We start from the raw sequence: 72089 nt of genomic DNA on the forward strand, positions 1-72089 counted from the left end.
AACTCAAAGCTCAGAGGTGAGGATACTTAATTCTAGCTACTTCACCAGATTATAAATTTCTCCTGGGAAGACAGCTCCTTCTGTTTGTTTAATCTACATCTCTACTCCGTAAGATTCTTGCGTTACAACCATACAAATAACCCTGACTCTAGGGCTCTGAGTAAGAAATGCATTAGAACCCATCAATTTTCTAATCCTAATTCTAGTTATTAAGTTTTTCTCAGCCAAGGAAAATAGACTTGTACTATTATCTAAGGGAGTACTGTAGCAAGAGAATGAGTATATTTAGATCAGAGGTGAGAAATTCAGTTTTACTTCCCATATTATAAAAGTATTAAAGTCTGTGTCATCTAGATCCATGTCTCCCTGTCTTGAGTAATGCAGGTACAATTCAGATGTTCTGAGAAAAATTATCCTCCCCAACCTGAATGGTTTCCTATGGTTAATATGCTACTGAAGGACAAAGCAGAAGTTTTCTACAAGGTCTTTTTTAGAGTTTAAACCAAATTTAAAGCTTTTTTTTCCTTCTTCTTTGGCCTCAAAGTTACATTTTAATTACAGTGCAATAATTTGAAGAACATTGGTAATAGGGAAAACTTTTAGACCTTTTGTTCTTTAGCGCAGTCAAGGGAAACCTCATTAGAGAGGATTTTCTTAGTTAGCAGGGCTTCGAGGTTAATGAGGTGTGAGTGATAATATATAGTAGTAATACCCCCTGGCAATAACAGGTCGTATTTTATACATTCCTTAATCTCAACAGGAAAGGAGGTGATGGGAGAGGGTGAGAAGGAAACCTATTTAAGGGGCTCAGGGATGCTCCAAAAATCCCATTGTTGGTATGAATCACAATTGAAAACTTCACATGTTCAAACCAGAGAAGCTGAAAGTTGAGTGGGTAAAAATCTTTCTTCATGCACTGATTTTGGTGATAAAATGGTAACCTAAGTGTTTTCCAATCTGGACTGAATGAGGCATCCCAGTATGTGGCTACACTAGGGGCTAATCTTTTACTGTCATAAGAAGGAGCCATCGGAATTTGGAGTCATGAATCCTGGATCAATCTGACAGAGGTGAGGGACAGTAGGAGAGACAGAAGTAAGTGAGAGTGGGTTTAATAAGGGAACAGCCTGAGGTGAATGCAATTTTAGGAAAACAATTTACACGAATTAATTCCGAATTGGATTATCTCTGAAATGGACTGAGACTGTTTATCAGATGGCTCTATTTTCAGTGGCATTAGAGTGGTCCGTAGAAACTTTTCTTACTCAGCTCATTTGGCATTTTCTTTGTTGTTGGGGACACTTTAGAAATCCACATAGTACATGCCAGAAGTTTAAAGACACAGGGCTTTCTTTGTAACCAAGTTTCAGAGCTCAATTGGCTAAGCCATGATGCCATCTTATTTTTGTGGCATTGGCCACATTTCTGCAAAGAAAGGAGAAGAAGAAAGTAAAAATAAAGTTCCATTTTAACTTTGCCAATTTTGGTTTTATGGATTTGCATTCTTGAATCACCATCAATCTTTTCTAGTCTTTAAAAATAAAGTTCAGGCTGGGCGCAGTGACTCACTCCTGTAATCCCAGCACTTTGGGAGGCTGAGGAGGGTAGATCTCCTGAAGTCAGGAGTTCGAAACCAGCCTGGCCAATGTGGTGAAACCCCAACTCTACTAAAAATACAGGCGTGTGCCTATAATCCCAGCTACTCGGGATGCCGAGGCAGGAGAACCCAGGAGGCAGAGGTTTCAGTGAGCCAAGATTGCGCCATTGCACTCCATCCTGGGCGACGAGAGCAAAACTCTGTCTCAAAAAATAAAATAAAATAAAATAAAATAAAACAACAATAAAAAAATAAAGTTCAGAATCTTTGTCTTGACATTTAAGGTCATCCAAAATTTGGCCTTATCTAGTCTTTCCATTTTATCTCTCATTTATTTCTTCCATAAACCTTCTGTTAGAGCCAGACTAAAATATTCATTTTCTTCTAAACATGCAAAGCCCTTTCTTTACCTTTGTTCATTAGGTTAATACTTCCTGGAATGTTCTTCTTCTTCACTTCTAGTCATCTACCTCTTTCTATTCTTTAGGGTATGGCTTAGGAAAAAAAAAAAGAAAAAGAAAAAGTAAAGATGAGCATCTTAACTACTCCATGAAAGCTTCTTTATTACTTCATTTAATAAAAAGAAAAACCAAAATGTCCTTTATTTAAGCAATATTTTTGTGAATATGTGTAAAATATTTTGAAAATAATTTGAAAGTGCTTTATAATTCAAAGGTGTTTCTAAAATTATTGATATTGTAGCTATTTTTAAAATAAAATAAGTTGTATTTTAATACTGAAAAAATAAAAAAAATAGCACCTTAGGACGAAGACAATCCTATAAATCACATCCATTTTACATGAAGAAAAAGCAAACTCATTTTTCTTGTTATTATTATTTTATCATAAATGTACAAAGATTTAATTACCACCTGTCCCTTGGACCATTCTTGGATAATGTTGAAAAATCAATTTTAAAGAAGATTGATAAACTGAGAAATATTTCATCCAGGTCAAACACACACACATACACACACACACACACCACACACACCCCACAGGAAATATTCCTCCCCTAACAGAGGTCTCCTTTTTGGGTTCTGAATCATTGAGAATACTCAGTGTTTCTCTTCCTTAACATGTCCTGGAGGAACTCTGCCAAAGGCTTCTTTTTTTGTAGAGCTCTCACTAACAAATAACTTCCTTTTTGTTTATATCTACAAATGGGATAAAACAAGGATCCCTCTCATTTTATGTTTTCATCCCATGACCAGGAACCAGAAACACCAAGGGCACTCTAGATTGAAATGTATGTCTACTTTGCTCTACCCAGGGACACTAGTGTCAGGGCACATCAGGGCCATTTAGCCCTGAGCTCCAGCTACTCTTATTCAAGTTCCTGTGTGGCAGGCCGGGTCTCACTAATGCAGACCTCCATAACAACTGTTTCAGTACTGATTGAATGGTTAAGTAGTAAAAGCTAAAAAAAAAAGCCAGTGCCTTTATAAGAACGCTGGAATATAACAAAAGCCCACCAAGAGTTTTCCCTAGGCCTTTCCTAAGCCTTAAAGCATGACAAAATAATGAAAAAAATTTTAACAACACCCATTTAGGATTAAACAAGTTTATTGGGGGTCTGAAGAAATGCCCCAGGTCTCCACAAACAAGTTTATTGGGGGGTCAGAAGGAACTCCCCAGACCTCCATGACTTAGTAGGAGACAAGCTAAGGGTAATCACCACAACACCTGGACCCATTTAGATTAAGTAAATTTACTGAGGCTACAGAGGAAGATCTTCATGACTCAGACCTTAGTTATAGATTAAAAGAAGTTAATCACTTATGTCTTTAGATGAATGCACAGTTACACATAGACATATAGCTTAGAAGGTATACAAGCTCTGGAAAACTTTGTAATTTTGAGTTTGTCTGGCGATAATTTCCAGGCCTTCTCCCTGTAACCCGCTGTAGAAATAAAAACTCTCTTCCTCCCCAGTTCACCTGCATCTTGTTATTGGGCCACAAGAAATAGCACCCCAACCTTCAGTTTGGTCCAGGAATGCCTGGGATGCAGGGTCAGGGTCTTAATATGTTGTACTTCTTTGTCTTTGTGAAAACTGAAGTTCAAAAGCAATTCCTTCTGTTCTACTATCTACTTGAAGTACTTCTTGTTTTTAAACCTGCAAACACCCTCCTTTATAACACTCAATGGTTTGTATTAACTCTCATTTCTTGTCTTTGTTTTGTCTTGTTGTTTTGGGACTTTGACACATCTGTAGTTACTACTTCAGCAGAAGAGTTAGATTGATTCCTGAGTTTTTACATCTTACAAACTCTTATGTTAGTTCTTAATAATTCCTGAGTCAAGATTTAATTGAGAGAATAATCATTGACTGGTCATTTGAAAGGAAAATCATAGGTAAATAGAAATATATATATATATATATATATATATATATATATATATATAAGCCATTTCCATATAGTTTTTAATGAGATAGAATTTTAGAGAAAAAAATCTGTATGATTGGGGCAACTACTTTCTTTTTCATCTTGATCATAATATTGAGCCTTTTGGCACTTAAGAATAAAATTTCAGGTCGAGTAAACTTGCACTAAATAACATTATTCACATAAATTGTATATCCCTAATTTAGAATTTTAAGTCATTTGAGAGAAGAACATATCAATGGAGTGGAATTTGGTTACCATTGCAGAGGTGTCCTTTAAAAATATGTTGTTTGCCCTCTCTTTGATAATTAGTTACCTAACATGTTTTTAAGGGAAGCTTAAAAAACTGAAAAGTTCCAGAACTTTTCCATGTAGTTAATATGATCTGGTTCCTTAACTAGATCAATATACTGGCACATTTTACTGATAAAGCTAAATCTCTGAGCACAGTAAGGGCCATGTCACCAGAGCCAATGAGGCTGGCAAGTTTACAATGGAAGAGAGGGAATACAGATGTATAAAGCTGACACATGACCCTAAAACGATTATGACACGTTACCTGTAGTCCTCTTCTTAGGATCCCCATACCCACAGACATACTTCTTGTGAAAAATAAGAAAAAAAAATCCATGTATTTTACTTTTATTAATTGGCTAAGTTCTGGTACTGATCTCGATGTTCACTTTAACGTGAAGTATAAGAACAAATATGGTTGAACAACGTAGAGACAAAAAGGCTGAGGCCATTGTGCTATTTGCTCGGGGCCAAAGGCTTTGAGTTGTTCTAAGCACCTTTGTCTCCCATGCATAGGAGTGAAGCTGTTACCCGAAGTGGTTTACTTGGAGGTAAATAAAATGAATTTTTAGTGTTGTCTGGATTAATCTACTTTCAAACTCCACCTTATGTAGTTGACCCAAATTACCAATTGATATGGTTTGGCTGTGTCCTCACCCAAATCACATCTTGAATTGTAGTTCTTATAATCTCCACGTGCTATGGGAGGCACCTGGTGGGAGGTAATTGAATCATGGCGGCAGTTACCCCCATGCTGCTGTTCTTGTGATAGTGAGTGAGTTCTCATGAGATCTGATGATTTTATAAGATGCTTTTCCCACTTTTGCTTGGCACTTCCTCTTCTTGCCACCATAAGAAGAAGGAAGTGCTTGCTTCCTCTTCTGCCATGATTGTAAGTTTCCTAAGGCCTCCCCAGCCCTGCAGAACTATGAGTCCATTAAACTTCTTTCCTTCATAAATTACCCAGTCTCAGGCAGTCTTTTATAGTAGCACGAGAATGGACTAGTACAATCATCTTTAAAGTTTCAAATTAGATGATGGCCCTCCAGTGCCTCAAAACTTTCTCAGTGAATTAAAATAAAATCCAAACTACTTTCTCTGACTTTTTGCTTATTCCTCTGACCTGACATCGTATAGCACTGCCACTCAGCAGGAGTAGTATCCTCTGGGATCAGCATCACTCCAGGTCTATTGAGTCAAAATTTCTGAGAGGAAAACCGGGAACTGACATTTTAACAAGCCCCCCGGGTAATTTTATATATGCATGATGGGGGAGACCATTGTCCCACAGCCCTTGTTCCATTATAGGATTTGCTCCAGACCTACAGGATTTATTTCCACTCTTTAAACTATTCAATCTATTCTATTGTCAGGTGATATGGTTTGGCTCTGTGTCACCACCCAAATCTCATTTTGAATTTTAATCCCTATAATCCCCAGGTGTCGTGGGTGGGGGGACCAGATGGGAGGTGATTGGATCATGGGGGCATTTTCTGACACGCTGCTCTTGTGATAGTGAGTAAATTCTCATGAGATCTGATGGTTTTATAAATGGTAGTATTTCCTGTTCTCCCTCTCTCATAAATGGTAGTATTTCCTGTTATTTCCTGTTCTCTCTCTCTCTCTCTCTCTCCTGCTGCCATGTAAGGCATGCCTGCTTCCCCTTCCACCATGATTGTAAGTTTTCTGAGGCCTCGCCAGCCATGCAAAACTGTGAGTCAATTAAACCACTTATCTTTAGAAATTACCCAGTCTTGAGCAGTTCTTTATACCAATGTGAAAACGGACTAATGCATCAGAGCTTTCAACTCTCTGCATAGAATGTGTCTGTCCCTGATCTTTGCATGAGTTTCTACTTGTCTCTCAGGTTCCTGCTAAACATTATCTCTTATAAGATGTTCTCCAGACCACAATTTCAAACACTGCCCTCCTCATCCCTTTATTTCACACTGATGTCTCTTGTTTTCTTAATAGCACTCATCACTATTTAACCTTATTTTTTCTGTTTAGCCGTGTAGCATGGCATTACACTAGAATTGAGGTTCTAAGACAGTAAATGCCACATTCTAAAAGTGTGGCATGAACCTATCTACAGGACTTGCAAAGGAGGTTATAGAAAACAGTTTGCACCCTTATGGAGCCATCCTATTTCAGTCTGTAAGATAGGATTCAGTGGCCTAGAAAAGGACTATGCTACAGAAAGTCTGGGTGTGGAAGATACTACCTCCTTCAGAATAAGGTAGGGATAAACATACTTTTCCTGAATATCTCAAATTAAAAACCAAAAACTCCACAGAAACCTGTTTGAGAGTTAAGATGTGTTCCTTACACACGCTGCCGGCCCACTGGATTTGTGTGTGAGAGAATCTCGGCATGAGAAAAGGGGCTGGATACCTGTTCTGAGAGTAAAGTGAAGGAAGAAATGTATCTGGATGCCTTGGGTAATCTGTAATTCTGGACTTTGAAAACAAAAAGGATGAATAAAAAGCACACCCCCTTGGGACATATGATGTCCCCTTAAATCAACTCAGATGTTCTAGCAGCTGCTAAAAGAACTAAGTAGAAAAGAGAAGAAGGTTTCTGTGTGAGGTCAAGAGCTAAGGAAGGTGCTTTGAGCAATCAGCTTCAGGAGAGTGAACCAGCCACGTCAAGGGGACCACAGGTCTCCTTAGGGCCCACTTGAGCTACAGTCAGTTTCCCCAACCTGCCTGGCCCAGAGAGATTGCAGCCATCTCACATTTTAGTCTGGTGAGGTCTGCAATCACCTTTAGGCTCCTCCCTTCCAAACTCTGACCCTGGAAGGATCAGCATAAGTCAAAGTCAACAAGAGGGAAGAGGAGGAAGCCATCCACAAGCCAGGGTCCTGCAGACACCAGACAGGCATCTCTCCTCCTAATGTGAAACACTGGCCTGCAGCCTGCTAAGTTAGAAAAGAGGAGAGACCATAACTTTAGAAAAAATATAAGGTTTTGATTCTTACTGTATCTCTACTTATTAATTATCTACAAGGGAATATTTATTACATGAAATCACCCCCAAATTATGGGAATTTACCTACATTCCATTCAGGGAGAGGAGAATAAATTTGAAGACACATGGGGAGACTTCAAAAAGGACTTGGTTGTTAAAATTTGTGAGTAGGAGTTGCTCAACATACAGAATGCAATTTTTTTTTCTGCTCAGCTGTAAGACCAAGCAACAGGGACTCCAGCTGTAATTGTTTATAAGGTATTCCTAGCAAATAATTAAGTCTCGTATCAAGTATAAACTTAATGAATGTCAGTGAATGAATGAATACATGAACAAATGCATGAGCAAAGAAATGAATACAATTGGTAGACTGGAGTTTAAATTTTCACTCTGTCATCTATGTTATGTAAATGGAAACCTGGGTTACTTTATTATTAAAAATGAAATAAAAACACCTACCTCTGAGGTGATTATATTAATAGAAATGAAATAAAATAAAATAATGTGTATAAAATTCTTAATGTAATACCTGAAACATAATTATTATAATGATTATAATAATTTACTTTAGGAAACAAGACATATGCATTTGTATTATTACATTCAAATGCATTTGTTTTATTACATTCAAACAGAAAAAAATAAAAATTTTTTGTGAATAAAAGTTGATGCGACATTCCATTTCTGAACCCATAAAAGTGGATAGGATTTTCAGAGTTGGAGCAGAGAGGAGAGGTGATTAAAGGTCTTGGGGTGAATCGTAAGGAAGGAGAAAGGTGGACTAAGCCAGGTAACTAGAAACTGCTGGAAAATATTGTCAGTCTTCACAATTTTATCATCACACACTTGAGTTAAATTTATCAGCCTCCTGAATGATTTTGACATCAGTCTCTACCATTTTATTCTCATCAAAATACTGCTTTTATAATGACACTCAACAAAAACAACAAAATTTAACAAGCAAAACAAGACTTCACCACTACGCAACGTGTCTATGTAATAAAAATGCACCTGTAGCTTTCTCTAAGTGAATACATCTATAATAAAAATAAAGATTCATCATTAAAATGTCCATCAAAAACACCCTGCAGAGGCCTTAAATCCTTATACTGGCGTTCTAGAATTATCACATGACTGGATCTCTCCTCCAGCTTTAAGTCTTACTATTCTTCACCAAGAATCTTCTTCAAGCCATACTCATCTCTTTTCTGTCCCTTGAATATATAACAAACATTGATCACTTGAAGCACCTATTCATTTTGCAGTCTCTGCAGGGAAAGTTCTTCTCTCTGCTCTCATCTTATTCTGATGCCTCCTTCTTTGGAAGCTCAGCTCAAGTTGTTCCTCCTGGATTCACTCTCTCCTTTGTCTGAAAAGCCATTCCTCTAATTGGTTATAAAGCTTTTTGTCCATTTATCACAAGCCTTGGGAAACCTTTCTCATTGTGCTGTCATATAATTATTTCATTCCTGTAGTTCAATTATATATGGATTATTATTAATTTTTACATATTTCTTTCATCACTATTACATAAAAGAATATAAATGCTTTGATGATAGACATTCTTTCATTTTGCTATATTCTGCCCAGTAATACAGTATTTTACACATGATGTGTTTCATAGAATTCTGCTGTGATGTGGATGTTGCACATCCTGATGGCTTACAGCAGTGCCACTGTTAAAGTTGTCGCAATGCCTTATCAAAAAGACAGATACAACCCTCCCCTTGAAACTGTGGATCACTGTAAGGAAAACTAAGGGAAATGAATGCTCCATAATAACCCCAGCCACAGGCAGCTGAATCACGTTAACATATTAAGACTTATTATGCCCAACCAATATTGAGAATATCTATTTCTGGCTAATTGAAAAGAATTCCAGTACCATTTGCAATTTTCTTTATAATTCATCCAGCTCACTGGTATGGGAAAAAAAGGTAGGTGGAGGGGAAAAAAAAAGTTTTGTATTAGTTACATAACCCAAAATAGGCTCTTAAATAGACAAGAGTGGGTAAGGAGTGGCTCAGGTCATTTGTGTTATTCAAAATGAATTATTTAAATATCTCTGATGGAACCAGTTGAAATAAATTTGGAAATAAAGTATAATATTACCACAGAGTCATATTGTTGGTGACAAGAAAGCTAAAAAAACTGGGAAAAAAATAACTGGCTGGTAATATTTTAAAGGGTAACCAATGCTCACTAGCAGCTTCAGTAAGACATTAAGTAATAGAGCAAAGTAATGTTAACTGCTCTCCTGGTAAGATCAGTAAATGAAATAAACCCCAGCATCCGGGTATCATTAATCTATAGTGAATAATGGCGGTGGTAGTGTAAGGAGATTAAAAAGGGCATTGTAAACATTTGTGGCTGTATAATATACAAATTAAAAATGTGAGAACGCTTGCAGCTGCATAATCTACAAATTAAAAAGTGTAATAGCATGGCATTAATTACTGGCTGATCAATTCCCCCATAATTGCTAGCATGTAGATGAACAATTATAGGTCCGAAATGTTATTTGAGAAAGAGACATTGACCTTGGAACTGCAAGAAATGATACTCTGTTGTAAGGTAATACAGGATCCTATCAAATGTGGTTCTAGTATTTGTAGCAGCCACCAGCTCAGTGCAGGGCTGTAATCACCACACTATTTCTTTCGATTATGGTGCCAGAGGGGTTACACATTGTTTTCTCTTTTTGAACAGAAACACCCAGTGACCTTCAGCCTTCTGAAAATGGTACCATCAGGCCTCATTTCCAAGTTCAAACAGTTTTAATAAAAATGAAATAGCAGGAGATAATGTACTTTACTCTTCCAGTCCAACAGAGCAGTTTGGAAAGTTGGAAAGACAAACTTGGTTCAAATGTGAACATTCCAACTGGGACTGTGGTTGTAGATCTCAATATTTCCAGATCAACAATTTTCAGGTTGACAACTGATAGTTAAGTAACCAGAGACTCAGACATTTGATTGATACTGAAGTCAGGACATTTACCTTTATTTTCTAGCCCTCCTTAATAGCAGAGGATAGGGCAGAGCTATGTTCTGGTGGACAATTTCCTATTATGGTCACCATAAGATAAGTAAGCTGAGATCTATCATAGCCCTTGCTACATCTGTGTGGCCTAGGCCCAGGTTAGCTATGTTAGTGCCATTTTTGACCCTGAATTATAACTTCATACTTAGGAATTGCCAACATTCTCAGTCACCCTCATTTATTTACTGAATGTCACAATCTGGATTATGCTCGCTGCCCATCTGTTGAAACTGTCTTCATAGAGGTCACAAAAACTGCCAATCTAATGGACGTGTTTTACCCTGACCTTCGTTGTAGAATTGAAATCTGCTGACCACTTTCTTCACCTAGAGACTCTTTCCTTGCTTAATCTTTGCCAATTTTCATGGCTGCCTCAATTTTCTTTACATTGTCCACTTTCGTGATACTAACAGTATCAGCCTTATTCTTCTTTCTTTCCTTCACTTTATTCCTTCCCGGTGGAGTTTCAATGATTTCTAGTGTATCTCAGAGCTAAATCTATGGTCGTGATCTCTTCTCAAGGCCTGCGAACCTACAGCCAAAACCCTACTAAGCATCAGCCAATGCAGGGCTTAGCCTGGCAGATCCTGCATGTGCACCCTCTCGGGACTCTCAGAATCAAAATCCCCCCTCCTCCTCTTCCCCTGACTGACTGACAGTCAGCGTGCCCACTTCATTTCTTAAGCTCCCAAACCCCTGATGCAAAGTCAAACACTGTGGCTTGTTTATATTTTCCTCTAGGGTTTTTTTTTTTTCCTCAAATCTTTGCTTCTCATTCCACTGTTACTCTCTTCTTTGCCTTTTACTGGGATTCTTGTCATAGCTTTATTATTTTTCCTCCTCCACTTTAAGCACTCGTTCCAACGCTCATTTTTCAACTTCTTCTCTGTAGGACCTTCTACAGTCATCACTAGCCAGCTTGTAACTTTTCAACTGTTTTGTATTTTTACGGAGTAAAGCTAAGCCTTTCATCATGATCCACAAATCCTTTACTAATCTGGCCTCTGCTTAATTCTCCAAGCACATATGCTACTGTTTTCTGATCTTGAATGTTTGCTCCAACAATAATTAAAAACAACAATGAATTCTATAAACGAGGTCAGCTTTATCAACCCTCCAGGCTTTTCCACATACTATTCCTCCTGCTTGAATTACCATTCCCTTTTTTGTCTCTGGGAAATGTCTCATCATCATATTGTAAGGATCAATTTACTTGTCATTTCCCCTTGGATTCCTTCCTTGTCACCCCAGACAGAGTTATCTCTTCCTCATTTCCTTATCCCTGCACATGCTTTCATTACCACATTTTCCAAAATGTGTTGTTTGCCTAAATGGCAGCTCACTGTCTCCTGTGAGAGACAAGTGTCTTTGTGGTTCCTATCAGAAAGCCTGATATCTAGTGGGTACTCAGCATCTTATATTTTAGGTATTGTATCAAAGTTGGTAAAGATGAAAGTGTTTAAAAATTGGAAGTGAAAAGGTGGATAAAGCACTGCTCTGTTGACATGACTTTGCTTATGTTAAAGTAGTCACCCATGTTGATAGCAACAATCATAGTAAGAGCAAATGATGACACTAGTGATAGTATAGCTAGCTAACTGATATAACTAAGGTTACTGGTAAGAGTAACACACATTATAATCAATTCCTATGCTTCAGATGTGTGGCTTTCTGTGCATGAATTCTCTCGTCTAATCTTCACAACAGATAAGGTAACAGAAACTGAGTCAGAAAAAAACCCTGTTCAGAGTCATGTAGCTAGAATGTGGTGGAGCTGGAATTTAATCTATGGCTACCTGATTCTAGAGTCAATTTTATTAACTATTAGTTATTCCATCTCCCTCATCCTCCTTCACAGTACTGGTTAAATTATATTTTCATTGAGCAGCTCATTTTTTATTAGAAATACAGAATAACATGTTATTTTTGATTTGTTGAGACACATAACATTTATTCTTATGTAGACATATTGTTGGCCTGCAGATTTTCTTTAAAAAATTTCCTAAGTACTTCGAAAAGACTACTCAATGAAGCTTTCATTTGAAGCATTTTAAACAATCACATATCATACATACATACCAAACAAATTTTCAAATAATGCCAGCTCCTTCTTCCAAAGTAATATTCATCAATTTCCCCACTTGACTGTTCTGTCTATTCAATACAATTATGGAGATTTGAAATACACAACAGATATTGATTCAGTCTCTCACATAAAGTTCATTTGAAAATAAGAACTTGGGAGGGCATTTTGGGTAAAATCATTTACATAAAAAATAAAATCCTGGAATAAAGCTTGGATTTCATCTTAAAAGAAGATTAAAAAAAAACATAAAATTAAAGAAGCAACTATTTTATACAGGAACTTTTAATAGAATCTCCCTTTTATGCTAATCAAAATAATTAGTGTTTCTATTATTCCTTTGGAATCTCACTATAAGGCTCTTCACTAAAGAAAGGAATTCAATGCTTTAAAAATGATTAGCATTTATATTATTACAGGAGCAATACACTAGAACATTATTTCCTACAAATTTAGAATTCATGTTATGAAGGCTAGCATTTCTTTCACTTACTGGAATTTTGTGCAAACTTTCCAAGGAAAGGAATTTACTATAAAGCTTATAAAACTGGATCTACAGAAAAAGAAAAAATAAAATATAAAACAGGAAAACAAATATGAAAGAAAGTGCTTTCTATGTATCAAAATGAACTAGTCCTCAGCTGGTCCTCCCCACATAGTAGGCATGGCACTAGAGCATCTCTCTGTAAGAACAGCCTCATGTTCTCACTCCCGCTCAAGAGAATCAGAGACTGTTAGCAAATCTAAAAGAGCAGGGGAAAGAATGTCAGACTTCCAGTTATTTATTGGCTTCTCTTTGGGAAATGCTTTGAAGAGAAAAAAAAAATTCTTATATTTAGAAAAAGTAATAGGTATTTTTTAAAAAAAAAAATCACTAAGTAACCTGGTTATTAGTGCAAATGCATGATCTTGACAAAAAATGTTTTTGTGAATAAACTCACTCAGTTTGAGTGACATAGTATGGACACAGCTTCCATCGAGCACATGACTGTTGTATGTTTCCATAGCATCATTAATAATTTGTATTAAGCATTAGAAACACCAACCTTTCTATAAGGTTCCCCAGTAACTCTCTGTGTCTGTTTACACTATTTGGATGACTAGAGAAAGATTCAGCCTGTGCTCATTCTCCTAACCCCTATCCAATTCAGATACAAACATGAGTTGTATAAACAACAATGAATCATCTGTTTTAGGGTTTCACCCACTGGGTTCCTAGTCCGGTTCTCTACAACAGGGTAATATGGAATGAGCCTTGGCTCTCTTAGTCAATGGGAGATAATCTCACCTGTGAAATACCTGGAAAAGACAACTTAGAGCTGCCTGTTCTAGGCTCATAATAACTTCATCACCCCCACCCCCAACCAAATTGTTATCTTTCACTCTTCTGCATTTTTAAAGCTTTATTTTGAAATAATTTCCGAATGACAAAAGTCTGCAACAATAGTACAGAGAGCCCTCATGTACCCTTTACCTAAACAGCTGTCCCCAGTGACAACATTGTCCATAGTCATAGTATATAATTTCCGCTGTTTACAGGACACTGAATCCTTCTGTTTTTGACACCACAAGGAAAAAACCTTCTAATTATTTCTTCACAGTAAATCCTTACTCAACCATTACCTTGGCAATCATTATGTGTCCCCTAGATATCTTTGTGGGGGTGGATCAGGGGAGGCTTTATTTTCACAATTCATGACTTGTAGAATCAAGGTTAATGTTTTTCTATGTATAAATGGCTTTAGGAAATGCATCATACAAGTACCTTGTGTTGTAGATTCATGATGCGCAGCAACATACTAAGCATCCTAAGTTTATACGCAGAAAACAAACTTAGATGAAGTAATACAACCCAAGGTTTTTCAAAGACATTTGAATAGTGAACATTTTTAATATTGTATGACTATATGTTGTATGCTAAAAAGGGGTAATTCTCAAGACATCAATTTGGAAGGACCTTCCCTATGTGATCCGCTTTCAAACAAATTGTTCTACTCATTGTATTTCACACGTGCTATAAGCATCACTGTCTCTCCCTTTTCGAATTATATTCTTTACTTGCCTGAGATGGCTTCCTTGTTTTTTTGGAGAGTTTAAGCCCACCATAAGTGCCTTCATGAAACATCTGTGGATATCTATAGAAGGGTAAGATAATAGAAAGAAAATAAATTTGCTTTCAAGTTGAAATGCTATTTTCCATCTCCTGGTAATAACTGTGACCTTGGGCAAGTTACTTAACAGTTCTGAGCTTGTTTGTTCTTTACAAAATAAAGATAATAATAATAACCTCATACGATTATTGTGATTATTTAATTTGATAATCCATAGAAAGTGCATGCTAGGACTCAGTGAATGCAAATTATCCCTAATTTCCAGTCCTAGGTAGCTTTTACCATCTAGGTAAACCCTGCTGCAGCACCAGTGACTTCTGGAAAAGCTAGATAATTTTTCCTCTGAGACAGTATAGAATATTCATCATCAACATTAATTTATAGATATCAAAATGAAGATTATAAAGAAAAAAAGACAAGATGTGGAAGTAGAAGAAAATTCTGTAAAGGGGAAGGAACAACATAGACTAAGCTGGAGTGACTTGAAAAATTCCTCGCCATAATTTAAACTTCAAAGATCAATTCCATTCCTGGTATTTATAACAGTAATGACTTCTGAAAGCTTGTGGCAAAAATATCCTAAGATATAGTCTCATATTAACCCTTAATAGTCTCTTTGTTGCAACGGAAATTACATTGTGAGGATGTAGTTTTATGTCCCTCCTTTCTTCATTTCTTCTTCTTTTTTAAAATTATTCTATCGAGGCCATTATCATATTTTCTTGGATTACTAAAATCACTTTCCCATTGTCTTTCATCTTACCTTTTACCAATTCAATCCCCGCATTACAGCAAATGGAAACAATTAAAACAAAGTGAATATGCCATTCCACTACAATCCCCTATCTTAGTGATATCTTCATCATGTTTAGGATAGATTCTAGAATCCATATTTCTTTTTGTTTTGACGCTTCTCTGTGCCTACTCCATGACCCCTTATTACTTTCTCCCTTTATATACTAAACTCAGCCATACAGAATTTCTTTCACATTTCCTCAGTTGGACTATGTTCTCTCAGAATCTTCTGATTCTTGCGCATGCCAGCTACTCTTCAAGGAATATGCTTCTTTTCTCCTTTTATCTGGACTATTCCTATTCTTACTCAACCTGTCTATTTCAACGTTACTTTCTCAGGGAATCCTCCTCTCTTTGTTCAAGTTTATGTTAGACACCTCTTTAATGGGCCCTCATAAGACCTGGTACTTCTCCTACCATTGCATTAATCACACCCAGTATTCTAAAGACTCGTTACTCATGTGTTATTCTTCATTATGCTATAAACTTAAGACTAGGACTTTGTCCAGCCTGCTTATAATTGCCTCCCCAAAGTCTAGTTCAGTGACTGAAACATAGCTGGTGCTTAGTAATATTTGTTGAATATATGAATAAGGGAGGCATTTTTTTCTAGGCTGCAGATGGAACCCGGGAACATTACAGGAAAAAAAAAAAAAAACAGCAGGCAGCAGGCAATCCTGAGGGGTAAATCATTGCATGGATAAAGGCAGACAGAGTCAACATTTTTCCTACCACCACGTTTTTCTATATGCTAGTACCAGTTATGTATGTGGTGTATCTTCCTTATAATATTGATCTCTGTCATGTTACATTTTGTATTACCATCTCAAAATGAGCAAAAGTATACTGTGTGCTGTGCAAAATGATGCTTAAACTGATTAGTACTCATTTCCTATTATGGAAGACCCCTCAGTAAAGCTTAACTTCTCAAATACCGGTCAAATGGCAGCACATCAGTGCCAGATTGAAGCAAAATGAACTCCACTCATTCCTAAATTTTTGAAGCCAGTCTTTACCCTCAATAAGAGTCAACAAAGTTAGAAAGCTTTTCAGTTCAGAATACAAAACACCCATTACACATTTTATATTCTCTATTTCTAGGCTAACTTATTAGAGACGCGTATACCATTTGCTGTTGCTTTGTGACATTGGCAAATGCTTTTAAATCTTCTAAATGTTTTTTAAAATGTGTGAAATGTGTTCTTTTCAAAGACGTGAAAGTGAACTGAGGCCAAGTGGCAGTGGGCGTATTGGCTATAAGTCTACTCAATACATAAATATACGCATATTGAATTTTTCATCACTAGCAGACTATAAAATATTTACCTTGTTGAATGTGTTATTTGTAATGTGCAAAGTTCACACAGCTAAGAGAACCATAACTTTTGCATTCATATTTTGGTCTGTAACATGCAAAAGTGAGTTTATTTTTTCTGAAACATAAAACTAGAGTTTTCTGAATATAATACTGCATCAGATTAAGAGCTAGCGATGGAAAATATTTTGACTATTCAAGAATAGGTTGCACAGTATTACTTTATATTAATTGTAAGATTAATGTTTTTCTTTTCCAACATATTTAAAATATATTAAATTATCGTTTCTTCAATTTTCTGAATGTATGTAATACATACGACAGGTTTTTTTCAGAATTTCATCATAAAAATTATCTATTTACATATTATGTGGTATAAACACTCTCTCCATTATACATACATGTGTCAAATGCTAAGAATTATAATATTTAGACATTTAGTGGATGGCTTGGTCCACCATGGTTATTTGCCACTTGACATCCTGTAAAAAGGAAAAAAGACCCTTTTTTCAGTTAAGTAGGTTTCAAAGAAACTGTCTCCTCTTAAATAAGTAAAAGGGTAAAAAATCAGTGAGGACAGCATTGTCCTTTGGAGAATGGACCTTGCCTTTAGGTTTTTGTAATCTACAACTGATTTAATAAGATTTATTCTTTTTGTGATTTATGAAACACTACTTGTAGTTGAGAAATAATTCAGCATTATTCTGGACAGGATATGAAGAATGACTCTTTTCAGCCTTTAAAAGGAGCTTATTCTGCTATTCTTTTAGGCAAAGAAACGACTGCTAATCTTAGACACTATTCCCCTGCACATGGTACTGGTCAGATCTTGTTCCTGTGGATGAAAATGTGAATTTTATACCTTTATTACAGTAAATGGTTTGAGCCACAGCTTAAAACAGGTACATGCTCCTAAGTAAATGGCAAAGGGTTTTACTGCACTCTGTACTACAGTACTTGCTGGAAGCACTTTTTTCAAAGTTGGCTATGAAAAATAAGAAAGACTCAAAATGTATAAATTGTTGCTTCCTTAACTTACCCTAGTGAAATAATTTTGATGGGTGGTTATGAATTTGTAAGTAATGTTTACTTCTGAAATGCCATAATTGCTTTTGGAACTATTTGAGGCATTTTGAATTGTATCTGTTTTTATTGTAATATGGAGTTGTATTGCCATTTTGTGAAGTGGCATCTTTTTGATGCATGGAAGTTCTGCATGCATTTGTTATCTATCTTGAGGAAACCAGATAAGTAAATATTACAACTATAACTGAAATGCTTCTTTTTTATGTGAATAAATGAAAACCATTTTGAATCTGAAGGCAGAAACACTCTATCTGCAGACTGAAAAATACATATTTGTTTGGTTTCAAAAAACTGGTGTCTGGCTTCTACACTGTGATTCAGAGAAATGTCTGTCTCCTGCCTGACAAAGCCTCTGAGATGGAAGAGCTCTCTCCTTGATGGAAGTCAAAGAGGTCAGCTGAAGGGACCATAAAGAATGAGGACCCAGCCGAGTGTGGTGGCTCACGCCTGTAATCCCAGCACTTTGGGAGGCTGAGGTGGTACATCATGAGGTCAGGAGTTCGAGACCAGCCTGACCAATACGGTGAAACCCCGTCTCTACTAAAAAAAATACAAAAATTAGTCTGGCATGGTGGTGCATGCCTGTAATCCCAGCTACTCGGGAGGCTGAGGCAGGAGAATCACTTGAACCTGGGAGGCGGAGGTTGCAGTGTTGCAGTGAGCTGAGATCACACCACTTCACTCCAGCCTGGGTGACAGAGCAAGACTCTGTCTTAAAAAAAAATTAACAAATAAAAATAAAAAAGAGGATCCTTTTCTATACAATTACTATTGAGTGGTATAATACCACACAGTCTTTCCATCTGATATACAATAGCTTATCTATATTGCTACATCACAAAATTCCTTTCAGCTTTCTATTCTTTCCATAAACATTTATTGCACACATAACTTTCTGCAAATATAACTAAGAAGTAGTTTTCTATGATCCCTCTGAACACTCAGAATGTATGATTCTGTGATTTATCTGCCTTTAAGATAACCCCCAAACACTGACCATATTAAGTAATATTTTTCATATGTGGTTTACCCTAGAGATGTATAGCCTTAATTTCTTAATAGCTAAAGCATTGTAACTAGCCTTTGTTGAAAGCACTGCCTGGTGAAAAACTGATCAATCAAGTCAAAGGAACTACCAGAGTTTTAACTTCTGACATGTAGTAAAGGTTAAAGGTGATTTTCTGGAAGTCAAACATCAAATTTGTTATGAGATAAGAATGATATCTGGTAGAGCAACTTGTTTTTGTTGAGGATTGTTTGGACAATAAACAGAGCAATTTATATAATACAGATATTCTTGGTCAGATAAGGCATGGATTAGGTAGGTGATTGGCTATACAGGTATTTAAAGGGAATATGTTTGAAGACAGAGATTCCATCTATACCAGTGCTTCTCAAGCCTTAATGTGGATATGAATCTCCTGAAAATCTCCTGTGAAATTCAAACTCTGACTTAGAATTTCTCAGTTGGTACCCAAGACTGCATTTCTACCAAGCTCCCACGTGATGTCAATAGTACTGGCCCATGGACCACACTGAGAGAATCAAGGAAGACAATGTTCCAAAGAACTCAAAAACTGTGGACAGTATCTTCACCAATCCAGTGGGCAGGACAAAATAATAATTTAGTAAAGAAGTTTGGCAAAGTAGCAACGATGTTCTGTTTTCTTTGCTAAACTTCCAGTGTTTCTTCATAGAGTTCATCTCTGTATATTGATGACAATAGAAAACCCTTATTCTTCAAATGCAATGACATTATTAACTTAGTTTCTCTTAGGCATGGCTTCATTCATTCATACTAAATCAGGCTATGAGAAAACATCAATAACATTTTCAAAAGAAGGATCAAAGTTATCATGAACTATAAACCAGTAAGAAGAATCTAACTTTCAGACACAGTTCTATAACTTATTAAGGGACTAGCTTGTAAGTGCCTAAGAAAGGCATACACAAAAGTAGGACTTCCTGAGTGTCTATCAAAACAAGGCACGTTTCAATAGCTGAGTTTCTTTGTCTGTAGATATTTCTGGTCCAGATTTCCACCAAATATTTGACAGTGTTCCCTTCATTACATTTGAAAACAAAATGTAAAAATGTAGATTAAATAAAGGGAAGTTTGTTTCTACTGAGTAGTATTTGAATAACCATATCAAAATGAGGCTGATTAATTAATTAAGGTACACTTAGTAGAAGTTTCTAGAACTAAACTAATTGACTATGTATTTTTTAATCTAACGTTTTAATTTATGTTTAATCATCCCTTGGTAATTGGTTTCAGGACCTCTGGCAGACACCAAAATTCTCAAATGCTCAAGTCACAGGTATAAAATGGTACAGTATTTGCATGTAACCTATGCACATACTCTTGTATATTTTAAATTGTCTATAAATTACTTTCAATACCTAATACAATGTAAATGCTATGTAAACAGTTGTTATACCGTATTTTTTAGGGAATAATATGAAAAAAAGCCTGTACATGTTCAATATAGATACATTTTTTTCCAAATATTTTCAATCTTCCGTTGGTTGAATCCACTGATGCGGAACCCATAGATATGGAGGGCTGACTGTATTAGATAATTATAATAAAGTGAAATTGACATCTACATTTTACATAACATTGAACTGTGAAGGATAGCAAAGATATCGACAAGCTGAAGTGACAAGTTATATATTGAACATTCATAAAAGTCAATGAATGCTTTTGTCTAAGGGTCTTTACCTTAAGGTTAGTTACAAAGTTTATTAACTCGTAAAAGCAATTGCATAATTTTATAACAAAACTACCAGATTCTCAGAGGAGTCTATGACTTTTAAAACTCACTGTTTATGTAATTTAGGAGAGAGGAAAGAGAGGATAGTCAAGAAGTTTCTCATGGAGGAGGTAGACTGAGCTTGTTCATGAAGTGCAGGCATGGGTGGACAGATGAGCAAGATGGAAAAGTGATAGCGCTTGCTTAAATTGTAACAATTGAGAAAAGCAGCACAAGGAAAGCTGTGAAATCAAAAACGTACATGGAAGGGACTATTCATGAAGAAGTGAAATGGTTGTATTAAAGCAAGGCAGGACAAGTCATCTAGAAAAATCATACTATTGTTACATGTTTAATTTCACATTATAGATATCGATTTATTTTCTCTTCATTATTTTAAAAATATAGTTAATAAAGCTTTTAACCCTCAAGAAACAAGTGTTTCATAAAAGAATGAGACTGTGAGTAAACGAATGATACCTGATATGTGTTTTTTTCTTCAAACAGTACTAGTTACACAATAGAAAAGGATTCTTCGGTACTTCAGTCTCAGGGTTAAAGGCAGAGACATGAAGTCAGTGGACCTCCTGCCTCACTGTGCTACAGACCTGGAGACATTCACTCCTCTAGTTTCATTTGCCTGAGCTTTTCTTTTTATTGCAAATTTCTCTCAACATTCTCGCTAACCCCTTTTGGCTTTCCTTGGCTGAATGTTTTAATATAAATCAAACTGGATTGGGAGGACTCTGTGTGTCTGTGCTTGCTGAGTGAAGTATAGCCTCAAAGTCACAGATGGCACATTAGAAAAAAGAAATATAGTAAAATGCGTAAAATACATTCTCATTCACAATTTCCTAGAGACCCCTTGGTTGTTAATTGAAACTTTTGTCTACTTTATTGAACAATAAAAGTGGCAGCAACTACTCCCAGGTGTCCTTCAGTATTAAAAAGAGGATAAAGGGTTCCCGGCAAAGGTGACAGAAATTAATGCGGTGAGCCCAGCTATCAAACATTCTGATACGTGAATTGCCTGATATTTCTATAATGCTGTCTTATGATTGGAAATGTTATCGCTTCTACTGAATCAATAGAAGATGTTAAAGCTCCACAGAACCCCAATTACAAACTAAAGCTGGAAGGTTAACATCTGGGAGCAGCAGAGATAGAAACAATCTCTATTGTCGTACCTTCCTGACAAGTAAATGTCAGAAACATAACGCCTTCGCCTGGTCTCAGCACGGAGCCCATGTAAAAGAGTGATTGTAAGGCTGCCTCAAGTCAAATCGCCTGTCATCTCAGCTTTGACATAGAATTACTTTTGTTTTATGCATCTATTAACCTTGAACTATCAGCATTTGTTTTAATGTTACAGGCTGAAGTGACCTAAATGTTCTTCTCTCATGCAGAGGGGATCTATGATAGAATAGAGCATGTGGCCTGAGTTGGGGCTGGTCTTTAAGGGAAGGCAGAGTGTCTGTGATTGGAAGGACCACATTTCTCCCAAATGGCAATGCTCTGCTTAGAAGTCTACTATTATATGGGCACTTCTTTGTATTTTTAAATACTTGTCCTTTTCTTAAGAATCCCCTGTCGGAATGCAAACCTCACACAACACATAGTGATGATACAGTTACCAAATAATCTATCTGAAAGAGGTTCTTAGAACAGTTGATAGATAAGGGGCAGAAGGAAAAGATGGGCTTTATTTTTACTGCAGAAGATGAGGCAGAGAGAGATTCACTAACTTGACTTTGACCTGAATCCTGATGTTTTACCATTTCACATCTATTTTTACTCTTAGTAGTCCTTGCATTTTTAGAAGTCCTACATCTTCCACATTATCTTGGCTGGCATCCTTTAAGAATATCCAACTCAGGCTCCTTTCAACATCACACTAGATAAGCCCCCGCCAAGTAGAAGTTTGGCAATTTTGTGACTGGCTTTAGTATTTTCTTTCTAATGTATGTTTTTTATTTATTTATTTATTTTTTATAAATCCCAAGCCAACTTTAATTTGACTCATTATCTCAAATTAGAAAGTACTTGGCTTTTTTAAGTTATTTATCCAGTATGGTGGTAACTGAATCTATCTAGAAATTCTACTTTGCCCTTGATCCAGTTCTCTCTGTACCACAAAGCATATTTCGGGCATATTTTGCCCAAAGCTAATTGTCAAAAATGACCCTGAACCTTTCTGAGGTACTGCTTCTTCACCTGGACATCCAGGTTAGATCCAGCCCCATCTTCTTAGGTAGGGAGTAATGGTGGAAAGTTCCATTTGATGCAGGGCCTATTGTCAACAGATAAATGCTTTATGATATTCAGTAGACAATTTCTAAGTCTTCCTGTTTGCACTGTCTTTGACTTTTCATGGAATGTCAATTGCCTGCCTTTGTAAAATCTTGAATTCTCAGTTTATTTGCAAAATGTGATGACTACCATACCTTGCCTTTCCTGGTTAAGGATTTTGGCTCTACTCAGTTCCTGAGGTCTTCCATTGATATCCACAGTAGTATGTGCACATGAGAGCTCTCTTGTTACCATCAACCACAAACTCTGACACCATGTTTCAGGGCACTTAATCACTCCCTTAAATGGCAAGCATGTATATGGCATGTGCTAAGTGGCAGACAATGTTATAAGCATTTAACACTTACTACTTCATTGGCTGTCCACAAGAATCTTATAAAATAGAAAGTCTTATGATTCTCATTTGATAGGTGAAATAACTGAGGCAAAGAGATGAGAAACCCAAAAACTTAGAGGTAATAAGTGGTAGAACCTAGATTTGAGTGCAGACAGTCAGCTCTAGAAACTGTAATTTTAATACCCTGCTACACACCCACTACCAGCCATCCTAAGAACTTCAGGGGAGAAAAAGAACAATAGAGAATTTATTGAACGCCCACCATAAATGACACACTCTGCAAGGATTTCTCATGAGTATTTCATTTAATATTCACAAAAAATCCAATTTTACAAAGCCTCCGCAAAGTAAAGTGACTTGCACCAGGAAACACAGTGAACTAAAACTCTGATTTCAAAGCTTAAAGTCTTTTCAATCTAGTGGAAGAGTCAGTATATTAATATAGACAAAAAGATAACACAATGGTGTACTAATTGGTGGTACTGTTGCATAGAGATTACATGCTAAAGCAATTTAGCATTTTCACCCTGAAGCTGGAGGAGTAAGCAAAGCCATGCATCCTTTCTCAGTGAGCCTTGCCCCTGGACTCCAAGCACACATCCCTGCTGACTCTGGGAGGACATTTTCCTGTGACCCTTGCCTTTTTCAGATTCATTACCTATGCCATCACTTCATTTTAATAAGCCTCTATTGCCAGGAGTGACTAATTTTATAGCAGTGATGTGAATTGCACAGACAGACAGAAAAGGGAATTTTTAAGACAATAGCTTTGAAAAATATGATGTCTCAAAGTCAAATTATATATGTGTTTAGTAAGTTCAACTTTGTAAAAACAGATTTTATTATTCATAGTTTGGCTGTATATTTTAGAGCCTTGATTACCCTAAAATTAGAACTCACGTTTATATTTCTTCTTTTTTTCTTTGTGAGAACACCAGCTTTTGTGAACTGTTTTATATTAGCTCAATTCTAAAAGCAAGGTGGCTGACACTAACCTTTGTCGAACCACAGCAACATAAAAATCAAATTGTAGTAAGTGATTTCATTTTTCTATGAGCAACCATAAAAATACTGTCCATCAGTCTGGAAAAGTACTGTCTTGGTGAAATAATGCCTGTGGCCCAGAAGTGAATAATTACTGTACCACTCATTCGGCAAAATTCTCTTTGAAGTTCGTAAAAGTTTACATTGAAGGAAACTGGAGTACTAGATTTGATCATGAAATATTTCTCTCTTTCAAGCCAGGGGATATTTAGGGAGATGCGTACTGCAAGAGTGATTGGATGAGTGTATCACCAGATAAGGTGATTTGAGCACATGATGGCGGGGATAAATGTAAAAAGACACAGTGTTACTCACATCGCGAAGCTCTAATTCACATTTATTCCAGCAGTCCTGCACACCAAATTGCTTATTTTCTTCATTGTATTTGTGGGCCTTAGGATCAAAGAAATCTAAGTCTTGCAGGCAAGTTTATGAAAACCCAGAATTCCAAACGTCTGAGGAGAACTATTTCTCGTGGGGGTCACACTGAACAAAGAGCATTGCTCATTTGCTTGCTTTCTTTTCTTTTAATTCAAACAGCACTGTTTATTGTGAGGTAAAGTGTTCTCAGATGACAGTGAGTTGAAATTCCAACAAGTTTGTGTTCAAGTTGTACAGAATACAAACAAGTACATATATCTGTGTATGTCTATATCCATCTGTATCTATCTATATTTATATCTTGTATCTCTCTGTATAGACACTCTGCAAGATATATATATATATACATACATACATATGTATATATACAATACATAAAGAGAGAGAGAAAGAGATAGAGATTCAATCAATGAGACTTTACTGTGAAATTACCATACATCTAACATTGTGCAAGTCTCAATAGGGTATAAGATATAGGTTTTCCTATATCTCATATAGGAACATTTATCACTTAGACTCAACTTCCCCAAGACTTGCTTGGCAATTAAGACAAACCCATGCATATGAAAAAATTAGAGAATGTTGCAAAATGATACATAGCTACCTACTATATTTTATGGCACAGACAGTGTTTCAGAGATTCATAAAAAGTAGATGATTCCAAAACCTTGAATAATAAGAAGTATGTGTGGCTTAAAAGCCTAGTCAATGACATAAAAGAAATGAGTTCATTTATCTATGTAGCCAGTATTTATTAGTAACTCTCAGAAAAGGTGTGGGAGATTTTAAGGAGACAAATAAAGCACAATCCTATCCTTCAAAGAGTTTACAACTGAGTGGAAGAGACAGTCATGAAACAAGCATCCACTGTACAAAATATTTACATTATTGTAAGCACACATCATTGGATGTGGCATTCAACTTAAAATCTGTGCCAGACCTATCTGATCTCTATGTGGGCAATATATTTGCAAGAAAAAAGCAACAACAGCAATAGAAGAATAAAATAAAGATCCAAGAGAGGAGGGACTTTGCAGGGCCACATCTACTGTGAGACTTCTAGCCTTCATAGAATGCCCTTATTCAAAAGACTAAGTGAAGGCCTTGTTTTGGTGTTGTAAGCAACAATCGCCACAACAACAAAGATATTTATTTATTTATTTATTTATTTAATTTATTTATATTTTTGAGATGGTGTCTTGTTCTGTCACCTAGTCTGGAGTGCACTGGCACGATCTTGACTCACTGCAACCTCTGCCTCCCGGGTTCAAGCAATTTTCCTGCCTCAGCCTCTAGAGTAGCTGGGACTACAGGCATTCTCTACCACACCTGGCTAATTTTTGTACTTTTAGTAGAGACAGGTTTTTGCCATGATGGCCAGGCTGGTCTCAAACTCTTGACTTCAAGTGATCCTCCTGCCTCAGCCTCCTAAGGTTCTGGGATTACAGGCATGAGCCACCACACTCTGCCAAAAATAATTTTTAAATAGTTTCTGGCTCATTTTGAGATTGGAAGTCTGGCATAGCAATTTAATACCCAAGAAATGAGTCATTAGATAAACGGATAACAGTAATTCACTGATGCTACATTACTGATGCTACATTCCCTCTTTCCTTGAAGACTGAACCTCATAACAGTAAATTTTACAAAAAATCATTCGTTAATGAGTCATACATTGCTTTTGCTTTTCTTTTTTTTCAGTCCCTGGTATTATAATTTAAACTTCATAACTCTTTGTCCTTGTTTCTCCTAAGTAAATTCTGGAAAGACAAATTCTGTTTTATATCATTTGGAATCCTATTCAGGCTGTGGAAAAATGCTCTGTATGTAATAATTGCAGCCCACCTTCTAAGAAAACACAATACAAACACACACACACACACACACACACACACACACCTAATACATCAAAACTTAAGACAGATCTAGATCTGTAACTCAGTTTCACCAAGCGCAAAACTGTGACTTGGACAAAAAATGATGTAAACTTCAGTTTCTTCATCTGTTAAATGGGGGTTGTGGTATCTATCCAATAAAGATTTTGGGAAGGTTACATAAAATGACATTTTAAACAGCCCAGGAAAATGTTTTGCCCAAGAAATTCCAGAACACTTTCTTTGACATTCCACTTACTCATACAAATACACACACACATAAGAAAACGGGTGCTATAGTCAGAGTCTGTATCTACTGCCACAAATACTGTGCAGTCCTCAACCCAGTGGTGTCCTACACATAGAACACAAGGTGAGCGATGTCCTCTGAACTTGTTGATGGCCATAGCCGTGAATAGGGTCTGTTGGATTCTGAATTATTGAAGTCGAGAGTGGACATTATTCTATTTAAATGAAAAAAATTGGGGCTGGGTACAATAAAACAAATGTCAATCTAGCAAATTTTATGTATACATGGTCTACTGATGGCAATTCATACACAATGTGTAATATCAGTGCTATATACTACAGCATTTTAGAACAAAATATCCATTTTGATAAGATGTTGATAGGAGTCAATTTTTATCAAAAATTCCTTCAGGTTCTATCTCTTTAGCAATTATGCATAAGCAATTTATATGTGGTTTATATTTTACTGTCTTCTCATTATCCCTCATCATATATTGTATATTTTTTTCACCATACCTCTCTTTATGACATTGCTTTCATATTATTCTTTTATTCTGAATCCTTCCATGCTTTCAAAGACTGTCTCATTTTCCAACTCTAACCTCATTGGGGTGTCTTCTTCCTTCTGCTCCCACAAAGCTGATCTTTCCCCTGACAGATTCAGAACTCACCATCCATATCTCTCATTTAATTCTTAGACAATAATCCAATGCAGCCCATTTATTTCATTGTAATCTATCTTATTATCTAGTTTTAAAACTGCTGTGACCTGTTTTACAACTTGGAGTACAAACACGCTTAGAGCACTGTAATATTTCTAATTGATATTTTATTCCCTTCAGTCGTTCCTAAAGGAATTTATTCCCTTTTCAAGACTTAACCACCTTGACTCCCCATTACCCAAGCCCGGGGCTGGGAGGAAGAGTTTAATGAGATTACCTCCAACATGACTTCCTGCTGTCATATGAGGTGGCTATTGAGGAGTCACTCTTCAGGGCTGGGGCTTACAGCATGTCTTGCTGGCTGTTTCAGATTCCTGCACAGGCAATCAAGATTTTTTAAGGGAAAATAACCTCATTCCTGCAGGAATGAGTTCCTGAAACCATATCCTATGTTTGAACTCCTGATATATTTCATACCTTTGTTTATCCATATTCTGTTCTGTTACAAGCTGATCACACAATAATGGATCACTCTAAATTACACGGTAGGGCTTTGTTTGCCAAGAGGACTGAGTCAGAGACAACTTTCAGTTCTCTTCCCAGTACCTCCTACATGTTTGTCTTAAGCCTAAATCTAAGATCTCCTCTGTTTCTTAGGGCAATTTAATTCAGAGAGAGTTCGTCTTTTCTTTCTACTTGGTTTTAGGAGAGGCTGCTCTGTCTCCTGGCTAGGCCTCTCTACTTCAAATCTTGGACATCAGAGCTCAATGTGCTTCACTTCCTTTTTTTTTTTTTTTTATTGAGACGGAGTCTCACTCTGTCGCCCAGGCTGGAGTGCAGTGGCGCGATCTCTGCTCACTTCAACTTCAACCTCCTGCCTCCTGGGTACAAGCTATTCTCCTGCCTCAGCCTCCCAAGTAACTGGGATTACAGGTGTGAGCCAACATGCCTAGCTAATTTTTTGTATTTTTAGTAGAGATGGGGTTTCACCAAGTTGAGCAGGCTGGTCTCAGACTCCTAACCTCAAGTCATCCACTTGCCTCAGGCCCCCAAATTACTGAGATTACAGGTGTGAGCCACCACACCCAGCCAATGTGTTTCACTTTCAGGAGCCCTTTAGGCAAATGGCTCTGGGCAAAATGATTCACCTACTTTGTAGGGAACTATTTACCATGTGTCTCAGACAGTGATAACCTTGATGGAGGCACACAATTTTCTGTTATAATCTTTAAGCAGTGGAAGCCAACTCATCCTACAGCACAAAGTCTGTACAACTCTTTCTGAGGCAGGGAATATCAGTTTCTTCACATTAAAAAAAGAAGCAAAAATAGAATTGAAAACCAAAAACCACAAAACAGTGAAAAATACACATCCTGTCTACCTAACTAAATAAAATGCATCTTAAGTATCTCCTTTGTAGCTCCAGAAACTAGTGCAGGACTTTGCACATAAAGCTCTGTCATTCGGATAGAAAAGCACATAATTATCAAAATTAGGTATGGGAAGAAATTTAGAGGAAGACAATTTGCAATCACATTTAACCTGTAACTAGCCCAAGGTCATCACACTAGTTTGTGTCAAGGAAGCAAATGTATTTTATTGACTATGATATCTTGTTCATATGCTGTTTTGTTAAACCAAAAAGTCCTCAGAAATGAAGTCCTGAGCATCAACTTCTCTTACCTTTCCTATAAAAATTAATCCAAGTATGTATGCAGTGGACAAATAGTAATCATTTCACAAGTTTGTGTTGAATAAATGAAAGCAAAAATGTGATTTTCTTTTATGTTGTTCTATTCCTTCCCATACAATTTCTACATGTCATCTTGAAGATATGGACTGAGCTGAATGTGAAATATTGCAACTTGATTATAGGGATCAGATTTTGTTAAATTATGTCTTACTCTTTGAATAGTCCAGATAAAGTTAAAATGCTAGTGGCAGGAAGAAAAATTATGACATCTAAAATTCATTTTGTATCTATTGTTGTCATATTTATTGCCGTTTTCAATGAATTTAATTATTTTTAAATAGCTCACACCATTTCCATATGCATCATTGCTGAATTGCAAGAAAAACAGCTAACATCATTCAAGGAGGAGCCTAGGCACAAATGAAAAAGGGAAAATATGTCATTGTCTGACTCTCACTATCCCTTTCCCTGCTCCTTTAGTCCTTCCAGAAACATTCCTTTTTCTACACATAGTTCTCAGTTAGAGCTCATTGACTGCCTGCAAACCAATTCAGCACTGAGTAATGTCATTCACTTGAACATAAGGTCTCCACTATGGGACAACTGAGGTGAGATTCCATAAGTGGCTATGAGTCAGCCTCAAGTCAAAATAACCACCTGCGTCACCATCATGCCAAACCAAACACTGGGACACTTGGAAACTCTCTCCATTGAAAACTCTCACTATGTGTATCTGTCTCTTCATTCAGACCTGTATTTCAAGATGGATTAGAAGAAAAGAATGGAAGCAAGCTGAAGATTCCATGACTATTTGAAAAAAAATAATATTTTTTGGATTATAAGGATAACTACACCTATATCCACCTATGGTGATTTTAAACTTTAAAAATTACTAAAAATGTGCTCACTCTGAAAATATGAATAATATTCCTATGATTGAAAGCAACCATGGTTTATAGTAACTTTAAGGGCTATTAAGCAAGTTCCTATATGAATCCAGAGAGTGAATTGTATAAGCATTTAGAATGTGCTGATGATAAAGGGATTCATAAAAGTTGTTATGCTGATTTTATGTTGATGGATATTTAATATAAGGTGAGTTATTAACCAAAGGCAAGTGAAACTAATGTTTTAGTGTTATGATGTGTGTGTAATTGAAAGTGAATCTTCTTGGCAAAATGGGGAGCACAGTGAAAGAGGAAGAATGAGTGAGTTTAAATAAAGATGATAACACAGATAAATCCATTTGCAATGCCAGTACAAGAAGTCAAGTTTCATATAGACCCAAAAATCTCTATCCCCAAAGGAATCTAGTCCGAAAGTATTTTAAGTGTTACATAGATGAACTCAATTTTGCTTCTTTTTAACAATTTTTATGGATATGTAATGATACTACATATTTATGAGGGGTATGTGATTTTTTATATAAGCATACCATGTGTAGTAATAAAATCTGTGTAACTGGAATTTCCAGTTTCTCAAGGATTTATCAAGTTCTGCTTTTTAATTAGATCCATGCAGTCTTCCTTCTTCTTCTTCCTTTTCACCATATGTCTTTTTCCACTCTTCGCAGCCTTTTGATTTATTGCCTGCCTTCTTTTCCTGCTGCATATTACAGGTAGTTATGAGGCAAGTCATTTACCTTCTTTTTGGAGGCAGTCCTAATCATTGAAAGAATAGAGGGTTCAGCGTCTATACCAGGGCAATTTGTTTATAGTTTGGACTTCCAAGGCTTAGTCTGAGGCCCCTGGAACATAACCTTAGATTGAGTAATGATTATAAAATAGACACATGAAGACCCATGAACACATTAGGATACTCCTCTTTTGTTTCTTTCCCTCATGGTCCTCTTCACCATTTTGTAAACCTTCACTTCATCACAATAATCAGGTAACAGAGTGGGACTAAAATGCCTCATAAATGAACTCACAAAATCCTCCAACAATGAACTCACAGAAATGCTGAGATTTTCTTGTTTTTATTGGTTGGTTGGCTGGTTGATTGCTTGGTTTGTTGGCAAAAGGCAAATAAGCCTTAAGTGTGGGGAAGAAAAGAAAATCCAAAGGACACTTGCTAATAATTGAATAAAAAACAGGATAACTTCAATACACGCTAAAAATAAAAAGATGCAAAATCTTATGGATCTCTCCCACAAGGGAGTCTTTGTTCATATTTTACACTATGAAAAAGAATTGAGGCCAAGATATAAAACGTGTTTCAGCATCTAATTAGTTTAAAATATTCAAATTAAAACAAAAAAATATGTTCTATATCACTGTAGGGTGGCTATCATTAACAATAATATGCAGTTTCAAATAGCTAGAAGGAGAATATTGAAAGTTCCCAACATAAAGAAGTGATCAATGTTTGAGATGATGAATATGCTAATTACTTTGATCTAATAACTTTGTATACTATATGTATCAAAACATCACTATGCACCCCATAAATATATACAATTTTTACTTGTCATTTAAAAAATAAAATTTAAGAAGTCTAAACAAAATATTTAAAAATTGCTAAAAATACTATACCATATTCTATGGATTCATTTATCAAAATTTTTTAAATTCTTGAAGAAAAAGATAATTTTTTCCAAAAATAGTTATCAAATTAAAAATAGAATATGGCAAACAATAAACAAAACTGTCTTACATACTTTGAACCTATGCTGGTCTACCTTCTGCCAAAACAAAATATTAATAAACAAAAAAGTGGACATTGAGAATTAGAGGACTGTTTTGTTGTTTTATTATATTCAAATGTTATAGTGTATTATTAAACAGATAATTGATGAGTCAGTTTGGGTTTGTCATGCCAAAACTGTCACTGTAAATATTTTATTTATTTATTTATTTATTTATTTATTTATTTATTTATTTATTGTTATTTTTTATTTCCATAGGTTTTGAGGGAACTGGTGGTATTTGGTTACGTGAGTAAGTTCTTTAGCGGTGATTTGTGAGATTTTGGTGCACCCATCACCCCAGTAGTATACCCTGAACCCAATTTGTAGTCTTTTTCCCTCACCTCCTTCCCACCCTTCCTCCTCGAGTCCATTGTATCATTCTTATGCCTTTGCATCCTCATAGCTTAGCTGCCACTTACGAGTGAGAACATACAATGTTTGGTTTTCCATTCTTGAGTAATTTCTTTTTTTTTTTAATTATACTTTAAGTTTTAGGGTACATGTGCACAACGTGCAGGTTAGTTACTTATGTATACATGTGCCACGTTGGTGTGCTGCACCCATTAACTCATCATTTAACATTAGGTATATCTCCTAATGCTATCCCTCCCCCCTTCCCCCTCCCCCTCCCCCCACATCTTGAGTAATTTCACTTAGAATAATAGTCTCCATTCCCATCCAGGTTACTGTGAATGCCATTAATTTGTTCCTTTTTATGGCTGATTAGTGCTCCATCATAAGTATATACCACAGTTTCTTTATCCATTTGATGATTAATGGGCATTGGGGCTGGTTCCACATTTTTACAATTGTGAAATGTGCTGCTATAAACATATGTGTGCAAGTATCTTTTTCACATGATGACTTATTTTCCTCTGGGTAGATACTCAGTAGTGGGATTGCTGGATCAAGTGGTAGATCTTCTTTTAGTTCTTTATGGAATCTCCAAACTATGTTTCCCACAGTGGTTGCACTAGTTTACATTCCCACCAACAGTGTAGAAGTGTTCCCTTTTCACTGCATCCATGCCAACATCTATTATTTTTTCATTATGGCTATTCTTGTGGGAGCAAGATGGTAATTCATTGTGGTTTTGATTTGCATTTCCCTAATCATTAGTGATGTTGGGCATTTTTCCATGTTTCTTGGTCATTTTTTCATGTTTGTTGGCCATTTGTATATCTTCTTTTGCAAATTGTCTATCCGTGTCCTTAGCCTACTTTTTGATAGGTTTTTTTTTCTTGCTAATTTGTTTGAGTTTCTCATAGATTCTGGATATTAGTCCTTTGTTGGATCTATTGATTACGAAAATTTCACCCACTCTGTGGGTTGTCTGTTTACCATGCTGACTGTTCCTTTTGCCATGAAAAAACTCTTTAGTTTAATTAACTCCCAACTATCTGTTTGTGTTACATTTTCTTTTCGGTTCTTGGTCATGAAATCTTTCCCTAAGCCAATGTCTAGAAGGGTATTTTTGATGTTATCTTCTAGAATTTTTATAGTTTCAGGTCTTAGATTTAAGTTCTTGATCCACCTTGAGTTGATTTTTTGTATAAGATGAGAGATGAGGATCCAGTTTTATTTTCCTACATGTGGCTTGCCAATTATCCCAGTACCATTTGTTGACTAGGGTGACCTTCCCCTACTTGATGTTTTTGTTTGCTTTGTCATTGTAAACATTGCATAAGGTAGTTGAAATAAGTGAATTCCTTAGATCCAGGTTCTGTTGTTTTTTTGTTTAACTTCTCTCAAAGTCTTGTATAACATTTTTATTGTTAAATGGAAGGAGATGTGAGTTACAGGATAACATAGATACATAGATTCACAGTTGGTAGAGAAATTACTCTGACAGCCTTTTCCACTTAAAATGTCATATAACAGTTCTTCCTCAACTTAAAATAGTCCTCTATGTGGTGTTTCCACAATTCTGCCTTTGACTTTGCAAAACTCAGGGATTCATCAGATTTAAATGATATTATCAAAAGTATGTTTATCAAAATTATCATACAAAACTTAGAAAATAAATAATACAATAGCTGAATTTAGATTTAAAATCATCCTCATAACTGAAACGATACTTCATCATCAATAGCATTAAAAAAACTGGGAAAATGTTATAGTTTTGAATTTAGTTCCAAAAAGATTAATTTAATGAGTTTGGGATCAAGAAAGCTTGCCTTAAAATCCTCTATGTGAAATGAATAGAAAGCCATAATGTAGTACAAATGGAATTAGACTTCATTAATGTATGGATTTTGTTGACATAATGGACATAGTTCTGCCGCATTTTACATAGGTCAAATCACTTCTGAAGCTCAGGCTTCACTAAAGGTTCTTCATTTTTAGGGAAGCATTGGCAAAATGGGGGTTGAGGTTAAAGGAAGCTCCTCGATATTGCAAAGGGTCTAGAAATTGTATTGCTCTAAGAACTATCAAAGAAACTAGCTATATTTTGCCTTAAGACAAAAATAAGGATTGTTAATGTTAAAAACAGTGAGAAATGGAAATGCAACAGATTTTATCTCTTCTCTTACAAATGACTCAAATTAACCATTGCAAGGGAGTTACAGGGCTTCTGGTTTTGATTCAAATGAGAAAGTTTTCTACAATTGAAGAACGTGTCTCTTTGTATCGTACAACATAGAACTCCTCTTACTAAAATATTCCAGCAAAGATAGATATTTATGAGGAAATAGGTTATGAGAAAATTTTGAATGAGAGGTTGTATAGAAAGACTCCAATGGCCCTTCTTAATTAAAAATTACATGCTCATACCCAAGGATTGAACATACAGTGCATGACTATTGTCTACAGGTACTGAGGAGGCACCTCAGATACAAAAAAAAGAAAAAAAGGAAAATTGGCTTCTGTCCCCAATATTTTTGTTACGCTTTTAATGTACTCTTTCCAACACATTGTGATAAACTGTTTTTAAACAAAACTATCTATAGTTTAAGTAATTAATTTTAGATAATTATTCATCAACTAAACCATTTATACATGTGTAAGAATTGCATTGAGACTTACTGCACTCTTTTTTTGTAAAAATTGACCTCTATCATCATTCATGAATTTATTAAAATGTTTAAAATAGTGTAATAAACTCCTTGATTATCATTAGTACCATCTACATAAATAGTAATAACTGTACACATACAATACATTGCCCACACATAGCCAAAAATATGATTGAAAATATTGACTATTACAAATACATACTTAGGTCTATCCTTTTAGTTAGTTGGTTTATCACTCTAAAAATAATCACATTGGCATTTTTTTGTTGATGTGGCCTTTTTTCCTCTCTGGGGAAAATACCAAAGAAACACAAAAGGAGTAGTAGCAAACCTCTATGACCTGGCATCAGAAGCTTGGGGATAAATTTGAAATCTACGGAGCACAATCTTAAATATTCAAACTACTCTAATATAAGTGTCTTGCTGAGTTTTCAGAAGTGTTGTAGACTATCAATGGCTGCTGTTTGTAAAAGAATAAAAAAGAACTATTCTTGGCTTTTGTAAGCCCTGGATGCTTACTTAAAAATGCATTGGTGTTTGCTAGGTGTCTGGGAATAGTCATCCCGTTTTTTCATGGGGATTGAGTGACAGCTCTGTGTAGGACAGGAAACCCACTTTTTGATTATCAGAAGATGCACATTGATGTCCTAGCTTCACCATTTATTGTTTTCAGGCTTTGAAAAAGTCTTTCTGTAAACCTATGTTTTCTCATCTGAAATCTCAGAATAGCTTTTCTTCTCAACTTATCATCCAAAATTGTTTTGAGGATCAAAAAAGGTGTTTTATATTTTTTTTGTTTTGTCTGTTTTGGCTTGTTTAAAGTGAGAACGAAGTAAGGGATTATAACCATCAATGCACATATGCTTTGCTTTACAATATCTTAGGTTCATTTGTATGTCTCTTAGTATCTTAAAGATACAATGTCAGACTTACAATGGCTTAGAAATTGCTTATTTTCAAGAACTGGAAAAAGGCATAACCCTTAAGAGTTCACAAGAAAATATAAAGAAGATGAGACAGAAAAGAGGATAGCTGAGTTCTTCCGACTGCTGGAGAAAAACTGCCTTGTGTTTGAACTATGTGAAGGTGGTAAAGTACTATCTGCAAAGAGAAATCTCAGCTTGATGCCTAAGATATTAGCTTCAGTTGATTAAGGAGATAAAACCTTGTTCCAAATTGACAAACTTTCAAACCTCATCCTGAGACTTTTCTAATCAACCCAACAACCTCTTGTCCTTAAATAGCTTTATTTCTAGAGTTTAATAGTCACTTGGGGTAAAATTATCTGGGCAGGAGCAGAAGCTATGGTAACTTTGTCTAGCCCAGATTAAATAAAGCCTAATGTATACTTTACAAAAACAAATAACAGAAAAGGTGAGAGGGGAATCAATAACCCACAATCCTTCCCTCTAAATGTTTTTAAGTACTGACTTTAGCAGGTTTTATTTTTATTAAATTGGTATTTGTAAAGGGGGTTTCATGAAAACCTCCAGCCTTAAGGATGCCCATTAAAAGCTGTGTTAACTTTTTAACCTAACTTTGTTAAGAACAGATATTGACTGTAAAATAATTCTGGCTACTCTGTCATGTTTCAGTGAAGAAGTTCTCTCATTTTCTTATGTTTCAGATCCATCTTTACTCAACTGTATTCTACCCTTGGCAAGATGACCTTGAATAGAGTGAAAAAAAGAGCACCATATTTTTACTAGCAAAACTGAGAGTAAAAATTCTTTAATTTTGGAAGAACAGCCTTCACTGATAATAAATTTAACTCAAGCTGTTGTTCTCCCTAACAATTACTGGATTGTCTATAAACTAGTATGGGCACATTTGTGAGTTTCAGGCTCATGTCATTGTGGGTATGCATTGAGACCTTGTCAAAGACCTCTTCAACATGAGATAGAAGCACCGACAAATTTAAGGACAACCGATGTTTTTATAGTTCCATTGAACTCTGATGTTTATCATGGTGGCTTTTTTTGAAAATAATAAAATATAGCCAGGCATGGCTTGAAATGAGTGAGCCATTGACAGTAGAATTAAATTCTTTTCACCACAGGTGTTTTATTACCATTATCTTTAACAGCATCATCATCATCATTATCATCAGAATGATCAAGTTCCTACTACATACTGATCCTGAAACTGGTGGAGATAGAAAGAAAAATAAATCTCATCTTCTGTTTCTGAAAGGTCTATAATTCATTCTGATGAGATTGCACATATGCATAGAAGATTTAGTAATAATTCTATATAGAATGTTACCAAGCAAAATGTACAAAAATTAAAAGGAGAAAGACTATTGGAAGCTAAAGCTAGCAATGAGGAAGCCTATATTCACTAGTTTGTTCATCCATTCAACAATATTTATTACTTTATTACTTAACATAAATTTGGCTGAAATTAATTAAAAACCTATGATTGAATATAATAATATATTTTTGTTGTTATTGTTGTTATTCTCCCATTATAATAACCGGTCATGAGTCTAGCGTACCATCAGGGACTCAGATTCTTTCTGTAGTTCTGTCATTGCATACTTGATTGATTCCATGATTTCTTCCTCTTGTTTACCAGATATTTCTGTAGCTGTAGGTGGTACATCTGCACTAAAGGCAGAAGAGGTAGGAAGTGATATGAAATAGCAGACCTTCAAAATTTCTATCCAAGTAATAAATTTTTAAAAAAGTAGTACGGGAGAATAAACTAAGGAAGAAAGGAGTGGTCAGAAAAGGCAAAAGAGAAGATAAGGAAGTTAGATATTAATAAATGAAGACAGTCGAAAGATTATTTCAGGCAGGTGGGGAGGTATATGCAATAGATTAAACGGAGAAAGATGATGTGTTTTGGATAAAAAATAGCAGCTCAACAGGAGTGTTTATTATTTAGAATATCGATTAGCTAAAATTGTTTACATTTTCCACTTTTAAAAAGTGGCACATCTGTGGTCTCAATAGCCAGTTGAAAAATGTTGGCAAAGATGAAAATAAAATTAGATGCCAATTGTGAAAATGAGTCACACCCAAGCAGTTTCTAGAATTTGATTTAAGGACAGAGTCAGGGGCAGCAAGCAAGAATGGAGGCAGCACTTAAAAACACATAAGTTTAAAGATTCAAAGTCAATAATGGAATTAGGATCTGTACTTACTAATAAGAAATACTAAAGCCTCAGGTCAGGCAAAGACACGAGGATGAAGGGTTTGTAAGAAAACTGACTAACAGAAGATAGACTTACTGGTAATGCACTATGATATGGACAGTTTATAATATCACCTACAGAATTTTATCAGCAAAACAGAGTCCTCCAGATTTTTAAAAATCTGAGGCCAGACAATATATGTTTGATCTAGATTTATTTTCAAATAAATCTAATTATTCTCCACCCTGTACCTTATCTTATTTTGGACAAAACTTCTTGGCTCACTTCATGCATTACATTTATAGAATCTGCTAGAAATTCTGCCATATAAGAATATATATTAAGGGCTGTGTAAAATCTGTTCTACTCAACCATATCTAATAATTCACTAGGGCCTACTATTGCTTTTCTCTGTTCTTTAGAGATGCACTGACTTTTCATACAATCATTTATTGCAATCTGCTAGAAATTGAGGGTGATAAAAATATGTATTAATTTTGTTCAGTGGGCTCAGATGTTTTCCTTAGTCATCCCAGTTCTTTTCTGGCTCCAAAAGACACACACAAAAAACTCATTCCTACTCCTGCAGTACAAGCAGGCCATTTTTCATTATTCACTCAATGCTTTAGACTACTTAACTATAAGTTCACTGCAAGTCAACCTATGGACTTTAGAAGAAAAATACTAAATTACCTCCACAAAACACTTCTCCATAACTTATCAGAATGTCCTCTATGTTGGTTTGTCAGCTTCTGAGTTTCAAAATTGCCAGTAAGCTCCATTTTATACTGACATAACCAATGGAGGTTAAAATTTTGTTTCTCGTGTAGAAATGATCTTCAAGATTTAAAAAAAAAAAATCATGTGAATTTCTCCTTTATTCTAGAACTCCATCAGTTTTATGACTGTAATTGTATTTCTGTTCATTATAGCAGCCGAAGTTTATTTGTTGATTTTGTTTCAGTGTGGTTCCAGACATTCGAACTACGTGATGCATGCACAAGCTTCAGTAGCCGATTTGATCAAGTGGAAGAAAGGGTATCAGTGATTGAAGATCAAACAAATGAAATGAAGTGAGAAGAGAAGTTTAGAGAAAAAAGAGTAAAAAGAAACAAACAAAGCCTCCAAGAAATATGGGAATCTGTGAAAAGACCAACTATGTCTGATTGGTGTGTCTGAAAGTGATGGGGAGAATGGAACCAAGTTGGAAAACACTTTGCAGGATATTATCCAGGAGAACCTCCCCAACCTAGCAAGGCAAGCCAACATTCAAATTCAGGAAATACAGAGAATGTCACAAAGATACTCCTCGAGAAGAGCAACTCCAAGACACGTAATTGCCAGATTCATCAAAGTTGAAATGAAGGAAAAAATGTTAAGGGCAGCCAGAGAGAAAGGTCAGGTTACCCACAAAGGGAAGCCCTTCAGAATAACAGCAGATCTCTTGGCAGAAACTCTACAAGCCAAAAGAGAGTGGGGGCCAATATTCAACATTCTTGAAGAAAAGAATTTTCAACCCAGAATTTCATATACAGCCAAACTGAGTTTCATAAGTGAAGGAGAAATAAAATCCTTTACAGACAAACAAATGCTGAGAGATTTTGTCACCACCAGGCATGCATTATAAGAGCTCCTGAAGGAAGCACTAAACATGGAAAGGAACAACTGGTACCAGCCACTGCAAAAACATGCCAAATTGTAAAGACCATCAATGCTAAGAAGAAACTGCATCAACTAACAAGCAAAATAACCAGCTAACATCATAATGACAGGATCAAATTCATACATGACAATATTAGCCTTAAATGTAAATGGGCTAAATGCTCCAATTAAAAGACAAAGACTGGCAAATTGGATAAAGAATCAAGACTCATCAGTGTGCTGTATTCAGGAGCCCCATCTCATGTGCAGAGACACACATAGGCTCAAAATAAAGGGATGGAGGAAGATCTACCAAGCAAATGGAAAACTAAAAAAAAAAAGCAGGGGTTGCAATCCTAGTCTCTGATAAAACAGACTTTGAAACAACAAAGATCAAAAGAGACAAAGAAGGCCATTACATAATGGTAAAGGGATCAATTCTACAAGAAGAGCTAACTACCCTAAATATATATGCACCCAATACAGGAGCACTCAGATTCATAAAGCAAGCCCTTAGAGACCTGCAAAGAGACTTAGACTCCCACACAATAATAATGGGAGACTTTAACACCCCACTGTCAACAATAGACAGATCAACAAGACAGAAAGTTAAGAAGGATATCCAGGAATTGAACTCAGCTCTGCACCAAGCAGACCTAATAGACATCCACAGAACTCTCCACCCCAAATCAACAGAATGTACATTCTTCTCAGAACCACATTGCACTTACTCCAAAACTGACCACATAGTTGGAAGTAAAGCACTCCTCAGCAAATGTAAAAGAACAGAAATTTTACAAACTGTCTCTCAGACCACAGTGCAATCAAACTAGAACTCAGGTTTAAGAAACTCACTCAAAACCACTCGACTACATGGAAACTGAACAACCTGCTCCTGAATGACTACTGGGTACCTAACGAAATGAAGGCAGAAATAAAGATGTTATTTGAAACCAATTAGAACAAAGACACAACATACCAGAATCTCTGGGACACATTTAAAGCAGTGTGTAGAGGGAAATTTATAGCACTAAATGCCCACAAAAGAAAGCAGGAAAGATCTAAAATTGACACCCTAACATCACAATTCAAAGAACTAGAGAAGCAAGAGCAAACACATTCAAAAGCTAGCAGAAGGCAAGAAATAACTAAGATCAGAGCATAACTGAAGGAGATAAAGACAAAAAAACCCTTAAAAAAAATCTAGGAATCCGTGAGCTTTTTTTTTGAAAAGATCAACAAAATTGATAGACCACTAGTAAGACCAATAAAGAAGAAAAGAGAGAAGAATCAAACAGATGCAATAAAAAATGATAAAGGGGATATCACCACAGATCCCACAGAAATACAAACTACTATCAGAGAATACTATAAACACCTCTACACATATCAACTAGAAAATCTAGAAGAAATGGATAAATTCCTGGATACCACACCCTCCCAAGACTAAACTAGGAAGAAGTTGAATCCCTGAATAGACCAATAACAGGCTCTGAAATCAAGGAAATAATTAATAGCCTACCAATGAAAAAAGGCCAGGACCAGATGGATTCACATACGAATTCTACCAGAGGTACAAAGAGGAGCTGGTACCATTCCTTCTGAAACTGTTCCAATCAATAGAAAAAGAGGGAATCCTCCCTAACTCATTTTATGAGGCCAGCATCATCCTGATACCAAAGCCTGGCAGAGACACAACCAAAAAAGAGAATTTTAGACCAATATTCCTGATGAACACCAATGCAAATATCCTCAATAAAATACTAGCAAACCTAATCCAGCAGTACATCAAAAAGCTTATCCACCATGATCAAGTTGGCTTCATCCCTGGGATGCAAGGCTGGTTCAACATACGCAAATCAATAAATGTAATCCAGCATATAAACAGAACCAAAGACAAAAAACACATGATTATCTCAATAGATGGAGAAAAGGTCTTCGACAAAATTCAACAGCCCTTCATGCTAAAACCTCTCAATAAACTAGGTATTGATGGGACATATCTCAAAATAATAAGAGCCATTTATGACAAACCCACAGCCAATATCATACTGAATGGGCAAAAACTGGAAGCATTCCCTTTGAAAACTGGCATAAGACAGGAATGCTCTCTCTCACCACTCCTATTCAACGTAGTGTTGGAAGTTCTGGCCAGGGCAATCAGGCAGGAGAAATAAATAAAAGTATTCAATTAGGAAAAGAGGAAGTCAAATTGTCCCTGTTTGCAGATGACATGATGGTATATTTAGAAAACCCCATCGTCTCAGCCCAAAATCTCCTTAAGCTGAAAAGCAACTTCAGCAAAGTCTCAGGATGCAAAATCAATGTGCAAAAATCACAAGCATTCCTATACACCAATAACAGACAAACAGAGGGCCAAATCATGAGTGAACTCCCATTCACAATTGCTTCAAAGAGAATAAGATACCTAGGAATCCAACTTACAAGGGGTGTGAAGGACCTCTTCAAGGAGAAGAACTACAAACCACTGCTCAACGAAATAAAACAGGATACAAACAAATGGAAGAACATTCCATGTTCATGGGTAGGAAGAATCAATATCGTGAAAATGGCCATACTGCCCAAGGTAATTTATAGATTCAATGCCATCTCCATCAAGCTACCAATGTCTTTCTTCACAGAATTGGAAAAAAACTACTTTAAAGTTCATATGGAACCAAAAAAGAGCCCACATTGCCAAGACAATCCTAAGCCAAAAGAACAAAGCTGGAGACAAAAATTAGATATCTTTCTGGAAATTAGCCTCTTTCACATGATAAACTGGGAAGAAATGTTTGTACAAAGAACTAGATGAAAGTTAAATATAAGAGCATCCTCCATTCCAGCTCTAGAAAATTGGGGATTAGCCATAGTTGATTTCATCTAACATTTACTGAAGGCCAACTCTGAGATTAGAATTTCTAATAAATCTAATTTGGGTTACAAAGAAAGATATTTGGAGAGGGTTTATAAGCACATCCTGCATTCTGTAAGAGATTCATATTTACATCTGAGCTCCCTTATCATTATTGCATTTGTTATCATTTTGGGGAGGGAGGAAGATGTTTAGTTTTTTAACTTCAGAACAGAAATCCTGAGAGCTAGAATTCCTTTTCATATTACAATGTGACAACACTGGGAGACTTGTTTAAGAGTATGAATGTCTTTAAAGACAGTTCAGATGTAGGATGATAATAACAAAACAAACATATGTCCTGCCATATCCTATGTTACAATGAATGTGCAATAATCTCCCTTGGGTGCAAGAGAGTGGGGAGTTCTTTCCTGAGGGAAGAGAGGAGGACAGATGCCATCAATTATTCAGCCAATTTTTATTGACTACTCACTATGTGATCAACTCTGTTCCATCACTCCAGAGATATGAGACAGAGCCATGGATAGGGTGTATGTGTAGGGGGTAGATATATGAAGTAATGAAGGAAAAAATGGGCAATATAAAATGAAGTATCACAGGGCCTGCACTAAAGTAAATCATACAGTTGATTTGACTGAGGATAACCAGCATATTAACCTTGATCTCTGGAAATTCTATAATGAAATTTAACTTCCAGTTTTGCTCCAGTCTAGCGCTCCTATTAAAAACCCACTAAACTCAACTCCAAGCAAAGTGAACTGAAAGTAAGTACATCAACATACAGTTTGAGTGGAATTTCATAAAAGCATAAATATCTTTGTGGTTGTTTATCTAATTTGCAGTCTGCACCAAATATACATCTTTTTACTGTCTAATATGTACTTTTATAGTACCTATTACAAATAAAATAATCATTCTTTGTGGAGTACTTGCTCTGGATTAAGGCACTATATTCAGTGTTTTATATTTGTTATCTCATTTACTCACTTTTGGTCTCTATGAGGTATTTTATTGTCTTATTACCCTGGAGAAAACTGAGCATCAGCAAGATAAAGTACCATGTCCAAATTCATACAGTAAATAAGCAAAAGGGGCAGAAGCTGAACCCAGGCCTGTTTGACTCTACTCTGTACATTATAAGACAAATAAAGCAGTTCTAATTTTGTGATCATCTTTGTGGTGACTCTTATATCTATGAATAATAGCAATATTAGAATGTTGACTCTTTTCATTTTATTCATAGTAAAAGCCTGAAGTCTAAATATATTTTTTTCTAGTAGAATTTTCTGGATCTAAATTATTCGCCCAGAAAATAACTCTCCATAAATGTTCGTCAAGATAAAAAGGGTATATGATACTGTGAAAACTATCATCCACACCCAGACATTTTCATGGAAACACTTCTCTATCAATCCATCCAACAATCATTCAGTCTTTTATATTTCCATCCATCTATTTATTTCAACAATCTCTTTAGTTCTTCATCATTGTCCCATTTCTTAAAGTTCTGTGTATAAAGTAACTTCTAGGTTTTTCTTCTTAGAGTTTTGATTCTGTAGAAAAAATTGCATTTGAAGCCAAAATGACATGCAAATAGTGAGTTTTCCTAAAAACAAAACAAAACAAAATTAGCGCTACGGCTACTCAGAACTCAGGGAATTAACACTTCAGGATTATCTATTGTTTTCATATTATTAGACAGTACATTGATAAACACCTAAAAACAAGACCCATACTGGGCTTCCCGTTGCCGCTTTTCACAGAAACATAGTTTAAGGTAGTCCAAATAGACAGCATAAGATTTGGGAGTTCTGCTCTATTGCCATGTCAACTTCAAGTTTAAATTTTTGTGCCAAGAATTTTTGAAGAGTGAGAAGCTACCTACTAAAGTAGGTTAAATATTTTCCTCATAGTTTTTCCTTTTTTTCCGTTTAAGTTCTTCCATCTCAATAAAAATACTTCACTTTTTAACTTGTGTCCTATCACACATTGCAACGTTTCCACTGTCATTAAAAAGTGTGTTCTCACTGAGGATTATGTAAATAGCACTTTGATAGCTGAAAGGTGACATCATAGGTTTTCTGAAACCATAAATCACAGGTAAGTTGCTTAGAAGTATTTTTTATATTTAATACTCATTGCATTTCTATCCAGAACCAATTTAAAAAACTCTACAAAAACTATCAACAATAGAAATATAATAATGAAGGCGAAATAAAAAATTTCTTAAAAAATTGTGACTAACGGAAATGTATTCTTCTTTTGTCCATTTCCATGAAAATTTCCTTAGACAGTCATTTTCTACTGGAAATACAAAGCTCCTTTTCCTTGGTATATAAAGCCATGAATACAGATGTGTGTTTCCTATGGTTATCATGTACTTCTATGATGTCACTGCATTGGGAAGGGCCAACTGAGACATGGCAGGATGAAATTCAAAATATAACTAAAGCCAAGAATTCCTGTAGACTTAGTGGGATATAATTAGCTTCAGACAGAGGCATGCCTGGAACCTAAACCAGCAACCACCCCAATTGTCTAGCAAAGAAGACAAAGGGTAGAGAGAGGTAGAGAAGCTTCTTACCTTATTTCATTATGCTGAGAGGGTTCTAGAAATAAAAAATGACATTTTTAATCTTCCTAAATAAATACTATGCATCTTTTGGTTCAATCTTAAGTTGTTTTCGTTGTTTCATGTTGCCAAATAACTTTCTTAGAAAGTCACTTATTAGCCTATTCTCTACCTGAGACTAGTCAAATAGGAACAGACACTTCTCAGAGAGATGGAGAGAGGAGATACCCGAGAAATTTTACATTTACATTTAACTTCACTTTGCGACTCTGGTATTAGCATGAAATAATTGTTATTTCATCGTTTCTAAGTAGCATGCTTAGGTTAATCTGTGCCACAGAAAAGGCTGCATTTAATAACAGACCCTAATTTAACTACCAAAGTTAATCTTCATTGTCATGTATCACTTAAATGGGCTTCTGAAGTTTTCTTATTCAATAGTATCATTTTTATCATGTGCTTCAGCTTATGCCAAACCTATATTGCAAAACATTTTTCCTGCCATTCTCACTATCCCCATTTTAATGCATTATTTACATCTCTACTCAATTTCCATGTCTTCAACTCACAAAGGATAAATTATTTTTCTTTTGAAAATTAGTTGGTTTTCCCAAAATAGTTTATTGAATAAAGTTGGATATACATCTTACACTTATGTCAACATTAAAGTAGCTTAAACATCCAGATAGATAAAATGACAGCCAGAGAAATCTAGAAAGAAATGTATAGACACAAAAATAAATATCAAGATGGCATTGTATTGTACTTAGAAATATACTCTCAGAGGTCAAACCATTCTAATTCTCTCTCTATTGTTAACAAACTGTGTAACCTTAGGCAGGCTACTTAACCCTTCTAAGTTGTAATTCACCCATCTGTGACAGAGGAGAAAATAAGACCTTTGTCATCTACTTGTTATAAGGAATGAAGGAGATAATGAAAATAAAGCATTTAGGATAGTGCCTTGCTTACTCAAAGCACTCAGTAAACATCATTACCATTATATATATGAAGAAAAAAAGGGACTATATTTGATGGCATGCCCATAGAGAGGGAACTAACATGAAAGCAATGCATAAATATGCATGGTGGCCAGTGAGTTAATATTCTTATCATAGAAAACACTCTTAGTAATCAATTAAAATTTGAACATCTACCTCAGATGGTTAAAGAGTATACAAGACACAAAGGAAAGAGTATAAGCTTTCAATATATTTGAAAGATTATTCAATCTTCAGGATATTCACTAGTAATCAATGAAATGTAAATTAAGTTTCAAGAAGAAACCATTTTCACCAATTAATTTGGTAATATCTATATTTTTAAGTTACAAAAACAACTTTGGCAAGTGTTTAGGCAAATGATACTTTTAAGTGATATGGGTAGACATGAATTGATAGATATATTCTGTTAAACAGTGATTTTTATTTTGCTATTTGCACATTTTCTTTTAGTAATAGTTTAAGTATTTACTTAAATATTTAATTCATTATGAAAATCAAAATTATCTCTCTATATGTATGGGAAATACATGTATGACACCCATAAGAGAACCTTTGTAATATATAGTTTGCCCTTTGTATCCATAGATTCCTATCTGCAGATTCAACGAACTGGAAAAAAAAAAAATACAGTATTAGTGGACTGTGCAGGACCCGCAGATACAGACGGCCAGTTTTCATATTTTTGTTCTTCAGAGCCAACTGCAGAACTTGAACATCTGTGGATTTTGATATTGGAGGGGTCTTGGAACAAATTCTCCGTGGATTCTGAGAGATGACTATAATTATTACTTAAGAAAACACATTTTTATTGGGTGGACAGTATTTAAAATATGAGTATATTAAAATTTATTTAAGCATAACTTTGTGTTGTATATTTGGTTTGATTCCAAAATTCCATCATCATTAATAATGATAAGCAAGGAGAAAACATGATATTTTAAAAATTAGGCATAATTCTAAAACACTTTGATGAACTGTTTTGTTTGTAGGAGGTCAGGCAAAGAAGGGGCTGGGAAGGCAGAAAAGTGAAACAAAAGAGAAAAAAATTACTATATGCTATTATGTTTGTCAATTTTTAAATTAATTGATTCCTTTTTTTGTCAGCTTATAAAATTTGATCTTTTCTTGAGAAAAGTGCTCTGGGATAGAAAAGGTAATTTTGTCTGGGAATAAAGATTAAGAAAAAACAGTTGAAGAAAACAAGAAGGCTGAGTTTGAACACTTAACAATTTTGCAGAAATGGAGGATTCTCAGAGAAGATGGCAAGGAAGAGATCTCAATGTGGCAGAGGTTGAGGTTTTAAAACCAGGATTCAGACTAAATAATGTTCTGCTATATACTGTGCTAGTTAGGGATTTAATTTCCTTTCTCTGAGTGTCAACGTTCAGAAAGATTAAACGAAGTAACAAAGCAAATGCACAGCCATGAGAAATGGTGGCTTATGTGAAAAGAGTTAATCAAAATCAGAAATGAGAGTGAAAGAAAATGGTAGGCCCACGATACCCCCAGATTTTGTGAAATTGTGGGAATGTTCGTAGGTCATGGGTTAGGATTGAAAGATTACTGTACACCAGAGAGCTATTCCCTAACTTAGGCAGGGTCCAGGCATCACAGGAGGCATGACAGCGTTGGCAGGCATGTAAAAAAAATGAATCAACAAAGAGCTAACTGTACCTTCAATACAAAGCAGAATATAATAAGTGCTATATACTTACAGCTTGATGAATAGAAGGTGATTGGAAGGGGTCTCATAACAAAATTTTGCCCCAAATACTCACAGAAAGAACACCCTGAATTTTCTGAGTCAACTCCGAAAACATAAAAGAATTTTGGTGGGAATGAAAGCTGACACAAGAATTGTACAAGCTTGAAGATGTTGTCCCCTAGATGAATAGGCTGACAACAGGATTCCAAGGACTGGCTTAGCCTACAGGAACTACTCTTGTAGGTTCAATGGCTACAGTTGAGATGAGCTTTGTCAGCTTTGGCCTGAAGAGTGATTAAACCTGGACAGACAACCAAAAGAGCACATAGCAAATCTGTCCTTTAAGAAATTGTAAGGTTAAAGTTTAAAATTCCAACCAACAAAGGGTCAGATTTTCCATTTCATAGTATTAAACATACATCACATTCATAGAGGTAACCACATGATTTATTTTCACTAAAATGTATATATTATGAATCTTTCATCCCTGTTGTATAGGACATTGGGGATAGGGAGGATCGGAATGGCAGAACATGAGGACATAAGTTTGGGGGAACCACAAAAAGATGAGGGCTACCCTGTGACAGGTAGAAGGCTTGCTGCCATTGGCTTCAATCTTAGTTCTGCTACAAACTGTGGCTATTTATTTGGCCTTATTATTTCTCTAAAGTTAAATGAAAACAATACACTTACTTTGCAGTGCAAGGGGAAGAATGAAATGATATATGCAGTGCTTGGAAGAGATTAGTTGTTGAATTAATCCAGGCTACTATATACCATAGAAAGAATGACTAGTGTACAGAAAGCCTTGGGTGTTGCTTTGACAGAAGATGAAGTAATCTTTTCAGGATATTTCATCTCTATGATCTTTTGTTTTTCAGAAAGACAGTCCAAAAGGAACCTGGAGTCTGGGGTCTGGGGCTGAGCATTCCTGCTTTAGGACTCAAGTTGCCGAGGAAAACAAAATAAATGGTTAAAAAAGAAAGTCATCTTTGTCCAGAGACCTTGGTTTTGTGAAAGCAACTTTTGAAATGGACTAAGAAATAGAGTTTCTACTCCCCCCAATTGCCCAAGAATTCTGGGATCAGTAACATTTTCTCCAATTATCAATCTCATGTTCCTTCCTTTTATCCCATAAAATTGCATAAATCCTGAATTTAATGTGGAGTTAGAAACTGCAATATATTTAACATTTGGGCCCTTGATGATGACATAGGCTGTTCTTCTAATACTTTTCTCAATCTTTTTTTTTTTTTTTTTTTGCCTTAGTTCCATGGGGAAGTAAAGACGACTAGCACTGCATTGTTACCTGAAAAGCGCAAACATACTTTGTGCTTTGCCGCAGTGCCTTATGTCCAGGGAAGGCTTTTATCACTCAGTACAAGTACATTTTAATTGTTCCCTGAACAAAGACATCCCAACCAAGCCCTTTGTCTGGGTGTGCACTGTTGTATTTCTGAAGTATGAATTCCTGGCAAACAGTGCACCCACCTGGCACCAAAGAAAAATTACAAAACAAAGAGTGTGCATTGGCCTCGAAGCTCTGAGTTGCACTCCCCACGTTGCCACTGCATTTCCTGCAGGGTGTGATCTGTGAGTGACAAATGGTGTCTCTCCCTACCAAACACAGAAGCAAGTTTATTCAAATATTCTTCAGTATCCTACTTTTTCTCCTTGTTATTCTCTCTTTTGTTTTTCTCTTTATGTATTAAGAATGATTTTGAAGACCAGTGAACCCAATTATCTCGTTTTACAGATGAGAAAATTGAGACTCAGAAAGGCTCCTCAAGTTTAAAAAGCTAGAAACTTGCAGAAGAGAGCCAGAATTGAAAACCAAAATCTGAGTTATCTCATGACAACCTTGATCCCAAAGAAATGAAGGAGGGTCACAGCAGCTTCCTCTCAAGCTTTGTTAAAGTCAATAACAGTTTAATGAAAAACTAATTCAGTTGGTTCTGTAATAGACAGTCTAGAAATGTAGAAAGTAATAGCAAGAAAAGAAAGAACAATCTCTATAGATATTTGAAAAGGAGACTCTGTCTTTAATCTTCAAATTGGGTGTTACTCTCATATAATTTCCGCCATAAAAAGCCACGAAGCACTCTGGATCCAAATAACCCTTTCACATCCTCAGTGACTGCTGTAAATATAACACTAAAGTCATCAAACAAAATTTCTCTTAAATTACATTTTCACTGAGATCCAACAGTCTCCTATATATATCCTTAATACTCTAGGTAAATTGACTTTGCAAATTTGTGAAACATTCACCTCTTACTTGATATGAATTTTTGCACTAATCAGATTGTTTTTGTATACAAACATATATATATACACACACATACAGGTGTATATGATGGATTTATTTTGTATCAGAAATCTAAAATGTCATCAAATTTGATGTGAGGTGTTATTATTTCTAAAATTTATAATTTCTGGGTAAGAATCACAATTTTAGTCGACCTCTTCATTCTGTCTTCATTACTGTTACTAAAAATGGCTTTATTTTAGTATATCTGTTTCATATAGAGCTTTCCTGACCAAGCCGTCTTTCAAAACAAGGAGAATAAGAGATTATCTTTCCTAGCAAAGTTCTTGTGGCCACGTTGTATTGGTTGATGCAGATACACTTGCTTTTTTCATGATGCAGGTCCCCAGCCAGAAAATGTGGCTAAAAAGACAAAGCATTCTAAGACAACCAATCTTTGTAGTTAATATGGTGTCTTCAAACCCCAAAGGAAGTGAGATGGAGCCTTGCTTCCAATCCAAGTTACAGTTCAGATGCAGATGGGATAGAGGCAATTCTCATCATCTTTTCTGAACATACACATACATTCACACACATGTATGGGAATAATAAGCAACTTGAGACTGTGAGCGTTGTAAGGAGGAGAGCAGAGTCAAGCTATACACATGGCTGACAGTTATTCAGAGGACCATCTGAATCTTCTTACCTAGTGGTTATACAAGTAAATGATGATGCTTCAACTGAAAACCAGGTCACTCTTCCAAAAAATTTCCAGTGAAAGAGAAGACATCAATAAATTTTGAATAAGAAATTCAGGTGAAAATACAAGGGCAAGTTTTTAGTATTTTATAAAATAGAACTGGTAACATCTATCAGGCAGTGGTATAAATACGATGTCATCTGCTGTATTTGTCTACAGTATTCTTTCTCTGAAATCCTTGTCTCTATGCTTATTGTTTCAATTTTAATTTATACTCTGTCATGGCTCCTGAAAAGATACTTTCATCCAAAGATCAAAGTTAACTTTTTTTACTCTCTTTTTATTTAATCATCACGTGTAGGACCATGGCAAAAATGTTTACTAGTCAACATTCCAAGTGAATTTTAATTTTACAGGTTTTCATGATTATAAGGGTTTGAAATAGGATTCCTTTACCTTGTTCTGTTTTTCTTTTTGTTTTTTCTATCCCGTACAGTGTTTAAAACCCACACTTCACACCAGCTTACCACAGTGTCATACCTGCTGTGGGCATTCAAGGAACTCTCTGAACACCAGTCGAGATTAGGTAAATAGTCACAAAGCTATTAAAAAGGCCAATCCATATTCATCACACAGTTTTTTCCAAGTTATTTTTTAGTTGATGTTCAAGAATAAAAAACATAAACAAAACAAACAAAAGCCAGGAAAGGAAAATATTTCTTACTATTTTCAACTTTTTTGAGGATAAGCTGTTTTGCTTTACAGTAGTTTGAAAATATGTCATTTTGTGAGATTGATCCAATGCTGGGATAAAGAATATGTTCTGAAAATCTCTTTTAGAAAGATTTATAATATTAACCTCAGGCTATTTTAAGTCCCAGTCGATCTTTATGAAAACAGCCAAGAGATCCATTTGTTTTCCGAACAGTGGAAAGTCTCTGTTACCTTTTGTCAACCATGATTGAACAAATGACTTTGGGTCAAAGTGATTCAGTTGTGAAATGCCTGGGGTCCTGCCAGCCCCCTGGAATACAGACTCAAAAAGCAGTCACTTTGGACCTGAGCTGCCCATTGCAGCCAGGGGCTAAGTAGTCCTACTCAATTTTCTCTGGAACTAACACCATTATAGACCATCTTAAGTCCAGGATTAATAGGAAACAGTGCAGTGGCTACATGTCAACACGGCCAGCATAGCTGGTCAAAAACTGAACATTCTATCGAACTACTAGTGTAGTTTTTCATTGATGTTTTTCTTCTCTGCACCCAATTAATTATGTGATAATTTTGGTAAAACACTCAGCTTCTTGATTGTTCTTTATTATCTGAAAGGGGCCGGAGATCTATCCAAGTCATTCCACTGAGATGAGAGACACCCTGTTTAGCTCATAGGAAGTTAGAAACTACTACCTATTATCTCAACTCCATAATCTTGCTGAAACCAGAATTATTTATACTACCATTATTGCCACAGAACTTCTCCTGCCAAGACTTACCACCAGTCAGGACATTTTTCTTTCCTTAAACAAGTGGGATGAGCTTTAAAAGTTATTAAAGGACCACATTTATGTAATGACAACCCATTTCTTCTTGTTGCTTTTTCTACACTTTGCCTCCTTCATTCCTCCCACCATCATCACTTCACTGTGCACACATACATAGTAATACATACATGTTTGCACAAACACACCCCCATTCTGTTTCCAGGCCAGCAGCCTAGTCAATCCAGGATTCGTGATGAACCTAGTGTTTCTTCCCCTGGCTGGATTTTATTTTCATTTGATCCTTTTTGCTAATGTATCACTATAAGTTGGCACCAAGCTTGCCTAATATACGCCAATAAAAATTATTTCTTCAGGATGTGATTTGTTTGTTTACTAGGATAAATCACTTTTGTATTAATACTTCAGGAAGTTCACAATTCTGTTTTGTCATTTGTCTATGTGTGCCCTTGAGTATAGGTTTCCTCTGAGTATGTTATCTACGAATGTGTTGTCCATTTTTGATTGTCATCTCCCAGAGGGCAAGGAACTTTCCTACATATCCTGCTCTACAAAGAATCATGCACATATCAGTACTTAATGAGTCCTTTCTTCTGCTGCTACTGATGATGATTGATAGTATTCTCTGGTATTCTTCAAGTTTTTACAAAATTAATTATTTCCACATGTGCCCATGGAGGATCATATTATTATTGACATTTAAGGAATGAGAAACATGAAGTGCTGTGTATTTAGGTGAGTTGTCCAAGGCTTTGCAATAAATAAGTAACAAAACTGAAGGAAAATAACTTGGTTGTCTCTTCCCTTTCCTGAGATTTCCAGTTGAACTCAGTTCAATCTAACAATGGAATGAGTCCCTTTGCATAGTATTTTGTTAGGTACTGTAGAGGGAATGGGAAAATATAATCTGATCTCTTACCTCAAGGAAGAAAAAGTAGAAAGACAAAATATACAGAAAAATGACAAGTAGATAACTATTTCAATGTAGAATAGATTTAGGCAATACTATTATGAAAATATACAGTGCTAGGATATGAGGGAGGCAGTAGGAATAAAATGTATTCTTTGTTCATAGAAATTCAAAATGTGACAAAAATGGTAGAAAAACTGAAATATTTTTCAGTTTGTGATGGGACTTTTTAAGTGCTAAGGAAGGTAACAGTATGCTCTGTTTAGTGGAAGACAGGTATCTAAAAGAGCTCTGGAGAGCAGGTGGCAGTTGCAGATTTTGAGACACATTATTCTTGCAACAGAATGCAGAATAGATTGGAAAGAGAAAAGGAGAGATGAAGATAGTTTTTGGGGAAGGTGTATCAAGTCAAGAGTGGAAAGACATGTTAAAAAGTTGTAGCATAGTCGAGCAGAGAATGATAAGGGCTTAAATTACAAGAGTAGTAATGGGATCAGAGAAGAGAGAATGAATTGCTCGTGTAATTCAGAAGTAAATAAATTTGAATAGGACAAAGAGAACCAAAAGTCACCAAAGATTTCCTGCAGCCAATAATTAATTGCTTAGTTAATTGTGCTACCTAAAGTCAAGAAAAAGTTAGAGTTGTTATCTTTAAGCTTGATTTTAAATGAAGTGTAAGGGCAGATGCAAGGGCATTTTCATAATCATCTTCAGTATTTCCTCAGCACCAAAACTAAAGCTAGCTCATCTCCATTTTCACTGAATGATTGCCTTCTTAGGACCTAAAGTGGATAGGTGATTACCTTCAAATTTAATTGAGCTTTTTAAGTGTGTTTCCAAGGTCTTTTATTTCTTGATGACTTGAGGGTTTTTTTTTTAATCTTTCCTTACCCAACACTTCTCTCGGGGAAATGACCCCCTTCCAATATTGCAATAGCTCTTGAAAGAAATCTGAAAACTTTTGTGAGGCTTTTCACTAGTAACTGATAAACAGGATTGCAATATTTTACTGACAGTTTAATATAGTTTAGGGGCTGTTCCAAGCTCTTTACCAACATTAACTTATTTTACCCTCATGATACTTCACTGGGGTAAGTAACGTTAATATTCCTAATTGAAAGATGAGAAACTGGAAGATGAGAAGACTAAGTAATTTTTCCAAGATTTCTCAGTATGTGACAAAATCTAAACTTCTAAACACTAGAACATGCTATCTTTCAGCAACTCCACAGTCTAAATAAGATCATTTATTTAATGACCTCCATCAGTTAGGTTTTGATTGCAATGACTATACCCATTTATTTCTTAATTAAATATACGGTTTTGGTGGGAGATTATTAGTAAGGGAGTACAGTTTCACAAAATTAATGAGAAGTTCAGTATAGTTCCTTGAAATGAATAAAAACCAAAAAATTCTAGAAGAACAATAAACAAGAAACAGCAAAGACAAAAAGACAACTAGGACACCTTTTTAACAACCTCAAAAGGTCGATAAGAAAGAATTGACTGAGAGCCCTTCCAACATGAATTGCCTCCAGCCAATCTCCAATTATTTCATGCATTTGATCAATATTTAAATTCTTAGACAAGATGATTGACACTTAGCCACTACTCTGCTCCTTCACTATACTCCATATTTTAAAAATTAAATTACACATAGTGAAGAATAGATATTGTCCCAACAGGAAAATTGAGAAGCCACTAGGAAACAAGAATAGATATAGAAAATAAAACTGACATAGTCACTAAAAACTTCTAGTAATTAAGCCTTTTTTCTGCATTCATACTTTTAATATAGAAAAGATGGCCTAAAATATTTATGATATTTATAGCCAGAAAAAAACAGAGTGCTCACAAACTATTTTTAAATCATTCGATTTCAAGATAGATTATTCATTTGCTTTCTTTACATGATTTACATTATCCTCTATTTGTTTGCTTAATAAAATTGATGACTCTAGTTTGTATTAGATATATAAAAATTTAGAGTTTTTTAGATATATAAAAATTTTGCTAAATAAACATCCCTTTTCATATTCTGGGTCATAAAAAGCCCTCTACATATATAAAAAATTTGAAATCCACCAGAACGAACTCTCACCTAAATGAAATCAAACTAGAAATCAATAACAAAAAAATATAAGAGGAAAATCCTCAAATACTTGGAAATTAAATAAGATACCTCTAAATAACCCATGGGTCAAAGAGAAAGTCTTATGTGAAATTAACAAAAATACATTGATCTAAATGAAAATGAAAATATGACATATCAAAATTTGCAGAATGAAGCTAAAACACTATTGAGGCAGAAATTCATCATACAGTGCTTAATTTAGAAAATAGGAGAGATTTCAAATCAGTAGTCTAAGATTCCACATTAATAGAAAACAGGAGAGATTTCAAATCAGTAATCTCAGATTCCATATTAATAAATTTAAAAAGAACAAAATAAGCCCTGAGAAAATATAAGAAAAATAATAAAGAGCACAAATCAATAAAATTGAAAACAAAAAATAGAAAAAATACATAAAACAAAGAGCTGGTTCTTTGAAAGGATCAATAAAATTGACAAACTTCTCGCGAGACTGACAGAGAAAAAAAAGAGCCAAAACAAATTGGCAATGTCAAGAATTAAGTTGTATCATCACTATACACCATAACGACTGTAAAGAATACTTTAACATGACTACACACATGAAACTGACAGCTTAAATGAAATAGACCAATTCAATGAAAAGCATAAATGACAAAACTCATCTAACATAAAATACACAATTTGAGTAATATCATAACTATTAAAGAAGTTGAAATTACGTATAAAAACTCTCAAAAGAAAAATTCCTAAGCCCAGATTGTTTCATTTACAGAATTCTAACAAATGTTTAAAGAATAATTAGCAATATTTGTACACAATCACTTCTAAAAAAGAGAATGGCAGAATTGCTGAATTCATTTTATAAAGGTGGTAACACTCTGAAAACAAGAGGAGAAAATAAAAAATAAAAAAAGTACAAATCATTATCTCTAATGAACATGGATGCAAAATTCCTCAACAAAATATTAAATTTAATATGGGGATTTATCACAACTAAGTGGGGTTTATTCCAGGAAAAGTAGACTTGTTAAGCACCCAGAAAGAATTAACTACTGCAATTCATTTCATTAATAGGCTAAATACAGTGCTTAATCTAAAAATATGAGAGATTCCTGTAAATATATAGTAGTCCTGGTACTAGCCAGTGCAATAAGGCAAGAAAAGGAAATAAATACATACACATATATAATGCACACACATATCATATATAAATACATAATAAATATATAAATGTATAAATAAAACAAAAGAAAGAAATAAAACTTCCCTATTTGCAGTTGTCTTTGTAATCTATATAGAATATTCCAAAGAATTTTTAAAAATAACAGAAGTCTAGAATAAATGAATTCACCAAGTTTATCTGATACAAGACTAAGATAGAAAAATAAATTTTGCATCTATAAAGGATACATAAATCTATATTTATATATTATCATATTATATATAAAGTTCTATAGTCTATATTATATATAAATTTGTAGATACACATTTTATATCCATAGTAAAATATATTTTATATGTATCAATGAATGTATGGCAAACTAAAAGAACAAAGTTCAACTTCCAATCACTTGAAATAATACCAAATACTTCGGTATAGATTTAAGAAAATATGATCAGAAATTGTATGCTGAAAACTACAAAACGCAGATTAAAAAATCAGATAAATATAGCAATGCACAGTAATTGGAAGACCAAAGTGTAATGATAACAGTTCTCCACAAATTATTATATAGGTTCAATATAATTCCTGTGAAAATCTCAGCATAAATTTTTGTATCAACAAGATTATTCTAAAAAATGCAAGGGAGCTAGAATAACCCAAACACTTTTAGAAAATAATAAAGTGGAGGAATCACTGTGCTAGATATTTCAGACTTTCAATGTAGCTACAGTATGTAAGACAGTGTGATTTTCTTAGAAAGATGACCCAAAGATCAATGAAGCAGAATAAAGAACTCATAAATTTGTCCACTGAAAACACCAACTGATTTTTGAGAAAGATACAAAAACAGTACTCTAGAGGAAGGATAATTTTTTCACTTAAAAAGAGCTAGGTCAATCAGATATCCACATGCATTAATAAAATAGATAGAATGAACCTCATCCTAAACATCACATTTTATGCCCAATTTAACTCAAAGTGGATAACAGATTTCCAAGTAAATATAAAATTATAATTTTTTAGAAAATAAAAGAAGGAAAAAATCGTTGGGACCTAGGGATATTTGAAGAGTACTTAGACATCATACAAAAACCATGATCAATAGAAAGTAACAATAAATTGGACTTCCTCAAAATTAAAAATGCTTTGCAAATGCTTTTGTTAGAACATGAAGAATCAATCTTCAGATAGGTAGAAATATTTGCAAACTGCATATCTTACAAATAACTCATATCTAGTCTACATAGAGGACTTTCATAACCCAGTAAGCTTTTTTATAAATGTAATCCAATCAGAAAATGGACAAAAGACATGTACAGTCATCTTGTCAAACAGGACATACGTATCACAAGCAAGGACATGAAAAGTTGGTCAAGATCATTAGCCATTAGGAAAATGTAACTTAAAATCATAAAAAGAAATTACTATGTGCATATTAGGGCAGCTAATTTTTTAAATGTCAACACTAAAAACTGGTGAGGATGTCAAAAAATTGTTTTCTCATACGTGGCTTGTGGCAATGAACATAGGTGCAACTACTTTGGAAGATAGTTTGGCATGTTCACAATAAGCATTTTTATTATATGATCCAGCAATTGTATTCCGGACATTATCACAGGGAAATTATTGCTTGTATCCACTCAAAAACCTGTTCATAAATGTTAATTATTGCTTAATTTGTAATAGCCAAAAATTAGAAACAGCTCAAGTGTCAATGAGTGAATTAAAACAAATGGTATTACATCCACATAATAAAATAAGACAGTAATAGAAATGAACAGATGATTGATATACTCAAAAAACGGAATGTACTGTTAAAAAAGTAAACAGGTGGAAAAGCCAATCTCAAAAAGTTACATAGTGCAGAATTCTATTTATATAAAATTATTAAAATGACAAAATAATAGAAATGAAAAACAGATGAGTGGTTGCAAGAAGTAACGAAGGTTGGGAGTAGGGGTGAAGTGAGAGCATGACTATGAAGGAATAACACAATGGAGATCTTTGTAGTGAGGGCAACAGTTTGTGTCTTGACGGTGGTCATGGGTATAAAAATTTACATATAATAAATCTTCTTAGAACCATACAGGTGCATGTACAACTGGAAAAATTAAAATAAAGTCTGCAGATTATGCCAATGTAAATTTCCTGGGTTTAAATACACATATGTAAGGTTTTACCTTCGGGTGCTGTGTACATCTTTACTAAATTTACAACATCCTGTGAATCTATAATTACTTAATTATTCTCTAGACCTGGCAAAAAAAGCCAGTACAATGTTAAATAGAAAAGGCAAGTGTGCATTAGTTGAGGATGTTGCTTTATATTTCTAGTTCTTGAGAGATTTTAATCATAAGTGGGTGTCAGATTTTTTTCAAATACTTTTTCTGCATCTATTAAGGTAATAAAGTGTTCATTTCCCTTTTGTTTATTACTGTGATGTATTACATGAATTGATTTTAAGATATTGAGCCAACCTTGAATTCCTGGTTGATTTAAATTATATTTAGTCATGTTATATGTTGATTATGGTGTATAAATCTATTTTATATATTTGCTAATATTTTCTTCAAGTCTTTTGTGTCTATATGCATTAGAGACATTTGTCTTTTTTAGAGAGTTTTGTGTGGATTTTGTTCATTATAACATTGACCTTTTAGAAGGTGTTGGAAAATTTTTCACCTTTTCTACTTTCTGGAAAAAAAATATTTCTACATATTATTTATTTTTAAAATATTTTTTTAAAGAAGAACATTATTTCTTCTTTAAATATTTGATTGAATGTACTCCAGGCATTTATGTCTGGGTTTTCTCTGTAAGATTTTTAATCTGTAGTTGGAATTGTTTCTTACATATGCATCAAAATTTTCTAATGTTTATTGAGTCAATTTTGTAATCTGTGTCTCTAGTAAATTGTTAATTTCACAGAATTGTTGCCTTTGTTGGCATAAGGTTGTTACATGTTATTTCTTTAAAATTCTTTGGCTGGGCATTGTGACTCACACCTATAATCCCAGCACTTTGGGAGGTGGAGGCAGGAGAATTACTTGAGTTCAGGGATTCAAGACCAGTCTGGGAAAATAAAGTGAGGCCTTGTCTCTACTAAAAGTAAAAATAAAAAAAATTATCTGGGCATGGTGGTGCATACCTGTAGTCCCAGCTACTTAGGAGGTTGAGGTGCGAGGATCTCTTGAGCCCAGGAGATCAAGCCTCCAGTGAGCTATGATCATGCCATTGCACTCCAGCCTGGGTGACAGAGTGTCATGAATAAATAAATAAATAAATATCATTTTAATTTCTGTAAAGTTTTTTTGTTACTTATTTTAATTTTTTGCCTTCTCTCCCTTTTTGGTTTTCCTTTTATTTTTGGTTCACATGTAACAATTGTACATATTTATGAGATACAGAGTAATATTTTGATGTCGGTACACAGTGTGTAATGATCAAATCAGGAAAGTTAGCACACCCATCACCTTAAACAATTAGCACTTCTTTGTGTTGTCAATATTTAAAATCCTTGCTTCTAGATTTTTGAAAATATATACTAAATTGTTGTTACCCATATTCACCTTACAGTGCTATAGAACACTAGAACTTGTTCCTTCTATTAAACTGTAATTTTGTATCTGTTAACCAACCTCTCCCTATCCTTCCTTTCTGTATTCTTCCTGTACTCCCAGCCCCTAATTACTACAATTAACTTTCTACTTCTATGAGCTTCTCTTTTATTAGCTCCCATATATGAGTAAAAACACATGATATTTATGTTTCTATGCCTGATTTATTTTACTTAATGTCCTCCAGGCTCTTCTATGTTGCTGTGAATTACTGAATTTCATTCTTTTTCATGGTGGAATAGTATTTCATTGGGTGTATCTATGCTACATTTTCTTTATCTATTTATCTGTTGATGGACATTTAGGTTGATTTCTTATCTTAGCTAATGTGAATAGAGCAGCAAGTAAATATGGGGATGCAACTATCTCTTCAACATAATAATCTTCTTTTCTTTGGATAAATACCCAAAAGTAGAAATGCTGGGCCACATGGTAAATCTATTTTTAATTTTTTAGAAACATTCATAATGTTTCTACAATGGCTCTACTAATTTACATCCCTACCAACAGTGTATAAGAGTTACTTTTTCTCAGCATTCTTACCAGAATTTGTTTTTTTGTATCCTTTTCATCATAGTCATTCTAATTGGGTTAGATGATATCACATCACAGTGTTGATTTGCACTTCAACACCACAGTGATGTTGTGGTGATTACTGATGTTGGGCATTTTTAATGTATTTGTTGTCTGTTTATATGTCTTCTTTTTAGATATGTCTATTTAGATGTTTTTTCAATTTTTATTTATTTATTTATTTTTTTCAAGATCTTAGATTTCTCCCAAAATTGTCTCTCTTTTGATTCTGTATGTTTGGGACAGGAATAAAGAAAGGGTAAGAGAATTGACTGTAAGGGATCATGAAGAGTTGGAAATAGAGAATTCTGATGCAGTTTGTTCCCCCAAAAGATTGATTTGGTTTTCTTTTTTAAATAAAATTATATTTTAATTGATAAAAATTATATATATATATGGCATACAACATGATGTCTTGATATTATGAAATGGGAAAATCAAGTATTTTGTGTGTGATACCTCACATACTTAGGAGGTGAGAACACCATTCTCTTATCAATATGTTGTACCTTTTCAGGTATCATATTTGTTATTTTTATATTACTTTTTAATTTTTCCATAAATTGTTGGGGTACAGGTGACATTGGTTACATGAATAAGTTCTTTAGAGGTGATTTGTGAGATTTCAGTGCACCCATCACCTGAGCAGTGTACACTGCACCATATTTGTATTATTGTATCCCTACCCCCCACAACTCTTCCCCTCAAAGTGCCCAAAGTCCATTGTATCATTCTTATGTCTAGGAATCCTCATAGCTTAGCTCCCACATATCAGTGAGAACATATGATGTTTGGTTTTTCATTCCTGAGTTACTTCACCTGGAATAATATTCTCCAATCTCATCCAGGTCACTGCAAATGCCATTAATTCATTCCTTTTATGACTGAGTAGTATTCCATTATATAAATATGCCACAGTTTCTTTATCCACTCAATGATTGATGGGCAGTTCCAGAGCACCTCACAGGATAAGACCCACTGACCTGAAATTCCAGCCAGCCACCAGTAGTGGTATAGCACCTCCCTGAGATGGAAATCCCAGTGGGAGGGAAGGGCCAACATCTTTGCTGTTTGGGTGACTTAGCCAATCCAGCCTTTGGGCTTTGGAGAGTCCAAGCTGACTGGGAGCAGAAAGGATCCTCCAGCATAGCACAACTGCTCTACAAAAACATGGTGAGACTGCTTTTATAAAAAGCAGTTCCCTGATCCTCTTCCTCCTCACTGAGCAGGACTTCCCAACTAAGTCTTCAAACTAGCTGCAGTGGACCCAAGGAAAGGGAGCCAGTCTGTCTCTCATGGGTCTCACAGACTTCACACTGAACTTTGCCGGACAGAGGATCCTAGGCTTGAGTCCACAGCACAGACCCTCTATCCTCAGCTCATTACACTGAGTGATTGCTGACCTACATCTCTCTGGGATGGAGCCCCCAGGAGACAAACAAAAAAAACATTAGCCACAACCACTACTAAGGTCCCTATCTCAGCTGCCTCTAAGTTGGGGAAAGAACATAAACACAGAGATTGCCCCAGAGCTGCAGTGGGCAGCCCAGGAGTGCCAAGCTATGATCTATGGCCAGCAACTCAAGGAAGGGACAAACCCATACATTCAGAGCATTAAGAAGGAACACAGCTGCAGCTATGAGGAAATGTAGGGGAGCCACGCAGTCAAGCAAGAGCCTACCAACTGACCAATAAGCCTAAGTGCCACCTACCGGATCACATCTCAAAGCTTCAACACCCAAAACACCTTGCTAATATACCCCCTGTGAAACCAGAGACAGGAAGTCAGCTCCAAATACCCTGCACAAACCCTCAGTCCAGTGAAATTATCCGGAAAAGAAGTCTACTGACTGTATTCAATCTATATTTCTTAAAGGAACATCCCCACACAGAGATGAGAAAGAATCAATGCAAGAACTTTGGTAATTCAAAAGGCCAGAGTGTCATATATCCTCCAAACAACCACACCAGTACTCCAACAAGAGTCCTTTACCAGGCTGAACTGGTTGAAATGACAAAAATATAATTCAGAATATGGATTGGAATGAAGATCATCAAGATTCTGGAGGATGGCAAAATCCAATCCAGGGAAACTAAGAATTATAATAAAGCAATACAGGAGCTGAAGGACAAAATAACCAGTATCAAAAAGAACCTAACGGGTCTGACAGAGCTAAACAACAAAATTGAAGTCTTCACAATGCACTCACAAGTATTAACAGCAGACTAAGCCAAGCTGAAGAAAGAATCTCAGAAGTTGATGATTGATTCTCTGAAATAAGGCAGTCAGACAAAAAATAAAGCAAAAAAAAAAAAAAAAGGAATGAACAAAACCTCTGAGCCATATGGGATCATGTAAAAAGCCCAAATCTACAAATCACTGGCATCAATGAAAAGAGGAGGAGAAAGCAAACATCTTGGAAAACATATCTCAGGATATCATCCATGAAAACTTCCCCAAACTTGCTAGAGAGGCCAATAGTCAAATTCAGGAAATACAGAGAACTTCTGCCAGATTCTGCACAAAATGATCATTCCCAAGACACATAATTTTCAGATTTTTCAAGATCAAAATGAAAGAAAGAATGTTAAAGGCAGCTAGAAAGAAAGGGCAGATGACCTACAAAGGGACCCCATCAAGCTAACTGTGGAACTCTCAACTAAAACCCTACACATCCGAAGAGATTAGTCATCTATATTCAACATTCTTAAAAAAAAAATCTTTAAGCAAGAATTTCATATCAGCCAAACTGAACTCCCTAGGTGAAGGAGAAATTAGATCCTTTTCAGGTAAGCAAATTTTGACATTTTGTTACCACCAGACCTGCCTTACAAAAGATCTTGAAAGGAGTACTAAATATAGAAAAGAAAGACTGCTACCAGACAATAAAACAACACACTTAAACACACAGACCATTGTCACTATAAAGCAACCACACAAGCAAGCCAACATAAAAACCAGCTAAAACAACACAATGACAGAATCAAATCCACACATATCAATACTAACCTTTAATGTAGACAGGCTAACTGCCCCCACTTAAAATGCACAAAATGGCAAGCTGAATAAAAAGCAAGAATCAATGGTATGCTGTCTTCAAGAGACCTATCTCACATGTAATGACACCCATAGGCTCAAAATAAAGGGATGAAGGAAAATCTACCAAGCAAATGGAATACAGCAGAAAGCAGAGGTTGCAATACTAATTTCAGAAAAAACTGACTTCAAAATCAACAAAACTTAGAAAAGACAATGAAGGGCATTACATAGTGGTAAAGAGTTCAATTCGACAAGAAGACATAACTATTCTAAATATATATGCACCCAACACAGGAGCACCTAGATTCATAAAGCAAGTTCTTAAAGACCTACAAAGAGACATAGACTCCCACACAATAATAATGAGAGAGGTCAACATTCTACTAACAGTATTAGACAGATCATCAAGGCAGGAAATTAACAAAGATATTCAGGACCTGAACTCAACTTTGGACCAGATGAATCTGATAGACCAGGGGCCCCAACCGTTGTGGCACCATGGATCTGTTTAGTGGAAGACAATTTTTCTATGGACCAGAGTGAGGGGAATGGTTTTGGGATGATTCAAGTTCATTACATTTACTGTGTATTGTGCACTTTATTTCTATTATTATTATGTTATAATATATAATGAAATTATTATACAACTCACTGTAATGTAGAATCAGTGGAAGCCCTGAGTTTGTTGTCCTGCAACTAGGTGATCTCATCTGGGGGTGATGGGAGACAGTGACAGACCATCAGGTATTAGATTCTCATAAGGAGTATGTAACCTAGATCCCTCACATGTGCAGTTCTCAATACAGTTTGCCCTCCCATGAGAGACTAATGTCACCACTGATCTGACAGTTTAAAAAATAAGTCCTCAGCATTACTACTGGCATTTTGTAAGTATTCTACAAAGAGTTAATATATAAATACTTGTTGTAATATAACTATTCAATAAATATTTATCACTTACTGTGTGCCGAGAAATATTCTAGGCACTAGAATATAAACTATTATTCAATGTCATCCTTGTTGCTGATATTTTATGTTTTTATTTACATTACATACGTTTTTCTATACTTCCTTGTTTACTGTAGTGAATATTTCCATCAACACTCTATAAGACTGTTAACACTTTGTGAGATTATAAGTTCTTAGCAAGAAACACATTTTTTTTGGTTTAAGGCTTACTCATTTTTTAATGCATAATATGACAAAAGCTGTGACTTGATTAATCAACCACCAATCTGTCAAGAATCCTTGTTTTATGGAAGTAGCTATGTGCCCTCATAAAAAGATTGCACTTCCTCACCTCCTTTATTGATAAATGTGACAAAATTATGGCTAATAAGATACAATCAGAAGCTGTAAAAGTCAACTTATGTGCTTTAACAGTATATATAAATCTCATTGTTTCCTATTTTTCCTGCTTTCTGGCTAAAATCTGAAGCTGAGGGCTGGGACACCATCAATTATCTTGTGAGTTTGAAAATAGGAAAAAAATGAGTGGTAAGGAATGTAGGGTATAAAAGTATAAGGAGCTTGGATCTGAGGTGACATAGTGTTAAGAACTATCTCTATATTTTCTATTTGGGTCTCTCTTAAATGCATCTAAATGCAATTTTAATGGATACAAATGATAGTTATGATGTTTTTGATGATGAATGAACTCTTATACAGGTTTACCCCAACTGACATACAATAAAGCAGAAATAATATAAATGATACCCAACTGTCTCAGGTTCTGGAGCCATCCAAACTAATGCACGGTTAATTTCACTCTCAAACACTGACTTTCTTGCCAATGAGCCCCAAACAGATTTTGGCATACCTGCATGAAACTTATCTTTTCTTATCATTTAAAGGCTGTGTACTTTGAGACACAGAAGAGAGTGATTAAGAATAGTGGCCTTATATAGAATTGACAGCGGAGGTCACCTTTTCCAAGGCATTGCTCATGAAGTGCAAATTTATAAAGAAACATACTCACTTAAAACATTTTTTTTCTTAGAAATGCTGACCTTCAGTCTTTTTTGAGCACCAGTTTTCCCTGAATATTTGCTATTGCCAAGGTACTGAATTCTGACAGTGATTTCTATGACCTTAAAACAGCCTTTACTGTCCTGGAACTGCTGGCTACTCAGCACATACTGAGTCTGCCTTCATCTCTAGATGCTCCAATGATGCCACATCTGCACATTCAGCCAGCTCCCGGTGACTTTCTTTCTTTTTTGGGGGCTGGCAGAAAGCACAACCAAGTTAAGTTCCTGATAAAGGTCTCAAAAATGACTAATTCTTTGAATCCATTTGAACCCATTCTTAACTGCTAATTCAACTCTGTGTGAAAAGAGTCTGGAAGTGTGCAATGAGGTATAGCCTGCTCCCGATAGCATACAGAATAAGCCCATTATCGCAGTCACTGTTATCATATATAGGACGTAACTCTTTCAATGCCTAGTTGTTTGGGGCATTTGAGTGATATGTCCTCCATTATCATCCTAATTGCTGTCTCAACCTGATCCCTGCAAAAAGATATCTGAGTAAAAGTTAACTACTCTCTTGGCAGTGAAAAAACTTTATTAGTTCTAAGAGAAGCAGTGCTGTTGACATTTCTTACTTCCAGTTCTTGCATGGCAATAAGGCATAAGAACTGATTTATCAAAGTGAGTGTGCCTATCAAGCATGAGTAAGACAGAAAAAGAAAGTTCACTTTGCACAAAATGAGTTGCTAATTTCTTTTCCATTTCACTGACAATGTGCTCTGTGAGCTCAGAGCAGCTGGGATGAGAACAATGGATGTTTCCAACCTGTGCTCCGTTTAACTTCAGCAACTATACAAGGTCAAACAGAAAAGTTGGGGGGGGGGGGATCTCTCTCTCTCTCTCTCTCTCTCTGGCTTGTAATAGGGCAAAAAAGCTAGGATACTTAGAGACTCTCTGAAAGGCACATTTGGTTTCTTAAAAGACGTTCTTGTTTCTAACCACAGGTGTTTTGGCAAAGGTTTAAATGCTATTGTACTGTCATTTCTACCATCAAAATTGCATAATTCATATAGATTGTGGTTCATTGTTGTGAGTGAGTGTGTGTGTGTGTGTGTGTGTGTGTGTGTTGGGGTGCAGGGAAGTATGCATTAGCACTTACATTTGAAGAGATACATGCTGTGTCTGTTGCCTAAATCCTCACTGATGAAAAATGAATCAGAACTGAGGTACTGTGCACTTACTCTACTGCCACTGATATGGAATGGATTGTAAAACTTTTTTTTTCTTTTTTGCAATTAGCAATGTGCACCAGAGACCCTTACTATTTAGTATGCTTCCCTACAACCCATACCACCAGAATGGTAGAGTCCTTTGAGATATGGGCCTCATTTTCTTCTTTTTTGATGGATGTTCCAACTCCCCTCTGATCTGTTTCATGTAACTTGGATCTCAGTTAGCACTGGCTTGTGGCAATAACTAGGAATATGAGCTCTTATTTACCAGGAATATCTTGCCAAGTGTGCACTTCAGGAACCACCTCCCACTATTAGAATTCATATGCCACCATAATACTTTTGGCATTAGATTCTGAGGAGACTGAGGCTAGGAATCTGCTTATAAAAGCATAATAATTTCTTAAATATTGGAAATATATCACTCTTTTTGAAATTAGGATCTTAGGTTCAAGACAAAGTGAATCAAAAGACAAAATGAATCTGATGTTTTGAATTAAAAAATGAGGATGACGATTTTGTTCTTTTCAAGTAACAAAATGTATTTCATGAGAATATACTGCAATCATTTTTAGTGATACATTCTGGTATTCAATAAAAATAAAATTAAGAAAAGAATCTTATTAATTTGAGAATCAGATAGACTGCTCTTCTACCACTTCCCTTTCTAATACAGTACTGTAAAGTGGCTACTTTAAAAAATAAATCTTCCTGGTGTGGTGTCTCACGCCTATAATCCTAGCACTTTGGGAGGCTGAGGTGGGTGGAGCACTTGAGGACCAGCCCGGCCAACTTGGTGAAACTCCGTCTCTACTAAAAATACAAAAATTAGCTAGGTTTGGTGGCGTGTGACTATAGTTCCAGCTACTCAGGAGGCTGAGGCAGGGGAATGGCTTGAACCTGGGAGGCGGAGGTTGCAGTGAGCCAAGATCTTGTCACTGCACTCCAGCCTGGGTGACAGAGCGATACTCCTTCTCAATAAATAAATAAATAAACAAACAAACAAAAAATAAATCACGTTTTTGCTCTCACCCACTTCTTTAAATCACATTCTGATTTTCTTCCTTATGCACTCCTCTGTTCTAAGCACACTGAATGACTTCCAGTTATCTCTCTTTTGTTTTGTAGACTGACTTCTCTCTTGATGTAATCCCACTTGACCTAAAGCACAGATTGGACTTTATACTTCAAGATCCAGCACAAATTTATCCCCATTTACCTTCCTCAGCCCATTTGAGGGGTGTAGATTGGACTTTCTTTGGGGTCTTCACTTTTTCTGTATCTCAAATCAAAATCTGTATACACTGCACAACACAGGTGTTTTGTTGGTCCTCTCCTATTTTATGGGCAAGGAAAAGGGACCACTTAAGACCTATCACTATATGCCCAGGACCTAGAACATTACCAATACAGAACATGATGGCAAATGTTTGTCAAGTGAATGAGTGCAGATCTTACATCTAGTTGTCCTTCAAATGCCAATCATTTGCTCATCATAAAATTTGTTTTCAGAAAGGCATATTGTCCAACCAAAAGAACATTCCTCTCAATATTAAATTTGTATTCCATACATTTCTGTTCTATAATTAAGGTAAGAGGTTACTCATTATAAAATTACATTACCAAACTCTGAATAATACATTTGGTAATTTTTTTTTCTTGTGAGAGACAGTGGTTACTGTTCAGTGCTTTTTAATATTTATAATATTTACTTTAAAAATAGTATAAGGTAAGAAATTAAAGCAGCAATCCTAAATTTTATGTCAAACTGTAATAATGTGTTTTGAATCATTTATTATGATTCATTGAAATGTCATTGAATTGAAATGTCAATTTCAATGAAAGGAAATACATTGAAAAGTCAAGGCTCTAACTTCAAAGAAGATTCACTTTTCTTTTTTGTCTTCTTTAATGAATCTTCTTTTGTCTCTACGTGATCTACTTGAAATAAGGATGAGATGTTCCATTAGAAAGTCTGCCTACCAACATTCAATACAAGAATTGTATAGTGAATATCTTACTTTTGCTTACCTAATAAAATCATCTAATCTTGAATGTTATGTCCAAAGTGGTGATCTAAAATTAAGATAACCTATACATTTAACAATCATGGATCTAAGCCAAAAGTAAGTATATAGGGTAGAGCAGTTTCTAAGAAGATAATACAACAAAGATTTGCTGGTAGGCAGTGGAAATGAAAGACCTGCTAGATGCTAGATGTAACTTCAACAATATGGTTATCAGAAAGCAAGAATGGTAACAGCAATCGAAGAGAAGAAAAGACAATTTTCCAGATATGTGAAACATGGAAGCTCTAAACCATGAACTTGATTCATGATCCAATTCTTCTTCTTTATGTAAATGACCTCTCATTCTACTTTTTGGAGCACAGGTAATGACTTCAACACCTACAGCAAATTTCTCAGTCTATTCCATCCCACTCCAATCTCTTAATTCATTAAATTATTACAGTGGGTGGATTTATATCAACCTGGGTTATGTCTGTGTCTGTCATTTACCACCTATGTAATTTTCCCTGAGACTCTATTTCCTCATCTGTAAATGTAGCCTAATAATTTAGTAGTTCACTCCTTATCTGTGGCTTTGCTTACTATAGTTTCAGTTACCTTCAGTCAATTGCTGGCCAAAAATATAAAATAAAAAATTCCGGAAACAAACAATTCATAAGTTTTAAATTGCACACCATTTTGAGTAGCATGAAATCTTATGCTTTCTTGTTCCTTCCCTCTCAGAAAGTGAATCACTCCTCTGTCCAGCATATCCACACTATAGATACTTCCTCTTCCTTAGTCACTTAATAGTTACCCTCCCACTAATCATTTAATAGCCATCTTGGTTAACAGATTGACTGTCATATTATTTCAGTACTTGTTTTCAAGTTACCATTATTTTGCTTACTAATGACTCCAAGGTAAAAGAGTAGTGATGCTGGCAATTTCAACATGCCAAAGAGAAAGTATGAAGTACTTCATTTAAATGAAAACATAAAAATTCTCAACTTAATAAGAAAAAAACATAGTGTATATAGGTTAGGGTAATATTTACAGTTTCATTATCCACTTTAGATCTTGAAGTGCATTCCTGAAATATAAGGAGGGGGGGGTCTATTCTATCTCTGTAGGTTAAGGTTCAGTCAGAGAAGCAGAGCTACTATGATTGTTACAGAGTGACGAGTTTAGTATACAAATTCAGCTTTGCAATTGTGAAAGTTTAACAAACAGTCTATGTAAGCGTGATGCTTGTGCCTGTGATTCTGGGGCCTGATGTCAGCACTTAAGCAAAAATATAAAATAAGGGAAAGTAAGAACAAATCGAGAGCCACAAGATACAGTAAACCCTAAGTTGACGTCTCACTGCAACCTCCAAGTCTTCAAGTTTGATGATGCTGGTTACTTGCAGGAGAAACTGGTGCCCTTTTTCATGGATCTAAATATTTACTGGACCTAGGAGTCAGAAAAGATAAAACAGGATCTGGCAGACGTTGACAGAGCAGTGGACCTGGTTTTTTCCCCATACCAGCAAGGTGGGCCAACAGATTAGGGACTTTTATGTTCTGAAACAGTACTGGAGTTTCTGCACAAGCCTTCTGATGGTTAAAGGAAGATGGCTACTGCCCAGGTTCCATGCTAATCCAGAAATACACAGGGAAGGAAAATCTGGGAAAGGTAGATCCAGCTTAGCTGTAATGGCAATGCAAATTTATCAGAAGATCCCGGCTATTCAGAACACTGCTGGGTTGATAAAAGAAAGCGCATGAGAAATCAACTTGAAAAATTTAAAATCCAAAAAGACACACAAAAAACTATTTTTTCACAAAATTTCCTCTTTACAATAAGCTAGTTATTGCTTCCCCTATTTTGTTGTAGTGTCTTCGACATAACTAGTCATCAGCATAAATAGTAGATCCTTGTGCAGTATGATTTGATAGGAATCACTAGGCCTGATAAACCTAAATTTCCCACAAAATTGTCAACTACAAAAGAATGCAGACAACACCTAGGTCTAATTAGTTTACTCTGCTGATACTTAGCACAGAGTTTGGTGTATACTAAGAAAGAAAGAGAGCCAGAGGAGAAGAGAAGAGAAGAAAGAAAGAAAGAAAGAAAGAAGAAGAAAAAAAGAAAGAAGAGAGAAAGAAAGGCAGGAAGAATGCAAGGAAGGTAGCAAGGAAGGAAGGAAGGAAAATAAATTACATTTGGATAGAAATCAAAGGTGAAGTAAGGGGAAGTTGTTATTAAAAAAGCAACCATTGCATTTTTATCCCATAAATATCCTGGAATGTAGAACTTATCTTAATTCTGTAACTCCAAATTAAGATCCCTCAACAACAATAACAACAAAAAAAACTTTACACTGCTTTTATTTACATGTTAAAGCAAGAACTATGAGCTTATAAAAATTACTATTGAGGTAATAGGGCAGCCCATGCAAGTGGACCTAGGTAGAAGTTACTTTATAAGAAAAGAGACCAATTTTAACATCAGGTCCTTGATTTTTTTAATAAAGCACATAGATTTCTAAGTGTATAGGAAAGCCTCACATCATGATATTTCCTCTCATTTCTTAAATAAAGGAAGTTCCAATCCACTTTTGATAAATGCCAATGTATCAGTAGGATTTCAAGACAATAAGAAAAGGATTTGTGCTCATTTTACTTTCCCTGAGATTAAAGCCAGATGCACTGTTAGAAGAGAAGTCACCTTGGAATGCTCAACAATTGAGTCAAACTGAGTTTAGGAGGATTTTTCTGCTCTGAATGTCAAGGTCAAAAAGGATTTCAGTCATCGCTGTGTTCCCAAGTTATCCTTATTCAGCTTCTCCTTCCAGATTCTTTCTCTATAACAGTATTCCCTTGTGGCACTAGCAATAATTAATAATGTTCCCTTCTTAGCAGCTCCAGAGCACCAGGGTTTGCCAGAGTTGGTCAGTGAAATTCTCTAATGGGAAGAAATAAAACTGCTGTCTCGGCCCAGATGCTGGAAAAAGACTATGGGTAGGAAAGGCATTCCCACTTGCCATCTCCAGGCTTCTCCCCAGAACACTCACACATAGGCAGGATATTTCGTGATCACATTGTCTGAGATTACTCCACCTTGTCTTTTCTGGAATTCTTGGCTGCAGCTCAAGGTGGCTCAAGGCAGAAATAATACTTGCATATGATGAATATCGGGCATTTATTATTGAGGGGAAAGGCCAGTTTATCTGCCAGCATAGTCTGACAGCATTTAGCACAGTTCAGCATAAGCTTTTTTTTTTCTTTTTTGGTGGTAAAGTTAAATTTGTGAACAAATGGGCAGAAGGATATATCATACTGGAATATAAAACTGAGGTGAATAAAAGAAGATAATCTAAAAGTACTACCAACCATTGTGTTTAGAAAACAATAGA

This window comes from Gorilla gorilla, chromosome 17 (assembly GCF_029281585.2).
Source record: "Gorilla gorilla gorilla isolate KB3781 chromosome 17, NHGRI_mGorGor1-v2.1_pri, whole genome shotgun sequence".
Lineage (NCBI taxonomy): Eukaryota > Metazoa > Chordata > Mammalia > Primates > Hominidae > Gorilla > Gorilla gorilla.